We start from the raw sequence: 64,698 nt of genomic DNA, 5'->3' as shown, positions 1-64,698 counted from the left end.
ACAGATGCAACATGATACGCTGCTGAAGTGAAATGTCACAACACAATCTAAACTGCTCTGGAGACAAACAAACACCATCACCGACCGGTGTCCAATCATTGACATTACAAAACTAGACAATCATTGGTGTCAGGTGTGATATCCCTCTAAACAGCTGGTTAATGTTCCTATCTACCAGGCTGGTCTTCTTTCATCTGTATATGCTGGATGGAACTTGTGAATTTTGTATTGTCATTTGTAGTCTACTGTATTTAAACACGTACATGATACTGCAACAACGTTTCCCCAATGGGACAACAATGTCAGTCAAGTTAACCAGAACATTCCCTGTTCTTTCAGAACTAGCTCCATTCCTTCTCAGAGCGAGGCTAACAACAAGCAGCTGACCTGACCCACACAGTCTGAAAACAGTCCTGTTTTCACGTGAAACCTGCGTCAGGTAAAAGTACGAATGAACCCGTACAACCATAAACACGCCAAACCATAAATAAAAAAATAAAATAAAAATAATTATTCTGTTATTTTACCAGATATAATGCTGAAAGGGTTACCATTTAAGAGATCATGCCTCTTAACTAAGGACCAGATAATCAAAGAATGTCTTGAAATACTGCAAGCAAAACAGGAGACTACAGGGTGACAAACATGCAGTAAGACCCTGCTGATTATTCTGTGTGAGAGTTAAGAAGCTGAAGACCCTTCTGGACCCGAACTCTTTAAATCAGCCCCTAAGCAGTTCACTGGAGCTCAATATTAAACTGTAATGGTAAAGACAGGCAAGAGGGCTTTGCTGAAAATACAATCCCAATCTCTCAAAAGGAAGAGAGAAGAGAGTGCTGTGAATACAGGCCCCCCAGTACAACACTGGCCCCCCAGTACAACACAGGCCCCCCAGTACAACACTGGCCCCCCAGTACAACACTGGCCCCCCAGTACAACACAGGCCCCCCAGTACAACACTGGCCCCCCAGTACAACACAGGCCCCCCAGTACAACACTGGCCCCCCAGTACAACACTGGCCCCCCAGTACAACACTGGCCCACCCTCCTCCCTCTGAGGTGATTGGAGGAGACAGATGAACAGCAGACAAAGGGGAAGTGGGGTGAGGAGGACGACTCTTGTGGCAAAGAGCACACCTGTTATCTTCACAGCCCCTCTGAGGTGAGGTGAGGTAAGATAAGGTGTGAGAGAGAGGTAGCAACCTGACCAATATCCAACACATACATCATTTTTTTCTCAATACATTTTTTTACGGCCGAGAGAAGCGTATTTCAAACTGCATGACCAGAAACCAGCTTTATTACTCTGAATCGATGCCAACACACTGCTATGCAAAGCAGGTCTGTCATTGCTGGAGAATTGCCAGCTGCCACAACACGCTGTACCTCATCAGTATGTGCCAGACGAAATTCCATCGGATTCAGCCACCGCTTTCATCACAGTAAAAGGCTTCATACATGTTAGGCCTGACAAATGTTGTCGACTGAAAACTTCCAAACACTGTTATTACAGCTGATTTTCTCCTATGGAAAGTGTTCTTCAGATGGGTGGTTTGGGCTAGAAGGATGGGGAGGTGTGTGTGGCGCTCCCTCTCTCTCAGTCCTTCAGCCGTACACTACTTTATTACAGACAATTGTGTATCCCAATTGGCAACATAATACCTTAATAGTACACTACTTTTGACCAGGGCCTCTCAGGGGTAGTGCACAATGTAGGGAAAAGGGAGCCATTTGGGATGCAGATTGTGAGCTAAGTAGTAGAATAAACAGTATAGCGAATGTAAAAGGGCGAAGGGAGTCCAGTCTGTCTGGCCTCAACGCTGACTGAGGTTGTTACACTGATTGAAATGCAACATTAAAAACACCACAGCCTTTTAGCTGATTGGTACTTGACAGTAGGAGTTTATGGGCATTTAGAGAGATAGGGTTGGCTTGGCACACGTTGGAAAACCAAAGAACACTAACAAATGCAAATGTTAGTTGAAAGGGGTACATTTCATCTTGAGGTCCTGACTCAATATCAAACTACTTCTCTATGATGCTCTAAACAGTGCAGAGGTGTGAATTGAGACAGTACCTGTAAGTGCTAGCATGGCAATCTGTGGCCTTTTGTACCAAAATCCCCTCTGCTCAGTATTCACCCCATGTAGCTGGGGCCAGAACTGCACTGCCTTGTTCATTTAGCAAATTAGCATTTCAATCAACCTTGATTCCAACTGATCGGGAGTCATTTTTTTACAATTTATTCTGTGAAGCGGCATGAACAGAATTTCTTAATCCAACTTTTCACGTCGGGGGTTTGTGAATAGATCTTGTCTGAAAGGCGGCCATTGGTGGCTTGCCATAAACACTTCGACATGTTGCTGAGACATGGTTATGCAGTAACCCTTGGGACAGCCAACTGCAGAGTGACAATGAGCCTCATGGAGCACCGTGCATTCACACAATGTGACAGGCCAGAGTCTGGCAGCAGACTGTGTGTTCTATAAGGATATGAGACTAATGCAGAAAGAGGTGGCACGTCTCCCACATGAGAATGAATGATTACTTCAAGATGATTCATACCAAGTTACTTCAGCTCGAATCCAATTTCCGTTTATTGATCTCTCGAGGCAGGTACTGTTTCCTCTACTGTTCCTCGATGTACCGCGAGGTCGGTGTGAGACCTGTTCCTCTGGGCCCTGGTCAAAAGTAATGCTCTATATAGGGAACATGGTGATATTTGGGACGCACCCAAGGTGTTGATGGGCAGAGGAGACAGGAAGGGTTGTGGAGAGGTCTCCAGGCCTGCAGAGATTATTCAGTACAGCAGGTAGGTAGCTTCAATAAGACTAGACTGGAGCCATATATAGTAGAAGAATAGCATTGAACAGGACTACAAAGGGCTGTAAATAGAGTTGCCAGTCAGCAGGGGGGCACAGCTTCACACAGAGCTGATGCACACTACATTAATACACAGGTTCAGTCCCAAATGGCACCCTATTCCATATATAGTGTACTACTTTTGAACTGTGACCTATGGGCCCTGGTCAAAAGTAGTGCACTAAATAGGGAATATGGTGGGATTCAGGGCACAGTATCTGAGTCAATGCACAGATATGACTAGAGCTAGCACTAGGCTGATCGTGCTCTACAGAATAGAAGACCACAACCATGGTGACAGAATCAGACATTCAGTTACTGGGTACAAAGGGTTCTGGACTTCAACAACACACACCACAGACTACATCACAGTGGCTTCAGAGGACAATAGCTGATTTCCCTTTGGCAAAGCAAACCGTGAGGGAGAAAGATAGACAGCGTTGTTAGGAGCTAAACAAATAAAGCCAGCTGCATTATACCAGGCAGTGTTATCATATTTCAGCATTATAAAGGACCAAGGCAAGATGGGACTGCTAAGGAACGGTCTATTTTGTTGTTGTCATTTAGCAGATGCTCTTATCCAGAGTGACTTACAGGAGTAATTAGGGTTAAGTGCCTTGCTCAAGGGCACCGACAGATTTTTCACCTAGTTGGCTAGGGGATTCGAACCAGCAACCTTTCGGTTACCTCCCTATACATTCTGACATCTCTTGACTCTGGCATAGTACTAAACACTTCCTAATAACCATCTTTAAGGGCCGCCCACACCTAGGACGATGACTATAACAAAAACTATCAAGATACAAATCTAAAATTATCATTCTCGTTAATGTCCTAGGTGTGGACGGCCCTTAACACTGCAGTGAATATCAAGCCCACTTTATTTACAGTGCGAGTTCAATTTCAGTTCATCCCCATGAAAAGAATAGCCCCTCTCCCACTTCCCATACCTACAGTAGATACATGCCCCCGTTCATTGTCACTCGTGTTGTGAAATACCAACCATATGGGGTTTTGCGGCACGATTTCAGAGGCACAATTCAGATATCGTCAGCACACTAGTGTTATGGATCTGTGACACCCTCCTACTATTCTGGCTGTTACACCAATGACACAGTAAGAGTGGTTAACAAGACCACACAGTCTGCAGTAGAGTTGGGCTGCATACACTCCCATTATGTCTCATCTTAAGAAGTCATCTCCACCTGCGTCCTTGATCGTCAGCAGGCTAAACAGACATTTCACTTGACCTCTGCAGTAGCGCTGTGCCAGCCCAGCTTCTGTTGTCCAGACAGAGGTACTTCCTACTCCACCATACATCACAACTCCCCTTCCTCTCTCCTCTGTGTCAACCTTTATTTGAGATAAATCACCAGGACAGACAGAGCAAACCGAGTGACTGACTGACCGTCCTCTCCTCTCCCAGACATCCTCTATGCATCCCCCAGACAGGTCATTAGTATTTCATCCTGGGTTGTGAATTACAGGACAAACCTCTGTCAGAGTTGTCACTGGATGTTCTGTTTCTGTCCACACACACAGGTTTCCGTTAGCAGGTAATAGCCGGCTTTCAGGATACATTTTTTTTTTTGAAAAGCCAATAAATAAAATTGGAAAGGCCAATTTTACATTTTTCAGCCAAATGTTCTGGTCTGTTGCAGAAGAGTCATTGCTTTTTAACATTTTTTTTCTATTGTCCCAAAACTGTCCCAGGGTCTGTTTGGGCTATTTTGTTTCTCGACAAGCTGACCAATAGAATAGGTCAATTCTTTTTACTATGGGGGATAGTAGATTGACATAGGTGGCGAGCCCATAATGCTAGGGGAAGCTAAGCTTTCCCTAAGTAAATTGAAATAAATTGCCAAAATGATATCGCCTAATTAGCCTACAATACAGAAATAAAATCATTCAAAATAGGCAACTAAATCATGATTTAGCCACAGAGGACCATTAGCTTCCCTAGTCTTGTTGTTTTAAATCTCATTGACTACAAGTCGGAAGGAAAGGCAGCTCGCGCAATTTAGGCTGTGCACGTTGTAAATATCAAATAGATGATTGTTGAGTTGCGACTGTCAACGAAAAGTAGAAGACCAGCAAGCCGTATCGCAATAATTATAAATTAAATTGTGGGGAAACATAGTTTGGAAAGCAAATGGCTATTGCTGTAAAGAGAAGACAATGAAAATAATCAAATCTGTCTTTTAGTTGAGCGAACAACAGTAGGCCTATAGTCTATCTTATTGGCACCAGTATATCCCTGGTGAGTGTGCACTGCGCATATTCACCCTATCAGTGCTACTTTAAAGTTAGTTATTGGACAACAGTTTCCAGCTCCAGTTTAGATGGATGTCATATTCTATTTGTCTCCCCTGATAGTAGGACTATTTTATGGACGTCATTTTAATTGATTGTGTATCAGTGTTGGCTGAGTTTGTCTGATTAAAAAAGTTTTTGCTTCGGTCTCCAGCAGACCGCACACACTCAATTCTTCATTGCTGCGACTTGCTTGCTCGTTGAGATTTCTGATCACATTCGGCTGCGTTTCATTTTATTTTATATGTCAGTTTGATCGCGGGGGAGGATCTAGTAATGTCTGCAGTTTTCGGTTTGGCTATTTGTTTCAAGTGTATTAGTCTATAAATAAATCTCTTTGCCAAAATTCGTCATCTCTCCCATGTCTTATTCGACTAGTAGTTGTTCTGAAATGTTTATTGCTTGACTACATTTTACTCCCTTGTCTGTAATATAACACACACATTAATTATTAATTTTGGTTGCATATGGCGTGCGTTTGTTCTATAGAAAGTATTTGACTGTTGTAAGCCACAGAAAGTATTTGACTATAGCCACAAAATTAAGGAAATTAGAAATGGTGGGGGATTTCGGCCAGAAAATAAACTTGAAACAAATAGCCAAACCGAAAACTGCAGATATTACTAGTGCCCACCCCCCGGATCAAACCGACATAAAAAATAAAATGAAACGCAGCCTCACTGATCAGAAATCTCAACTAGCAAGCAAGTCGCAGCAATGAAGAATCGAGTGTGTGCGCGTTCAAGTGAAGGGGGTGTGTTCTGGCAGGGGGGGGGGATTTTCGGCACAAAACCTGGCCTTTGATAGACGTACGCGGGCACGGGACCTCCTATGTCTGCACGCGCTTGCTCGTTCACAAATCTGTTTAACGTGTGTTATAGTAAAGCACACAGGCAGCTCCTGAGTTTCAAGTTTGGGGAAGTTTACAATCTATCCTACCATTTCTAAAACCTGCGTGACAGTTATGATTATTTTTATATGCACATTTTCATGGAACAGTTTCATTTCAATAATACAATTGTAATTTCTCAAAATCATTGTCACATGGTTAATCATAGAAATCTGAAGTAAAATGCTAAATATGTAAAAAGGCGAGAGTGCCAGCCTCCGCCACATGGACACACTGTGATCCATTGGTGGCTAAAGAAGAGCGCATTGAACTCAGAGATAGGCCTACTGCTGCATTGGCCTATAGGCTATATCTGCCGTCATCAACTAAGTACATTACATAGGCCTAAAGCTGACAAATAAAAACAGTAGAAAATATCCTGATGAAAATGTTGGTTCTTTCAATCACATTAATCTCTACTCCGCCTGTCTGCCTCCCTTTCTGTCTGTCTTGATTTAGGATATTGCTAGTGAAGTGCAACATTGTATCAGATCATCAACTGGGTCTGGCTAAAAGCTGTTGATAGGGAACTTGCAACACTGTATCAACTAGCCTATTCCAGCCCCTTGAAGTTTCTGTGCCGGTGAACTCCGGACAGGCAGCTGTGTTTTTAATGACGTTTCCACTAGCTATATGGGATCATCAGATCATGATATTTCGCTTTTTCACACCAACGCTTGGTGATTATCGAGGCCGGGAGTGTTGGAAAGATTTTTCAAATTCTGAGGAACTCTCTTTCACAATGGATGTTAAAAAACAAAACAGACTTCGTTGACAATGTGAGGCGAAGAAAACATGACTGAGGAGCTCAGCTTATTATTTAAGAACTTGAAACTATATACTAGTGATTTTGCTGTTGGTCAGTCGTCGTTGGCTGAGAAAAAGTTAAATGTGGACAGTTATTCTAACGTATTCAAAGTGCGCGGTAAGGACGCACGTCATTGCATCCTCCACCTGCATGTTCTGTTAAAATGAATTACCATCATCTAAAATGTGATTTCTGTCATTCTGAGCACCGTGGGCAGACACTCTAATCATATTGGACCAGTACATTTCTCAAATGTCTGTTACTTAAATGAAAATGCTATAGGTCAAATGTCTGCCACCACATTTTCATAATGGAAACCCTGACACACACACAGAGAGAGCTTAGGTAACATTTTCTAAAAATGTGTCACTGTTTGATAGCGAGAAATACATTTACATATTTAAATCAAAACAGCAAAGTAAAAGCCACACTAGATGCAGTGTTCAGGGATTATGTTGGTAAACAGCACACATCCCAAATGTCACCCTATTCCCTACATAGTGCACTACTTTTTGACCAGAGCACTATGGGCCCTTGCCAAACCTAGTGCACTAGCTATATAGGGATTAGATTGGTTGGTACAGGGAATGCCAACTGGCAGTGCCCAGGGTCTGGGGCATGGAAAACCTGCTGCTGGATTATAATCTGATTATCTGAAAAACACCTTCAAATGGGATTGGCTCTCTGACTTCCTGCCTTTTTAACCCTCATGGAAAAGTGACAACAAAGACTACTGATGTGTTTTACTAGCACAAATAGTATAGGCTTTATCTGGGAATAGGATGGAAGGTCAAATATAAATATTTCCTCCTGATTTCTCCTTGTTCCGTGGAATGTTTATTCCATCTAATTTTAAAAAGTATAGTCAGTCAGCTTTGGTCCACGGATAATGCATGAAAGGGTAAGTTAACATGAACTATAACTCTATTACATAATCTGTGCAAATGTACAAACACATTCAACTTGACAATGACAACAGCATTTTAGTGTGTGCAAACTTGGTGTAATAATAATAATAATAATAATAATCTTTGCATGTCGGCTAATCATTACATCTAGGAATGTTCCATCAATCCAATGTCTAGTGACCGCTTAGACTGGGATCAGTGCATCAGAGAGGCAGAGGTTGGAGAGAATGCCTGGCCTGGATGCCCTGACTGCCAAGGCATCATCAAGTGTTTCAATTACTCCTGCTCCTTAGCCTTCTCTTCTCTCTCCCCTCCTTCCGACCGTCTGTGTCCATGGGTCGGCTACCCTGTTGCCTGGTTACTGCTCTGTGAAGTATGCCATGCTGTACAGTAATTACCCAGGTATCACCTGCTCAACAATGAGCCCAGTCCCAGCCAATCACAGACAGGACAGAGGAACAGCTAGCCAGGAGAGCGAGAGAGACAGAGCCGAAGGGCCCTCGTAACATTTTGCATTGACTAGACGGAGTCCATGGCCTTTAAAACACAAACTTATGCAAGATAGGCTAACTTCCATACATGTGATCTATCAATGCGCCATTATATGGTGGTGAAGAAATCAAATTCCACAAGGTACATTTTTTTCATTTGATGCTACAGATGTTTTTTTTTTAAATTGGGGGGGGGGGCGGCAGTATTTTTCCCTCTCTCCTCCTATATGATCCAGTGGTCTGGTCCCACAACATAAGTCACTGCACTATAGTACTGTCTGCACCTCAAAGGTGAAATGAGGTATTGTACAGCAGCAACACATCACTGTGTCGTAGAGCTGGATTGACTCAGAAAGACCTGTTCTCTGTATCTTAGAGCTGGACTGACATCCCTGACAGAAGGCACTAGAGGCCCTAATAGCCATATCCTGCTCTGCTTCCTGTAACTGGCTTGGTTATTAGGGCAGCATTCTAAATGGTACCCTATTTCCCTATAGTGCACTACATTTTACCATGGCCCATAGGGGAGTATATGGAATAGGGTGCCATTTGGGATGCAGGCTATATGTGCGCAACATTGACTGCCTCTGTAGCACTACTCATAGAATAGAATCTAGATATTCATAGAATCTAGATATTCATAGAATAGAATCTAGATATTTATAGCCTCTGCCACAGTGTATCATGTGGATCAGTGATTCATGAATATTTCTCAAATAATTTCTGGCAGATATTTTGCGGTGATTATGTATTGACAACGTTCAATGAATACATAAACAAACAATGCATCCAGAAAAGGATCAGTGTGTGTGTACCCTGTCCCTGCATGCTGAATAGCAGGGCTGGTTCTGCTGCTCCAGTCTGTAATGGACTAAATCATCTGGCAGGGAGACGCCAACCCACAGATCTACAGGAAATGTGCTGCTTGGCAGCAGTGTGAAACGTGCCTGGATGTACAATAAGCTAGTGAGGTAGGTTCATCTCTCTCAGCTACTACCCTCATTTCTCCTTCTCTCGCAACCTTGTGCTCTCTCCTATTTCTCTCGTTTTCTTTATCCCTCCCTCACGATCCCTCTCTCTTTTTCTTGCGCAGACAACCAAACAGTAATCCAGTGTGATAACCCCCGTGCTGTAGATTTGTGTGACATTACATGTTCTACAGAGTGAGGTGGATTGCAGAGACAGAGCAAGAGAGAAAGAAAATAAGCCCCGATCCACCCTGCTCTCTGCAGCAGCTCACCTCCGTGCCAACTTCAGCCTGAGACACTGAGGTTAGAGGTCACGGCATTATATTACCACACAGCATCAAGGCCTGAGCAGCCGAGCACAGAGCCCAGGCACAGAGTATACATGCCACACACGCTCTTCATTCTAACAGGGTGGTCAGGGCAACTCCCTGGGCGCTGGAGACATACAGTATGTGTAGCAGCAAGTGTGTTGTATTTACTGCTGCCATGATTATTTACTGTATTTACTGATGTCCATGATTCTGTCTGTATTGCTGCTGGTCTGTATTAGCTGGTGCAAAGACAGGAAATCAATAAATGTAGACAAATGCAAAAACTATTTTCAACCAAACATGCATCCATGACCTCGTTTCAAATCCATAAAAATACAATGTTGTTTAGCATATAGATAAAACACACTAGAATGGCCTCGAAGGACTACTAAAATAAGTGTATTCTGTTCTAATGAACTACCTCTCCTCTGCTTCTGCTCTTTTTTGTCTTAGTTATTTTAAGCATTTTCTCTCGAGGGCTGGAGGTGCATGCAGAGGATGTTGCACAACGAGCTCCCCCAATTGTGATCCTAACAAACGTGGACTGACTGGAGTTATTCTGGGTCTGAAAGCTCTAACAGTGCATCTTCCACACATATCTCCCCCACTAACACAGGTCCTATCTATTGGCCTACCCTCTGTACTCTTACCTGCTTACAGCTGCACTCAAAGACACAGTGGAGGAGACGAGACAAGACCTACAGTACAGCCAGGACATAAACACCCTGTCATCATCATCTTTACACACGCTACCAAAGCAGCAAGGATGGAGCTCTCATTCTATGACTCTCTGGCACCATCTGCTGGCCAGCCTGCTTCAACTCTATTCTGCTGGCCAGCCTGCTTCAACTCTATTTAGGCACAAGAAGCACCAAAATAGACACAATCTTGGAAATAAGAAGTTTAATTTGATTTTAAAATTAGTAGGAAATGATTGCATACATGTCTAGTCAGATTGTGTGTGAAGAGTGAGAGGTGTGAAAATGGTACAGTACCTCGAAGCCCACCACCCACATTATGAGCTGTGTCTCTGACTCCGGGAAATAGGACTTGACTTGGGGGGACATGCCAATCAAGGCACAGTTGGTCACCACGGCGATCACACTCATGGCCTCAAAGGCAAGCTGGAAGAAAAGAAAACACAGGAACTTTCCCCCTCTGACTGGTCTCCCTTTCCTTCCTATCCACCACAGTTCAAAACAATCACAGTTAGACATGAACCTTTTTATCCTTGAAAACGTTATCTCCTTTAATTATCAAATAAAGTCCATCAAACCAACCAACCACACTAAATGTACTATAGAGAACTAAACAGAGTAGAAAGAGCTATTAAGTCAGTCTTACCTGCCACACCCCTATATTGGCTGCAGGCTCAGAGAAGGGTCTTTTGAACACCTTACACATCTTGAAGGCATCCGAGTAGACCTCTGTGACGTTGTTGAGCACCACCAGCACCGCGGCCAGAGGGTAGACACAGGAGAACAGACTGACATAGCCAAACAGCAGGAACAGCTCCAGGTAGTCATCAAATGTTCCCTTAATAGAACACAACAGAGTTTATACAGATTCATGAGGTTAGACTAGAGCATTACAATACCCACTTCAGCCACTGGACTCTTCATCTATGTCTTTGTCTAAACACTGCAGGAACATTTCACTTGATGGGGGTATTCTGTGTAAAAGGCAAGCATAACAGCAAAACCAATCAAGACAGTGGTTAAGAGCGTTGGGCCAGAAACCGAAAGGTTGCTGGTTCGAATCCCCAATCCGACTAGGCAAAAAATCTGTTGATGTACCCTTGAGCAAGGAATGAACCCTAATTGCTCCTGTAAGTCGCTCTGGATGAGAGCGTCTGCTAAATGACTCAAATGTATTGTAAAGATAGTGCAACGCACATGAAGGTATCATTCACATTCATCACAACCTTCCTAGTTACACATTCATTCCCCCATAACTTGAGTCCTGCAACTCACCAGGTAGGTGCTCATGTCTGCCTCCAGCTTGACCTGCTCAGAGAGGGGCAGCTCCTTGTCTTCCATGGTTTTTATCATCCTCTTATGGGCCTTCTTGTTCCTCCTCCTCTGGAGCCAGTAGGGCAGGAAGGCCTCCATGATCTGGTTCAGGATCTGAGACGTTATCAGCAGCGTGGCCAGACTCTGAAAGGAAATAAAAGAGGATATTGATAGTAGATAGTAGTAGCAGCAGTAGTATGAGTAGTAGCAGTAGTAACAGTAGTAGTAGCAGTAGAATCAGTAGTAGTAGTATGAGTAGTAGCAGTAGTATGAGTAGTAGCAGTAGTATGAGTAGTAGCAGCAATAGTAGCAGTAGTATGAGTAGCAGCAGTAGTAGCAGTAGTATGAGTAGCAGCAGTAGTATGAGTAGCAGCAGTAGTAACAGTAGTAGTAACAGTAGTATGAGTAGTAGTAGTATCTGTAGTAGCAGCAGCACTAGTAGCAGCAGCAGCAGTATTAGTAGCAGCAGCAGTACGAATAGTAGCAGTAGCAGGATAAGTAGTAGCAGCAGCAGTAGTAGCAGCAGGATAAGTAGTAGCAGCAGCAGTAGTAGCATTAGTACCAATAACAGTAGCAGAGTAAGTAGTAGCAGCACCAATAGCAGTAGTTGCAGTAGCAGCAACAGCAGAAATAGTAGTCTCTCTCTCTCCCCCTCTCTCTAGGACCATGCCTCATGACTACCTGGCATGATGACTCCTTGCTGTCCCCAGTCCACTTGGCCGTGCTGCTGCTCGTGCTGCTATGGAACCCTGACCTGTTCACCGGACGTGCTACCTGTCCCAGACCTGCTGTTTTCTACTCTCTAGAGACAGCAGGAGCAGTAGAGATACTCTGAGGGACCGGCTATGAAAAGCCAACTGACATTTACTCCTGAGGTGCTGACCTGTTGCACCCTCGAAAACCACTGTGATTATTATTAGTTGACCCTGCTGGTAATTTATGAACATTTGAACATCTTGGCCATGTTCTGTTATAATCTCCACCCGGCACAGCCAGAAGAGGACTGGCCACCCCTCACAGCCTAGATCCTCTCTAGGTTTCTTCCTAGGTTCTGGCCTTTCTAGAGAGTTTTTCTTAGCCACTGTGCTTCTACACCTGCATTGCTTGCTGTTTGGGGTTTTAGGCTGGGTTTCTGTACAGCACTTTATGACATCAGCTGATGTAAGAAGGGCTTTATAAATACATTTGATTGATTGATAGCAGAAGCAACAGAAGTAGCAGCAGCAACAGAAGTAGCAGTAGCAGCAACAGAAGTAGCAGCAGTAGTAGCTGCAGTAAACAACTCTGGTTGCATCCCAAATGGTACACTTTTCCATTTACAATGCACTACTTTACACCAGGGCTCGAGGGCTGTGGTCAAAAGTAGTGCACTATATAGGGAATAGAGTGCTATTTAGACAGAAAATGAAACACAATAACAGCATTGGGGATATTGCTAGTAGTGAGAGCCTTATATATCTATCGCTGTCTCTGTTGCTAGTGCCTCTAGCCGTCCATGTCTGGAATGATGGATCACTTGAATCGGAACATCTAAGGCCAAAGGCTAGTAGTGACCAATGATGTGTATAAACTCTGGATTGCTGATGCTATGTATTGGCCATTTGAGAGGCTTTGAAGCTACCGGTTGGCCATATTGGCTCTCCCCAGTGGGAGCAGTCCTCTATAGGAATGAATGGAATTCTACACTGTTGAAATTCAATAGCACAGAATTACATGTATTTAAGATGTTTTGTTGTTGTAGTAGTAGTGGAGAGAGTAACAATAGAAGGAAAAAATAAATAAATAAATATATATATATATATATACACACATTAAGATTTTTTTGTATATCTTTGTTTTGTTTTATGTTTTGCTAACATATAATATTAAATGATGCATTTGTGTCCGTAATAGAATATACATGTCAAAAACAAATGTAGACATTAACACATGCATTTCTATAGCTTCCAAAATCTTGTTTCCAATGAAGGAGGGTTACCAAGATGGCTGCGCGGTGGCTTCACCACAGCGCCCCCTGTTAGTCATCCAGGGTATATATACACATCATTGGTAGTGACCCACCTGTCTGAGAAGCACCATATCCTGCATCACAAAGGCAATGTAGAATAGGGAGGCAAAACAGTTGAAGAAGTTGAACTGGGGAGAGAAGATGACAAGTAAACTGTTAACAAAATGATTTTCAAAATCAATGGTAACTTGAAATGATCATGGAAACAAACCAATTTCATGTATGACTCACCACCAGTACTTTAAGGACCAGGTGATTTTGAAATGTTGACTCAAGCCTGTGGTTTTCTAAAGCAAAAATAACATTGACTTCATAAACAGTGTGTCTTCTATCAAGTCAACAACTCTCCCTACAGTCAGCAAAAGAACAAGAGGAACACAGGAAGCACCACTGTAGCATTAAGACAATGTATTTTTAGCCTCAATGATTTGTGTGTTCTGTTGTTTTCATTGTATGTATGATAAAATATGAGCTAAAATGCATTCATCCACCCACCCATCCAATCCCACTCACCCACCCACCCACCCACCCACCCACCCATCCACCCACCCACCCACCCACCCATCCATCCCACTCACCCCAGCCAGTGAGGAACTCTGCAGCATAGCGGTATATGAGGTTCATGATCTCTATGACCACAGCGTAGATAATACTGGGGATAAAAAGTAGCAGTCCTGTCCAGAAGGTCGGATCCTCATCATGGATCATCAAGGCCCAGCCCTCCATGTCAAAGTAGATCATCATGACGTACAGAGACAGGTAGAGGCACAGCAGCACAAAGGGAACAGACACCAGGTAGATCCTCAGCTGACGCTTGGCGTTTGAGTAGAGCGGCTCCGCCCGCCCCGTGACGGGGTTGACGCCCAAGACGCCGTGGAAGCCCGGCCTCGGCTCCTCGAAGGCTTTCTTCCTGCTCAGGGTGCCCCAGCCGTACGCCAGCGAAGCGCTGAGGCGCTTCCACAACTCCAGGATCACCGTGCACCACACCAGGTTGAAGCCGGCGAACACAGTGAACTTGTCGTAGTCCTCCCAGTCGAAGAGGTAGTATGGTATCCCTATGAGGGCCATGGGGATCAGGGCCAAGGTGAAATACTCCAGGAAACCAAAGTAGAGTGCCATACCCTCACCAAAGTAGTGCCTGATGTCATCTGGATGGACCATGGGGAATCATGGGGAGGATTTAGTCACAAACAAGCTATTAGAAGGTTCTTAGAATGTTCCATGTCTTGTACATGGCGATAGCCTAATCATTGTATATACTCCAGGGAATGTCATATTGAAAGAGATGGATAACACTAAGATAATACTGTGTAGCCTTAGGATTCAAAGGGCAAATGATCAAGCCATGGCAACTGTAACTTACCTAGAGGCTGGAAGGACAACTTGATCTTTTTGAACCAGGAAAAGGAAAGCCTTTTGAGTTCCTCCTTCTCATGCAGAGGGAAAACTTGGACAAGGATCCCCTTTGATTGCAGTCTGCGTACTGAGATTACATTAAAAACAGAAGTCAGTCCATTCACACCCCCCAGTCTCCTGACGCTATTTGTCATGTGATTCGAGCCATCTTTATTAGATAAACATAACGAAACTTGAACTAGTGGCCCATGCCAGTGTTTCCCCAACTCCAGTACCTCCAACAGAACATGTTGTTACAGCCTCAGACAAACTCACCTGATTCAACTCATTGCGGGTGATTAGTTTTAGAATATGAAGGCAATGATGATTAGTTGACAAGTTGAATCTGGTGTGTTTGTCTGGGACTACAATAACAAATGTATACTGTTGGGGGTACTGGAGAACCAGGGTTGGGAAAAGCTGGCCTATGCTCTCTTGGTGAGAGATAATTCCCTAGTTAAGTTGCTGAAGTGCTAAAAATGACTGAGAACATTGGCTACTTGAGAGCAATGAAAACAGTTGAGTTTGAACTGTTAACTTTCCTCATAATGAGAGAAAGCTTAGTTTTCTAAAACAATAACATACAGACAATGGTGGGGACCCACATATGTACTAGTATATTTGTATAAAAATAAAAAGCTTTAATTTCACGTCATTTCTTGACAAAATTATTTCCAAAACGTTGCATTATTTTTCTAAACAATTGGTTAAGCTGAATAGCAGTCTATCTGCTCAGCAAGAGCATTCACTCCTTATCTCGTATTTGAATAATCCACTAACATTTGCATATTTATTGTCCTTATTGCTGACTCTGACTCTGATGGGGAGACAATGTGAGGATTATGTATGTTATGTTTCAAATATGGAATTGTTCAACCTGGGTTCAAATGGGGAGACAATGTGAGGATTATGTATGTTATGTTTCAAATATGGAATTGGCTTCAGACCTGGGTTCAAATAGTATTGGTTTTCATGTGTGCTGAACTTGACTGAGCCATACAGAAGATCTATACACCTGACTGACATCAGCATGATGGAAAAGGAACAGGGATTTGTTGGGCCAGGTGGTGATTTAACACTTCTCAATGGTCCAGTATTTGTGATTGCAGGCAGCAGGCTCAGAGTATTTGAAAGAAAATGTATATTATTTGAACCCAGGTTTGATGACTGTGCACCCAGTGTTTCAGTGTGGCTGAGGTCATAGGGTCAGTGGTGTACTTACTGACTGACTTCCCTGGATACAGTTTCATCTTCGGATATCCAGGCACGTGGGCCTCATCCTTGGCCCTCAGGTTGTCCAGTTCATGTTTTATGATGTATTGACACTCAGCCATGCTCAGAAAACCATCCCCATCACCTGTAGTATAGAGACACAGACAATTAACACAGTTACAGTCACTTTACAATACAATAACGTGCCCTTACACTAGTGTAGTAATGATGTTTATTTAAAAACATGCTGTATTTACATATCAATCTAGTTATTGCATTGTATCGTAATTGTATAGTAATACAGTTGTAATAATATAATACAGAACATTTAAAATACTATTCATCATCTATAGTACATTCACAGTTTACTATGTATGCATCACTAATGGCACCCTATGCGATAAGGAATAGGGCGCCATTTGTGACGTACTGTACCCTAGATTACCTTGGAACTCTTTGAAGTTGTGCTTGTTGGCATACGTGAAGCCTCTCATGGATCCGTCGTTGAACTCCTTGAAGAGGCCCACATCCTCAGCTCCGTATAGGAGCCTTTGCCAGGAGGCCCCCACCACATACACATTGGGGTTGTCCTTCTCCGTGCCCTGGGCCCCTGGAGTCAGCTGCTCCACCAGCAGCTCAGCCCCTAACACAGCAGAGGAATCAGGATAGGTATGAAGGCATCAATAGACTAGGTGTTCATCCCAAATTACACCCTATTCCCTTTATAGTGCACTACTTTTGACCAGGGCTCAGGTCAAAAGTAGTGCACTATGTAGGGAATAGGGTGCCATTTTTGGGACGTACCCTAGGACAACCATGTTGTATCAACAGAGCCAGACTGACTGGTTAATAGATACATTAACTAAAAGGGACTTTCACACTATTGTACCGAACCGTGCTCTTTTCAGTGAGTATTTCACGATAAGTGATATAGTCAGCCTGCTTTGTTTTCACATAGCTTATCGGAGGTGGCATCAGGGCGCGTATTCATAAAGCATCTCACACTGGGAGTGCTGATCTAGGGTCAGTTTTGCTATTTAGATCATAATAATATTTTATAAACAGATCCTAGATCAGCACTCCTACTCTGAGACGCTTTGTGGAAACGGGCTCAGATATGTTATTGGATCAGTTTCACTCACTTTCAGAGAGCACGATAGAGTGAAAGCCAAAAGAGAGGAAGCAGAGGCAATTTGAAAAGCGATGGAGAGAAGAATGTTTCAACTGTTGGGAAGCTTCAAATCTCTGTTCCCAATATACAGTAGGTAAGGTAAGCTCAATGTACTGTACCTCCATCTTGCTGCTTGTCTCTGACCCTGTTTAGTAACCATGCGATGGCTTCCTCTTTGGTTTCCGAAACCAACTCGATGACCACCAGAGGTGCAAATGTTGAGCCATGACTGTCATACACTGACAAGCTTTTTTGCATCTTCCCCTCTCCCTGTGAAGCCTGGAGAGAGACAAGATAGGAAACAAATGAATTAAACATGACTGCCTACAAGGACCAAAATGACAAGGCCAGAATAGCATTCTTCAGTTTTGAACATCCAAGTATCGGTGCACAGTGACAATATGTTTTACATAGCCTAAATACATAAACAACATTGGCTATTTAAATCTATAAAATAAAATATCAGTTGTTGCACATACAAATGTTGCTCTAGGTAACCAAATTACTTATTGCTCCTCTTGCAAATGTGAGTTGCAGCACCTTCACCTGGCCTAAAACAATCTTATATTACCTAACAAGGTGTGGTATGTTCAGGGGTTCAGCCTTGAGACGTTTTACTAGTCTGAGTACCAGTCTCTTTAGCGAACATTCCACTCCTTGCCACTCCTTGTCATTGCCAAAAAAGCTGGCCTTTCAGCAATCTCAACGTTCAATAGAGAGAAATAGTAATGGCGTCTTTTTGTATGCACATAGTTCGCTGGACAAAGCTTATGGGAAAACGAATGAGGTTTTGTAGGATTTTTGGGCTAAAGAGACTGGTCTGATTCAGACGGGTTGGGTTAAATGCAGAAGACAAATTTCAGTTAACTGGATTCAGTTGCACAACTAACTAACTAGGTATCCTCCTTTACCTTTCCCAGGCTAGCTTTTTACAGTCTGAAGTCGTTAACTTCTGAAGTTGCCTTCATATTCTAAAACGCCTTCTCTTTAAGTCATTCTTATGGCTTGGGTTCAGCCCAACTGATTGATGTAATTCGACTGTTTACTTTAGACGTTGAATCACAACGGCTTAATAAACAGATTTCCCATGTATTAAAGAGGTTAAAATGTAATTTGCTCCTAAATCTGATTCTGAATATCAGCTCAAGCTGGCTAGTGACAGTGACAGCTGAGTGTTTTGGTGTGAGAGAGGGCGGGGCATGAACCGCACGTTCGTTGCAGTATCGTTGGGTGGCTATTATCACTGTTATAGGGTATACTCATCATTGCTTTACTCGGAAGAAATGTGTTGAGATTTGACGTAACATTGTCACGTACAACTGGGGAAACATGTGACGCAAATCGGAAAAGTAGATACCGGTAGGCCTTTTACATCAACAAATCTCTTTAAACAAGGCTACTCACCACGTGCTTCGTTCGCTGGCGCAATAAGGTCCACTTTTAAAGGTTGCCCGCGATGCCAAGTCGACAATAAATACCAATTTCGAATCTTCTATTGTCTTGAGAAATCAGAAGAGTTGCTTGACTTCTGCCTCTCCACGTCACTGGCACTGACAGGCAAGCGCCGCTGTAGACTTCAGCCCGCAGTTATCACACCCACCAACGTGCTTTGCTGTGTGTGTAGGCCGACATAGCATAGAGATAGTTAGAGGACGCAACATTGTATCTGTCCTATTATGGCGTCTGTGAGAGCATGGGCAGTGTAGTCACTTTTGTTCTTCTGCTACTTCTATGAGATAGTAAACGAACTGAAAGGGTGCATACTGCCACCTGGGGTGTGTTGTTTGAAAAGGTACAAAGCCAAGGTTGGTGATTGAATGCCACCTGCAGTTATGGAATGTTTGCTCACAAGTATAATTCATTGGCTGATCCCTCCTGATGATCTGGATGGAATTATGTGTTCATTCCTTAACCCATAAGAAGTCACAGCCCAATGAATACTTCAAAAATAGTGAAAGTCTTCAAATGCGCTGCCCATGCTTAGACCGGTTTTTGGGCACTAGAGTCCTGTATCTATCTCTATGGAACAGAGGCAAGTAAATCACGACAAGAACACTTTCAATGGGGCTTCCTCATTTGAATAGGATTCTAACACGTTTTTCGAGTAGGACAGGCATACGGCATATGTCTTTATTATGAAAAAAATACAGTAGTTATAATGTTTACAATATTATTTTAACCTTTATTTAACTAGGAATGTCAATAAAGAACAAACTCTTGTTTACAATGACGGCCTATCGGGGAACAGTGGGTAGAACGACAGATGTTTACCTAGTCCGCTCAGGGATTCAACCCAGCAACCTTTCGGTTACTGGTCCAACGCTCTAGTGGTTACCTGCCTTGTGGTTAGACTAAACCTCACCAGACAATCAGGTGAGGGTTATTACGATTATGGTCTTGCTCCCAGGATACAAGTATTGGTTCGTGTTAGTTTGGTTTGGCTAGTTTATTATTAATATTGAGGTTGTCATATAACACACAGAATTCATAGCATTGTCTCTGATAAGAGCCTATCGAATACGACTACCAATTTGTGTGTAAATAATTGCATTTGACCATACCAGAGTTCATTTGTGGCGTGTGTGTGTATCTTCCGCAATATCACGTCCCACAGCGTCAGTAAAAAAAGTCGCATTCTTCTTTACTGAAACCGTTTACTTCAAACGGAAAACGTTTTGCAACGAAAACGAGACTTTATTGGTCAAGTTTATCAAAACTTGGGAGTTTATGTAGGTAGGTCCCTCCCCGTCTCGTTCGCTCAGAGGAAGAGACGAAGTGAGAAGTTTTAATCGTCCCAAAATCTGGCCACGAAAATAAACCAACTAGGTAAATAATTTTTGTATGGAGGTCAATGAGTGTCGAATTTAGTAAACAAAAATGGTAATTTCTCATTTGCTACTTGACGCTTATTTTATTTAATAGGACGTTTCGTAAATCTTAGGTGTTATGTGTGTGTGTATTGTTATATAAATATTCATACACATAGCTCATATATTATACAGCGCTAAACTAATCTGCCTGACTCAAGCCATTTCACGTACCCCTGCTAAAACAGGAACCAGGTCACTCTTCCTGCAATAAAACTACCCCCCTCAGCTCTGTTGTTTCACGACCCCCTCTGCTCTCCTGTCTCACTGTCCCCTGACACACACATACCCAGCAATAAACTACCCCCCTCAGCTCCCCTTATCTCACGACTTCGGGACACACACGGACATTCCATCGCACGAACACACACACTCCACTCCCCTTTCTACTGGGCAGGAGCCAGGATGGGACGACTTCACGGGGCACCAATGAGGCTCCTGCACAGGCTCGGTCAGGACCCGCCTCCAACCTTCACCAACCAGTCAGAAGACAGAACTACAAGAATCAACCTACGTCATTCTATGTACAAAATCTGTTGCGCGCTCTGTTTAGAGATCCTTGTCAGCTGCCTCCTTCTGAGCCATATGACTAGGTCCGTGCACGCTTAATTAGAGGACAAGATATCTTTTACATAATAAACTGCCTTTTTGCTATACTTGATTCCACACTGTCCAGCGTCTTGATTTGGTCTCTCTCTCCGGTAGCTAATCATCAACAGTATCTATCTATCTATCTATCTATCTATCTATCTATCTATCTATCTATCTATCTATCTATCTATCTATCTATATATATATATATATATATATGTGTGTGTTGCTGTATGCCCTTCTTGGCTGGGGACAGAAGCTCTGACAAGCTCTGACAACAGGCACAACTAAGATATATATACACAAGTGGACGCTTGTGGCATTTCGGCAAAAACAGACTTTATATCTTAGTTGTGCCTGTTGTCAGAGCTTCTGTCCCCAGCCAAGGAGGGCATACAGCAACACCGAGATATTCTCTGCAGATTCTGTCAGACCTGGGCCCTGACAGTGAATCTCAGTAAGACATAAATAATGATCCTATAAAAGGTCCTGTTTCCAGGACCATGAATATAAATTCCATCCAGACGCCGTTGCCCTAGAGCGCACAAAACTATACCTACCACGGCCTAAATATCAGCACCAAAGGTAACTTCCGAAAAGCTATGAACGATCTGAGAGGCAAGGCAAGAAGGGTCTACTACGCCATCAAAAGGAACATACAATTTGACATTTAGGATCTGGCTAAAAAAAATACTTGAATCGGTTATAGAACCAATTGGCCTTTATGGTTGAGGTCTGGGGTGCGCTCACCAACCAATAATTCACAAAATGGGGAAAAAGAAATTGAGACTGCATGCAGAATTCTGAAAAAACATCCTCTGTGTACAACGTTAAACACCAAATACTGCATGCAGAGCAAAATTAGGATGATACCCGCTAATTATCAAAATCCAGAAAACAGACGTTAAATTCTACAACAACCTAAAAGGAATTGATTCCAAAACCACAATAAGACCTAACCAAATCATGAGAATACAAAAAGGTAATTTCTTGACAAATTTGGAAAGAATTAACTGAAAAATAGAGCAAACTAGAATGCTATTTGGCCCTAAACAGAGAGTACACAGTGGCAGAATACCTGGCTACCATGACTGACCCAAAATGAAGGAAAGCTTTGACTATGTGCAGACTCAGTGAGCATAGCCTTGCTATTGAGAAAGGCTGCTGTAGGCAGACCTGGCTCTGAAGAGAAGACAGGCTATGTACAGACTCAGTGAGCATAGCCTTGCTATTGAGAAAGGCTGCTGAAGGCAGACCTGGCTCTCAAGAGAAGATAGGCTATGTGCTCACTGCCCATTAAATGAGGTGGAAATTGAGCTGCACTTCCTAACCTCCTGCCAAATGTATGATAATGTTAGATAAACATATTTCCCTCAGATTACACAGACCCACAACGAATTTAAAAACAAATCCAATTTTGATATACTCCCATATCTATTAGGTGAAATACCACAGTGTACCATCACAGCAGCAAGATGTGACCTGTTGCCATAAGAAAAAGGCAAACAGTGAAGAACAAACACCATTGTAAATACAACCCATATTTATGTTTATTTATTTTCCCTTTTGTACATTAACTATTTGCAAATCATTAGAACATGGTATATAGCCATAATATGTTGTCAGTGTAATGTTTACTTTTAATTTCTGATTGTTTATTTAACTATTGTTTGTTATCTATTTCACTTGCTTTGGCAATGTAAACATATGTTTCCCATGCCAATAAAGCCATTTGAATTGAAATTGATAGAGGACTCATCATGGATATTATCCAATTTGTCATGAACATTGCCATTGAGGGCTTTCACCATTTATACGTTTTCAACTGGATGGGGATTCCTATGAGTTGGTAGCAATCAGTCAATGAAGAAAAAAATTGACTACTTTAAAATGGAGATAGCTTTAATGGGACTGCCCAAACTGTCACAGACGTTATAATGGCACAGATACAAAGATGAGTCCTCCATCTCTATGGACTGTTGTTCACACGTGTATCTGCCCTCTCATTGGCTAGAATGGGCTCCTGAGTGGCACAGCGGTCTAAGGCATTGCATCTCAGTGCTAGAGGCGTCACTACAGACCCTGGTTTGTTTCCAGGCTGTATCACAACCGGCCGCGATTGGGAGTCCCATAGGGCGGCACAGAATTGGCTCAGCATCGTCAGGCTGGGTTAGGGTTTGGCCGGGGAAGGCCGTCATTGTAAATAAGAATCTATTCTTAACTGACTTGCCTAGTTAAATAACGTTGTTTTTTTTTGGTCCCACCTGATCTCACCTCCTGCCTGCCTTCCATATTTGGGGACATGTGTTTTGATTGTTAAAGTATATTTGAGGACATGTGTTTTGATTGTTATCTTATCAATACAATAGACACTCTTTGGTTTGCTTTCGTTTAGATCCTTAAGTATGGTAAAGGGTTTCCATTGCAAAAGTTTTGCAACGGAAACCTCCTAATGAATACACGCCAGGTGATGTCATGTTTTGTGGATCATGTGATTTGGCTGTGTGAAGAATGGCTGACCAAGCGGTGACCACTGAGAGAGGGTGAGTGTGTTTTTTTATAAACAAACTTAGAACCGCTCTTTTAAATATAACAATATTGATAAAAGCGACCGACAAAAAGTTAATCATGATACAATTTGTTTCCCTCGTGTGTCTTGTTATTAGCTAGTCCTAGCATGTTGATTGTTCTTGTTTGTCGTCAAGCACCTATAGACTGAAGTTAATTTTCAGTTGACTTAACACACTCGTGGCATCAATGTTGCATGTTTATAGTTTATGCCGGGTTCGGGTGCTTGTCGGAGCTAGGAAACTCGGACATTTCGACTTGCTAATTAGTTGAACGCGGTAGGTGATTGACAACAAGTTAGAAAGTCGGACATGTCCGATGTTCCTAGTTCCGACTAGCACGTGAAAGTGGCATTGGTCCGCGTTAAAAAGTCATGAAACCGACGGAGCGGTTGAAAGCTTGAAATGAACAGCTGTGTTGGAATGCGAACAATATGGGTGTCAGTTCTGACTGTATGGTGCGGGAGGATGACGGGAATGTTCGGTAGTTGAAAAACATAGGAAGAAGAGAGATCATGATACAGAAAGCAGTGAAGCGTCTAGTGAAGAAAGCATGAAGAGGGCCAAGGTATGAAGTAAGAGTAGTGATGTGTTGGGAGTGGAAAGCGGTGATAGTGTTTGATTAGACCACGGCGCCTCACTTACACCCTATCTGACTAACTCATGCCGTAGAGAACGAGGTAGGTGAAGTGAAATTAGCTCGATTCATTGGAAATAGTAGAATGTTAATATAGTGTGGTAGCCAGGCTCAGCAAGAGACTATTCTGAAAATGGAAAAGCTTAACGTTAATGGGAAGAAGATTAATAGCCATGTCCCTGGTTCTTATGCTAGATTGAGGGAAGTCATCACTGTGTCCCAATATCTATGTCCATAGATGATGTTAAAGGAAATGTGACGGGAGGCAGAGTAATTGAGGCCAAAACGTTGATTGGTAGGAAAGAGGGTCAAACAAGTGAAAGCTTATCAGTAGTGGTGAGGTTTGATCAAGTCTTGCTGAGAAAAGTACAGATCCGATTCCTTCGTTTCAATGTTAGAGAATTTGTCCCATATGCACTGCAATGTTTTAAAAGCCAAATAATGTAGCGGCTCAGTGTAAAGGAAAGAAAAGATGTGAGGAGGGACACGTGGTTACGCTGAATGTGGTAGCAATGTGAAGGTTAAGTGCTGTAATTGTGGGGGAGAACACTGTAGCATTTGGTGGATGCCAAGTACAGAGAGGCTCGGAGATATAGGATCAGTCGTGATGTATCGTATGCAGAGAGAGGCTCGGAGATATAGGATCAGTCGTGATGTATCGTATGCAGAGAGAGGCTCGGAGATATAGGATCAGTCGTGATGTATCGTATGCAGAGAGAGGCTTGGAGATATAGGATCAGTCGTGACGTATCGTATGCAGAGAGAGGCTCGGAGATATAGGATCAGTCGTGATGTATCGTATGCAGAGAGAGGCTCGGAGATATAGGAACAGTCGTGATGTATCGTATGCAGAAGCCGTGAAACTGATTGGTAGAACTACAGAGCGGACTGATGGAGCTCACATGGATGTACTTGAGGTAAGTGGACCTACTGTCGTGGCTAGTGCTTCTGATGGTTCGGAGGCCTGTAAAGAAATCTTGTGCTCATTCGTGCCTGGTGTCAAAGGACACTTTGATAATGAATAAAGTTGACCTCATAGCTTTTATTGGTAAGGTTATTAATGCGACTCGGGTTGTGAAAAGCAGAAGGTTATTGTGGAGACGGCAAAAGAGATATTGGGGGTAACCGATGTTACTGTTGAAATGGTTGTTGACATGTTGAACAATCCCAAGGCTGGAGTGTTTCAGCATGATACAGATACATTCTAATGGTGTTAGTGAGGGTTTTGGGGGGCAGAGTGGAGGGTGTCTTTGACAGTGTCATATCTCAAGATGTTTTAGGTGTTGTTTACATGTACATAGACTACTTATAGGCCCTTTTAAATGTCCGTGTTTCTATTTTCTGATCTTAATTTAGGACAATTCCACGGTGATGGAATTATCCTGAGAAATTCTATGGTCATGGAATTATGCCGACTCAGAATTTTCACTTTAAAATGTATACCAAACAAAAAAACATTGATTTCAAAGTTTAACAAACCATATAACTCTATGCAAAAGGACTTAACCATTTCCACATAAAATATACAGTAAGAACTGTGCAGATACAAAGTTTGGTAACAGAATATCAGAATAATCGCTCTCGTTGGCTGCACTCGCTTCATACTCGTCGCCAAACCCACTGGCTCCATGTCATCTACAAGACCCTGCTAGGTAAAGTCCCCCTTATCTCAGCTCGCTGGTCACCATAGAATCACCCACCTGTAGCACTCGCTCCAGCAGGTATATCTCTCTGGTCACCCCCAAAACCAATTCTTCCTTTGGCCGCCTCTCCTTCTAGTTCTCTGCTGCCAATGACTGGAACGAACTACAAAAATCTCTGAAACTGGATACACTTATCTCCCTCACTAGCTTTAAGCACCAGCTGTTAGAGCAGCTCACAGATTACTGCACCTGTACATAGCCCACCTATAATTTAGCCCATAATTTAACTACCTCTTTCCCTACTGAATTTATTTTATTTATTTATTTTACTCCTTTGCACCCCATTATTTTTATTTCTTCTTTGCACATTCTTCCACTGCAAATCTCCCATTCCAGTGTTTTACTTGCTATATTGTATTTAATTTGCCACCATGGCCTTTTTTTGCCTTTACCTCCCTTATCTCACCTCATTTGCTCACATCGTATATAGACTTGTTTATACTGTATTATTGACTGTATGTTTGTCTTACTCCATGTGTAACTCTGTGTCGTTGTATGTGTCGAACTGCTTTGCTTTATCTTGGCCAGGTCGCAATTGTAAATGCGAACTTGTTCTCAACTAGCCTACCTGGTTAAATAAAGGTGTTCTCAACTAGCCTACCTGGTTAAATAAAGGTGTTCTCAACTAGCCTACCTGGTTAAATAAAGGTGTTCTCAACTAGCCTACCTGGTTAAATAAAGGTGTTCTCAACTAGCCTACCTGGTTAAATAAAGGTGTTCTCAACTAGCCTACCTGGTTAAATAAAGGTGTTCTCAACTAGCCTACCTGGTTAAATAAAGGTGTTCTCAACTAGCCTACCTGGTTAAATAAAGGTGTTCTCAACTAGCCTACCTGGTTAAATAAAGGTGTTCTCAACTAGCCTACCTGGTTAAATAAAGGTGTTCTCAACTAGCCTACCTGGTTAAATAAAGGTGTTCTCAACTAGCCTACCTGGTTAAATAAAGGTGTTCTCAACTAGCCTACCTGGTTAAATAAAGGTGTTCTCAACTAGCCTACCTGGTTAAATAAAGGTGAAAAAAAAAAATAATAATTAAAAAATAAAACCCAGGGAGATTTTACCGTAATTCTGTTACCAAATTTAGCATCTGCACAGTTTTTCCAGTAAATTGTTCAAAGTAGTCATTGTGCATAGAGTTGGTTTGTTAAACTTCTAAATCAATATTTTTTTGATTGGCATACAGCGTAATTCAGCTACCATGGAAATGCCATATTGACAATGCCTAAAGTGAAATGTTTTAGGAAGGCTTGAAAGCTTTGTTCAAGTGTGTTTGTAAGCTTATAGGCCAGTACACTACAACCTTCTCCACTACTGCAACCCAATTTCAAGAACCAATTATCCAATACCTTATCTGTTTTTTAATTTAGGATGTAACTAAGTCCAATGCAGCGAATCCCAACACTAACTGCATTTCCCTATTCAATTAACACAAGCACATGTGATTAATAAGGCTATTACATGTCGTTCCTGGCATATAACATCCCTTTTTCCACTCTGTTTTTTAGTTTGTTTTTTGGCTGCAGACTGGCTCAGCGACTACTGATGTTTCTTGGTATTCATAGTCTTTTCTACAATTTGTTGAGTGTCCTGGTCAGAACGTTGAGGTAACCTACCTACCGGTGTGATTGTCAGACTAACTCCACCTCCCCGGCTGCACCCCACTCATATGCTGCTAGTGCTGCTCCACCTCCCTGCTGCACCCCACTCATATGCTGCTAGTGCTGCTCCACCTCCCTGCTGCATGCAGTGCTTGAGGCAGGAAGTAACATCCCTGGCAGTTCAATCAGTCAACAAACCCTGCATGTCATTTTATTTTCACCTATCCCCGAAGCATGTTTACAAGTTGTTGTTTTTTTTACATTTAATGTCTCGTCTCCTTTTTGCTGTGAAATATTACAACCGTCAGCAACATGACTCCCAATGTAATCCCAGACCGTATAGGCTATAGCCTAGGCTGGTTGATGAGTTGTGTCTGTGTCTATGCAGGTCCTGGACTTCCACGGCATGGATCACCAGCTGGCTGCCCTCCTGGTGCCCCACCTCCCAGAACCAGCTCAAGACTGCAGAGGAGAAGATGCTGCAATGTAAGGAATTCCTCTTTCCTTTACCATCAAACTGTATTTCCAGCCATGGCCAATTGTGGATTATTATGTGTGGATCCGTCTCATCCCCAGGCATCACAGGCAAGGTGTCCCAGCAGTATGTCCCAATCTCGGATGGTAACATGCTGTGGACCCTCACATTGAATGGAAACATGAAGAACCAGACTCCCCTGGTGCTGCTGCATGGCTTCGGTGGAGGGGTGGGCCTGTGGGCCCTCAACCTAGACGCCCTGGCCCAACAGGTTAGTCTCTGAAGCACAGGCTTCTATTGTAGCGTTGGAAAGCCTGAGGAAGTTCTCCTCAGAGAGATAATGTAAAGGGGTGTAGTACGACAGAGTCTAGATAGAAACTAGTGCACATTGCCATATATCAAACCACTGCAGTATTTTGCATGGCGGCGGCTCTGAACAGGTTGTTATAATCCTATTTCTTTAGTTTATGCAAGGATGAATAAGGTACGTAACTAACGGTGCATAGGCTACTACAAGGTAGGAAAAGGGACACGAAAAACAAGGAAATGCCTCTTCGCAGGGGAAACTTCATTTCTACTTACAGCCAATCACATACTGAATTTCTCCAGACTTCCAAAAGAGATTTGGAGGATGGTCACAGGAAACTACCAATAGGTCAACTGGTCAACCACACCTGCTATAAATAACTAGCTCTAATTGTTGTCTGACTGCTATATATTTTGTGTATGCTTTCTTTTTAACACTGACTTCTATTTTTAGTAAGTTTTATCATGTTGTGTAGTGCCTTTATAAATAAAATGACTTTTCATTATTATTAATGTTAATAATAGAGGCCCGTCTATGCCTTTGACCTGCTGGGCTTCGGCCAGAGCAGCAGGCCCTACTTCAGCTCCGACGCCAAGGAGGCTGAGGCCCAGTTTGTGGACTCCATCGAGCAGTGGAGGGCTAAAGTCAACCTGGAAGCCATGGTCATGCTGGGACATAACTTTGGAGGTTATTTGGCAGCTGCTTATTCGCTCAAGTATCCCACCAGGTAAGTATCACCTGACACCACCCAACACTTTCCCCAGTTCAGAACCATAGACAGGTTTCAACATGAATGGTTGTTTTATTCCTTAGTATTTAGCCACCTCCTTGGTTAAAGATAGAATACTACATGTATTTAGCCAGTCCTTGGTTCACCCTCCTATGCTTGACTAATACTGTACACCCCAGACCTCACGGGATGTTGGTATGCAGGTGCTAACCTCTGATAACAACATGAATGTCCTTAAAAAGTGTCCCCTCTGTGCTGTATCTCAACGGAATCATCTTCTCTCACTGTGTTGCTAAGATTTCAGCAGGAACCTAACTCATTATAAATGTCTCCAAAACCTCATCACACTCAGATCAGAGCAGCTTAAAGCAGCCAGCCAGCCACATCCTGTCCTTCTAGTATTAAAGCAGCCAGCCACATCATGTCCTCCTAGTATTAAAGCAGCCAGCCACATCCTGTCCTTCTAGTATTAAAGCAGCCAGCCACATCATGTCCTCCTAGTATTAAAGCAGCCAGCCAGCCACATCCTGTCCTTCTAGTATTCAAGCAGCCAGCCACATCATGTCCTCCTAGTATTAAAGCAGCCAGCCACATCATGTCCTCCTAGTATTAAAGCAGCCAGCCAGCCACATCATGTCCTCCTAGTATTAAAGCAGCCAGCCAGCCACATCCTGTCCTTCTAGTATTCAAGCAGCCAGCCAGCCACATCCTGTCCTTCTAATATTCAAGCAGCCAGGCAGCCACATCCTGTCTTTCTAGTATTCAAGCAGCCAGCCACATCCTGTCCTTCTAGTATTCAAGCAGCCAGCCAGCCACATCCTGTCCTTCTAGTATTAAAGCAGCCAGCCACATCCTGTCCTTCTGGTATTCAAGCAGCCAGCCAGCCACATCCTGTCCCTCTAGTATTCAAGCAGCCAGCCAGCCACATCCTGTCCTTCTAGTATTCAAGCAGCCAGCCAGCCACATCCTGTCCTTCTAGTATTCAAGCAGCCAGCCAGCCACATCCTGTCCTTCTAGTATTCAAGCAGCCAGCCAGCCACATCCTGTCCTTCCAGTATTAAAGCAGCCAGCCACATCCTGTCCTTCTAGTATTAAAGCAGCCAGCCACATCCTGTCCTTCTAGTATTAAAGCAGCCAGCCAGCCACATCCTGTTCTTCTAGTATTAAAGCAGCCAGCCAGCCACATCCTGTCCTTCTAGTATTCAAGCAGCCAGCCAGCCACATCCTGTCCTTCTAGTATTCAAGCAGCCAGCCAGCCACATCCTGTCCTTCTAGTATTCAGGCAGCCACATCCTGTCCTTCTAGTATTCAAGCAGCCAGCCAGCCAGCCACATCCTGTCCTTCTAGTATTAAAGCAGCCAGCCAGCCAGCCACATCCTGTCCTTCTAGTATTAAAGCAGCCAGCCAGCCAGCCACATCCTGTCCTTCTCTAGTATTCAAGCAGCCAGCCACATCCTGACCTTCTAGTATTAAAGCAGTCAGCCAGAAACATTCTGATTATCCTAATTGGCTCTGAATTAAGGACAAAATGTCCATCTGACTGGGGCACTTTGGCAATGTTTAGACAGGCAGCCCAATTCTGTTATTTTCCTCCACTAATTGGTCTTTTGACCACTGATCTTTTCACATCAGATTTTTTCAGAGCAGATCTGATTGGTCAAAAGACCAATTAGGGAAAAAATATCAGAATTGGTCTGCCTGTCTAAATGGCGCCTTTATTTCCCCTGTTCAGTTCACCGATGGACAGATCACTTAATAAACTCTGCCCTAGTGGTTCAGATTATTTCCTTTCCAGATCTTTCAATACGAACTCAACTTATTTTGTTCACCACCATAGAGGCGTTTCAATTATTTCAGATTGGTGTTGATGGTGTATGGTATTTCCTCTTCACTGTCCTGTAGGGTGCAACACATGGGGCTGGTTGAGCCGTGGGGCTGACCTTTCCTCTTCACTGTCCTGTAGGGTGCAACACATGGGGCTGGTTGAGCCGTGGGGCTGACCTTTCCTCTTCACTGTCCTGTAGGGTGCAACACATGGGGCTGGTTGAGCCGTGGGGCTGACCTTTCCTCTTCACTGTCCTGTAGGGTGCAACACATGGTGCTGGTTGAGCCGTGGGGCTGACCTTTCCTCTTCACTGTCCTGTAGGGTAAAGCACATGGTGCTGGTTGAGCCGTGGGGCTGACCTTTCCTCTTCACTGTCCTGTAGGGTGCAACACATGGTGCTGGTTGAGCCGTGGGGCTGACCTTTCCTCTTCACTGTCCTGTAGGGTGCAACACATGGTGCTGGTTGAGCCGTGGGGCTGACCTTTCCTCTTCACTGTCCTGTAGGGTGCAACACATGGTGCTGGTTGAGCCGTGGGGCTGACCTTTCCTCTTCACTGTCCTGTAGGGTGCTGGGGCTGGTGAGCCGTGGGGCTGACCTTTCCTCTTCACTGTCCTGTCTGGTTGAGCCGTGGGGCTGACCTGTCACTGTCCTGTAGGGTGCAACACATGGTGCTGGTTGAGCCGTGGGGCTGACCTTTCCTCTTCACTGTCCTGTAGGGTGCAACACATGGGGCTGGTTGAGCCGTGGGGCTGACCTTTCCTCTTCACTGTCCTGTAGGGTGCAACACATGGTGCTGGTTGAGCTGTGGGGCTGACCTTTCCTCTTCACTGTCCTGTAGGGTAAAGCACATGGTGCTGGTTGAGCTGTGGGGCTGACCTTTCCTCTTCACTGTCCTGTAGGGTGCAACACATGGGGCTGGTTGAGCACCTTTCCTCTTCACTGTCCTATAGGGTGCTGGTTGAGCCGTGGGGCTGACCTTTCCTCTTCACTGTCCTGTAGGGTGCAACGCATGGGGCTGGTTGAGCCGTGGGGCTGACCTTTCCTCTTCACTGTCCTATAGGGTGCTGGTTGAGCCGTGGGGCTGACCTTTCCTCTTCACTGTCCTGTAGGGTGCAACACATGGGGCTGGTTGAGCCGTGGGGCTGACCTTTCCTCTTCACTGTCCTGTAGGGTGCAACTCATGGGGCTGGTTGAGCCGTGGGGCTGACCTTTCCTCTTCACTGTCCTGTAGGGTGCTGGTTGAGCTGTGGGGCTGACCTTTCCTCTTCACTGTCCTGTAGGGTAAAGCACATGGTGCTGGTTGAGCCGTGGGGCTTACCTGAGCGTCCAGACACAGAAGACCAGGACAGGCCCATCCCCGTGTGGATCAAAGCCCTGGGAGCCATGTTGAGCCCTTTCAACCCCCTGGCAGGGCTACGTCTGGTGGGGCCACTGGGTAAGACTGGCAGCCTGTCTGACGAGATGGATGACGGACATGAAATTTACAGTAAATTTCTATTTCAATTACATACCTGTCTGACTGGATCACTGCATTGTTTATGGGATGGAGTTTTACCAGCATTCAAACCCCCTCCTTTGTTCTTCAAGGTCCCACACTTGTTTCAACTCTAAGACCAGACTTCAAGAAGAAATACTTGTCCATGTTCAACGACGACACGGTCACAGAGTATATCTATCACCTGAACGTCCAGACTCCCAGGTTAGTCCCTCTCTCCCTCTCTCTCTATTTAGTTCCTGTTTGAGTTCACTGGCTTTTTATCTCCACTTACTCTGGGCCTGTATTTACAGTCTCTGTCTGAGTGAGTTTCAATACAGTTCAATTCCAATGTTTTCCTCTTAGACCATAATGAAGATGATGCTATGATTCAATTTTGAAATGCTTTTGTAATATAGGCTGTGATTTTCATTTCTCACACCCTTATTTCAGTGATAATGTTAGTTTTACTCTTGTTGTAGTGGTGAGTTCAAAGTAGCTGCTTATTAAGGATTATTCTGAGAAGATCAGATTATCGTAAACCTTACTGCTGTACTTCTCCCTGTTTAGTAATAATCATGTTTGTTTACTCTGTTGCAGTGGTGAGACAGCCTTCAAGAACATGACCATCCCATACGGGTGGGCCAAGAGGCCTATGCTGCAGAGGATTGGCCTGCTCCATGCTGACATCCCTATTACTGTGATATATGGGTCACGCTCCAGCATCGACGGTAACTCGGGCAACGCTATCAAAGGAATGAGGCCAAACTCTCATGTGGAGATCATAGTACGTTTCAATTCCTTTAAGCTGAACACTTAAGATGCTGTCTGTGTGTGGTTGTCTAGTAATGCGTGAGACAGCTGGCTCAGCTTTTATATTCCGATTTATTCAGCAGGTGGCAGGAAAAAAAGTGAATTGAAGTGTTAAATCCTAGATGAATATGATTTTCCAGAATGTGTATCTGATCTCATATTTCTATTCCTCCTCTCTCCCAGGCTATCAGAGGGGCGGGCCACTACGTATATGCTGACCAGCCAGAGGACTTCAACCACAGAGTGCTTCAGGTGTGTGACGCGCTGGGCTGAGGGGGGGGGGCACTAGTTAACCTGCGGAGAGTGACGTGTTATACCTGTCATGCCCAGAGCTTGTCCTCTCAGTGAGCATGTGATCTGTGAGGATCAGAGAGGACTGGGCATACAGCTCAATAGGGCTTTATTTTACCTCGATCATCCTCACTTTAGGTCCTCAGTAGTAGACCCACCAGCACAGCAGACCTGCTAACTAGGGAAGGACCCCGTGTTGAAAAGATGATTCTCCTGGATTGTTTGGTTTGACACTTTTGTATTCATTCTACTGACTAAAGAGAATGGCTCATAGTTGTTACTGCTTGTCGGATTTTGGTCATTTTGTGATGAGTGTGTCAGCTTTTAATCTGCTGTTTTAAGAAATGTGATTCTCAGAACGATACAGACTACAATTTGACCACTTATTCTCATTCTGTCAAAGATCCTTTGTGAGATTATTTAGAAATGTTTCATTTGCGTCATAACAGCTCATGTAGATATGACCACGGACCATAGAGTTCTGATTTAAATACACATGATTGTGGAACTTTTAGACCTCTGGTTTTGCTGATGGGCTCCTGAGTGGCACAGCGGTCTAAGGCACTTAATCTCAGTGCTTCATCTCAGTTCCAGGCTGTATCACAACCGGCCGTGATTGGCAGTCCCATAGGGCGGCGCACAATTGGCCCAGCGTCGTTAGGGTTTGGCCGGGGTAGGCCGTCATTGCAAATAAGAATTTCTTCTTAACTGACTTGCGTAGTTAAATCAAGGTTAAATAAATACCAAATATAAAAAGATTTCCCCATGTCAACCGAAGTGCCTTTTTAATGACCTAGTATGTGACCAGGGACTGCAGTCATTGCTGCTGCTTTTTGGTCTTGTCTTTTTATGGGTCCTTTTGCAAGTGGTCGTTTTCACTTCAAGATGTTCTAATTATGTTCTCATTCATAGTGTTTTGGCTCTTGTTGTGGTCTCGTGTTAAAACAATCCACTTATTAATAGCTAGCGTGTGCAGGTGAAGGAAAACGAAGCATCAGAATCTAGTAATTGAAGATAACTACTCCATTCTTCTCAGCTGCCATTGTGGGGAAAGAATGTTCGGCCTCAAACCCCATTCATTCATTGCAACAGTATTTGATAGTATTATTAGGCACCTGTCCAGGGTGCATCTCGGTCTAAGATCAGTTAGCATAGATATAGCAGCCTGTCCTCTTATTTCATGGAGGTGACAGCTAATATCTGTGTGTGAAGTTGCAGACTGGGTGGGTTACTTCGACTTTTACAGCCACTTTACCCAGTGCAACCTTTAAAAACATCTAAAGCACCGTTTACTAGATGTGCTGAGCCCAAGGATACGGTTTGATTAACTCCTGAACATGTGGATGCCTTTGTATTGTTGTCTTGTACATCATTGTAAGTCTCCAATCACAAGTCAATTACCGTGGGGAAGAAAAAATGGTGCTTCTCCATTCATGTATTGTAAAATACCTGTAAATAATAAAGATTATATTATGATTTCGGTGGCCTTGGTTGTGACACGTATATTTAGACTTGTGTTGTGAAGATCAACAATATTTCAGTCTTAAACACTACAACTCTCATAGGCATTCTGTCTGAACACCACCTTTATAAAAAAAGATTGCAGTAAAAGTGGAGTAACTGCAGTAATTGCGGAATAGCTGAAGTGTACTGCAGTCAAAGTGCAGTATAACTGCAGTTACACTTCAAAATTACTGCAGTAAAATAAATTGTTGTCACAGTGACTTTATCAAGCATTTTTTTTTTTTATCCACACTGATTTCTGCTCAAAGAGGAGAGCTAATCTCAAAGCTTTTTAGTACCCATAAAAGTACAAAACTGCAACATGGACATCAGTATGACGTTCAGGGGTAGACTTTACACCAGTCTGGGTTATTTGTTATTGTGCTCTAAAATGGAGCAAAGCAAAGGTGAACATTTATCAATATTTCCCCCAAAAGCCCGTTGACATGTCAGAGCTGCCAACTGTCGGTTAGTAAGAGTAATGGTTCGTATCTGTGATGAGGGCAGGCCTTGTATTTCAGTACGTGACCACTAGAGGGAAACCTCCCTCAGATCAGGAAGGGATGGAGGGAGCCTGCCTTGCTGAAGTGCAGTTAGCGAATCATCAAGGTCAATGTTACATCATTCAGTTCTGCTTCTCATCCTATGACCACTTAAAATATCAATAGTCTGTGTAAAAGGAAGAATGGTATTTTTCTGCATTAGGGTCTATATATGGCTGCCATATATAGGACTGCAGCGTTGCATTTTAACTTGCTCCATTACAGTGAGCAGGTTGACGTTTATTGGGACGAGTCTTGTCCTGGAGGCCCAACTGAAAGATTTCCTCGATGAGCCAGCTGCAAAGTCAAAATTGGAAATATTGTTAAAATGTATGAAAACAAAAATTAGCTATCTGGGCTACATTTCAGGTTAGTAGTATGCTTAACGTTAGGCTTAAAATCAGATTTTATGAATGGCTGTGCCAGCTAGTGACCACTCACAGCAGAGCTGCCTCCAGAAGAAGATTCATGACGACAATGCTAACCTGCTTACAGCGAGGGTGAATTAGGACAAGGGAGAGGCAGAAGCTCTAAGGGAGGGTGGAATGTGGTGCTGAAAATGTGTCCGGACAAAGACGTTTACAATGTTAACAGTGATATCTATATCAACGACATCCTATCCTTATTGGTTCAGCCCCGGATCAATTGTCCATGAATGCTGTATGAAAATGTGCAAACTCGTATGGAAATAGTACAGACTTCTAAGGAAAGAGCCGATGGTATAGGATACTGTACTTCCTTAGGTGAAAGCTAAGATTCAGAGTGGTGCAGTGTGCACTTACAGTAATGTATACAGGGTGGGTGTAGGGCGGCACGCCTAGCGGTTAGAGCGTTGGGTCAGTACCCGAAAGGTGGCTGGTTCGAATGACCGCGCTGAGCAACGCACTTAACCCTAATTTGCTCCAGGGGCAGTTCTACTACTATGGCTGATCCTGTAAATCAACACATTTCACTGCACCTCTGTGACAATACAGTCATTCTCTTTGCTTGTTTGAGCTGTTCTTGCCATAATATGGACCTGGTCTTTTACCGAATAGGGCTATCTTCTGTATACCACCCCTACCTTGTCACAGCACAACTGATTGGCTAAAACGCATTAAGAAGGAAAGAAATTCCACAAAGTAACTTTTAACAGGTAACTACCTCATGAAGCTGGTTGAGAGAATGCCAAGTATGCAAAGCTGTCATCAAGGTAAAGGTTCGCTATTAGAAGAATTTAAAATATAAAACACATTTTGATTTAACACTTTTTTTGGTTACTACCTGATTCCATATGTGTTATTTCATAGTTTTGATGTCTTCACTATTATTCTACAATGTAGACAATAGTAAAAATAAAGAAAAAAACATTGAATGAGTAGATTGTAGGTTTGTCCAAACTTTTGACTGGTACTGTATGGAAATAAGGTATTTGTTGAAATGTTGTTTTTTTTAACCTGTTTTCGCATTGTCATTATGGGATATTGTGTGTAGATTGATGGACATTTAAAAATATATATTTTAGAATCAGGCTGTAAAGTAACAACATTTTGAAAAGTCAGTCTGAATACTTTCCTGAATGCAATATATGAACCTGGTTTACAGTAAAGGGTCTAGAACTGCAGGACTATGTAGTGTAGCTACAGTGCAGTATGTATGAACCTGACATGGGGCTAGAGGAGGCCGCTTCCAGAGCAAACATGCCAGACGGGGTGCGGGCGCGGTTGCTAGGAAACCAGCGTGGCGCCTATATTAGATCGAATTTATTATATTCTGCCAGTCGTCATCCCCCCCCCCCCCCCCCCCTCTCTCTCCCCTCCTTCCTCTCGGTCTACATTGACAGACAGAGAGTGTACACTCAGGCTCTGCAGCAGCTAGCGTTTCCACTGCCACCCCCATATCTCTCACACACGGTACCATTAGTCCCACCCTTAGGCAAGACCTTCTCTGACTTCCAGGGCTTAAATCTGCGCTCTGTCTAGACACCAGGTTGCATCACAGACTACCCAATCTGCACCACTCGTCTTATCGCCTGCATCTCTTAGTGCCTAATACTTTCTCTAAATGTCAAGATCTGTTTAGTCTCTAAACGAAGATGATCCATGAAGCAGTATCCATTCATTCACCAGAAGGAAGTGATAGTTGTTAAATAAAAATGCTACTGAGATATAGCTCTGTTTGCAGAAGGACATTCTACATCAATATGTTAAGTACTGTACGAGGTGTACGGAACCTTCAATTCACTGCATACAAGCACGATATGTTTTGACAGGTGATATCACAGGATTGGTACAATATTCACCCTTATGTCATGTCATGTCATCTCACATTTATAAAAATGCTTTTAATGTATGATTTTAATTAGCTATCTTTTTTCATTTATCCTTCCAGTCTGTTTCATTATTTTATGTCCAGCACTTAGTTAAAAACAAAGTGTTATACAAATCGTTATGACTTTATGTAATTGTTGAGCCAGTACAAACACCAAAAGGAAGACGTAACGTCAGATGAATATCTAAATTGAAACATTCTCCCCCTCTGCTCTCCTCGTTCAGAATGGAGATGTCGCTGTACTCTTCATAGTTCCGGACAGGTCACATTCAATGAAAGCCATGGTGATAACAGTTTGAGCATGACACATCCATTTGACGCAGAGGCTTTGAAAGCTCCCTCCTATAGGGATGTTATCTGGCAGTGTACAACTACAAGGCTGCTAAGGAAGCACTGCAATCCACTGCTGAGAAGACTCGTGGACTCCTGGGAAATGCACTTGATTGTGTCATCGAGGGAGTAGCCGCGTCATCGAGGGAGTAGCCGCGTCATCGAATGATCGAGCCGCGTCATCGAGGGAGTAGCCGCGTCATCGAGGGAGTAGCCGCGTCATCGAGGGAGTAGCCGCGTCATCGAGGGAGTAGCCGCGTCATCGAGGGAGTAGCCGCGTCATCGAGGGAGTAGCCGCGTCATCGAGGGAGAAGCCGCGTCATCGAGGGAGAAACCATGACCTCAACACAATAAGCTCAGTGTCACTGTCCTATATCTGTAAGATGACCTGATTTCAACACTGACTTCAAGAGAAGTGATGTACTGTAGGTAAAAAGCATTTGAGGGCAATGCAGGGTTGCCTCTCTGTTTGTCTGTCAGGAGGTTATAGAAGCCCTCTTTCAGAGTAAGTCCTCTACTATTTGACCATACATTTACATTTACATTTAAGTCATTTAGCAGACGCTCTTATCTGCTCTTATCCATGTAAAAAGATGTGACTAACCATGACTTGGCAGACGTGTGTTTCAGAGAGAGAAGTCTAGAGATCGGGGGAGAGAATAAAGCTAAATGGGCGTCGACAGTAGAGGAGGAAGAGCAACCACCTCTGTCCTATCGCTCTTCTCTTCTCTCATTGTCATTCCCCTACTACTGTTAGACCTGCTGATTTTCCAGAAACCTGACATCCTGATTAATGGATTGGTTCACCTGCCACACAAACTGCTTTCCAGAACTTATTTGTTTTTTCATTCAAGGATGAATGTGTGAAAAGCCCTGCAGATGCTGCCTCAGCCGCAACATGCCTGTCTTGTCTTCCACACTGGGAGACTCCATGTCTCCCCTCTCTTTACCTGTCTTGTCTTCCACACTGGGAGACTCCATGTCTCCCCTCATTTACCTGTCTTGTCTTCCACACTGGGAGAATCCATGTCTCCCCTCTCTTTACCTGTCTTGTCTTCCACACTGGGAGACTCCATGTCTCCCCTCTCTTTACCTGTCTTGTCTTCCACACTGGGAGACTCCATGCCTTGTCTTCCACACTGGGAGACTCCATGCCTCCCCTCTCTTTACCTGTCTTGTCTTCCACACTGGGAGACTCCATGCCTTGTCTTCCACACTGGGAGACTCCATGTCTTCCCTCTCTTTACCTGTCTTGTCTTCCACACTGGGAGACTCCATGCCTTGTCTTCCACACTGGGAGACTCCATGCCTTGTCTTCCACACTGGGAGACTCCATGCCTTGTCTTCCACACTGGGAGACTCCATGCCTTGTCTTCCACACTGGGAGACTCCATGCCTTGTCTTCCACACAGATCACGACTCACAGCACAGCTCTGCTTCTGTTACAGGACACATGGAGAGATGGAGGGAGACAGACAGAAATATTGAGAGATTGAGAAAGAGGCAAAAATATACTGTGTATAGAGGAAAGAATGGAGGGAAGACGAGAGAGAGAGCGCAAGAGAAGGATGGATAAAGAAAGAGATGTAGAAATAGAGAGAGCGCAAGAGGAGGAGGAATACAGAGAAAGAGATGTAGAAATAGAGAGAGAGATAGCAAGAAGAGAAAGACAGATGGAGGGAGAGAGTGAGTGAAATCAATCCTCTGTGCAGGGCTGGTTGTGTCAGATTCTTTCGAAGCACACGACTAAAAATACAAGCGACTGGAGACTGTGTGGGGGAGCGTAAAACAGAAAACAGGCCCGTGAAAAATCCATAGAACATGATGGTACAATAGATTTGTGTGTGTGTGTGTGTGTGTGTGTGTGTGTGTGTGTGTGTGTGTGCGCGCACACGCTTCACAGTGTGTGTCACGCGCGGGGCATTAAGTTGACATTTTATAACACTTAAAACACACTTAGGTATCCGTGGCGACAGAGCTGGGAGTTGTGTGTCGCTGTGTCTCAGAACACCTGCTGGCGGTGTGGAAGTGTTCAGGTGAGGTGACCGTGCGCTAACGTCGTCATTATTGACAATGAAAACCCTAGACGTGAGCTGAAGTAGACAGCTTGACAGCCTGGCTGTGAAACATTATATATATAAAAGTATGTGGACACCCCTTCAAATTAGTGGATTCGGCAATTTTGTTGCTGACATGTGTATAAATTGAGTACACAGCCATGCAATCTCCATAGACAAACATTGGCAGTAGAATGGCCTTGCTGAAGAGCACAGTGACTTTCATTGTGGCACTGTCACAGGATTCCACCTTTGGGGGCGGCAGGTAGCCTAGTGGTTAGAGCGTTGGACTAGTAACCAAAAGGTTGCAAGATCAAATCCCCGAGCTGACAAGGTAAAACAAATCTGTTGTTCTGCCCCTGGACAGGCAGTTAACCCACTGTTCTTAGGCCATCATTGAAAAGAAGAATTTGTTCTTAACTGATTTGCCTAGTTAAATAAATGTAAAATATATATTTTTAAATTCCAACAAGTCAGTCAGTTCGTCAAATCTCTGCCCTGCTAAAGCTGCGTTGGTCAACTGTAACTGTTATTGTGAAGTGTAAATGTCTAGGAGCAACAACGGCTCAGCCGCGAAGTGGTAGGCCACACAAGCTCACAGAACGGGATCGCCGAATGCTGAAACACGTCGTGTGTAAAAATTGTCTGTCCTCGGTTGCAGCACTTACTATCGAGTTCCAATCTGCCTCTGGAAACAATGTCAGCACAAGAACTGTTTGTCGGGAGCTTTAATGATATGGGTTTCCATGGCCGAGCAGCCGCACACAAGCCTAAGATCACCATGCGCAATGCCAAGCGTCAGCTGGAGTGGTGTAAAGCTCGCCACTTTGGAGTCTGGAGCAGTGGAAATGCGTTTTCTGGAGTAATGAATCCAGTGGTGGGCCGTCAGGACCAGCAAGGCCTTCTCTGCTGGCCTAAACATCATCAGAATATATATATTTTTTAAATATATTTTCCCACAAATATGTATTAAATTATTCCCCAGAGTAAGAGTTATGCTCTTCATTTCATAGCGTTCCTCTTGGTTGCACTGCTTCCAGCCCCAGGTTGAGATTTGGAGGGCTGGTCTTTATGTTAGATATTTTATCCAATCATATTCAGCCATCATGTGTTGCCAGGGGTCTAAAATCTGCCCTCAGGCCTTCAGAATCAACAGTGCGGGCGCTTGTAGCTTAAAGTGAATGGAAATTAAAATTTAGTGTCAACCAATCAACTTTAGAGTTGGCTATTGTACGCCTGCTGGCTGGCTCCAGTGTTACACAGGAGCCCGCTAGCAGGAGTAGTGCCTGCACGTCTTTTGATTGGATTACCAATATTGAGAGGCAGGTCCTATATGGGCAGGTCTCAGAACTAGGAAACTGAAATTGATAAACAAATTAATTTGCGTACTACTAAGCTGTTTTTTTCAACCCACAATGGCGGAAGGAGAAGATATCAATTTAGTCGAGGATATAAATATAACGCCATTCTCAAGACAAACTTTTCAAGAAAAGTTAGACATTGTCAGGAGAGGTAGACGCCGACGCTACAAAGCCGACGCTACAAAGCCGACGCTACAAAGACCGGCTCCGAGAAGCACTGCAAACCTTACTACTGGGAATGCCTATTATTTGCAAGTGATCGATTTGGTGTTTGGAGCCACACTGGCTTTGCAAACCTGAGTTGTCTAACCAAGGCAGCAACGAGACACCAAAGTACGGCTGGGCACTTACAAACAATGGTGCTTTTGAAAACTTTTGGGGACACCCGAGTGGATCTACAGCTCAACGAACAAGCGCGCAGGGCAACGAAGCTGCACAATGAAAAGGTATTGTACTATTCCCCTGCAATTCTATGAATAAAAATGTAAATTTCAAGGTGACGCAACGCCTGGTTATACTGCGTTTCTGTCTAAATGTATAGTGTCTAGAGCCATGGCATCCTAATGATGGTAATAAGAGGTGGATTAATTCGGGTGGGACTGTGTAGGACTTCACTGAAGGCCCAGGCCCCAGAACCACGGCACGCTACTGAATGAATCACGCTTCACCATCTGGCAGTCCGACGGACAAATCTGGGTTTGGCGGATGCCAGGAGAATGCTATCTGCCCCAATACATAGTGCCAAATCTAAAGTTTGGTGGAGAAGAAATAATGGTCTGGGGCTGTTTTTCATGGTTCAGGAAATCTTAAGGCTACATTATAAAATGACATTTTAGACAATTCTGTGCTTCAAACTTTGTGGCAACAGTTTGGGGAAGGCCCTTTCCTGTTTCAATATGAATAATGCCCCCATGCACATAGCAAGGTCTATTCTGAAATGGTTTGTGGAGATCAACCTCATCAAACACCTTTGGGATGAATTGGAATGCCAACTACGAGCCAGGCCTAATCATCCAACATCAGTGCCCCACAAGCTCTTGTGGCTGAATGGAAGCAAGTTCCTGCAGCAATGTTTCAACTTCTTTTGGGAAGCCTTCCCAGAAGAGGGGAGGCTGTTTCAGTAGCAACGGCGGGACCATCTACATATTAATGCCCATGATTTTGGAATTAGTTGTTTGACAGGCTGTGTCCACATACTTTTGGCCATGTAGTGTATCTGTATAGGGAAAGAGCTAGAGAAAGGAGCTCAGGTAAAAGTGGTCTTTATTGACTTGAAAAACTCTATTCAACACTTCATATTGCTACTTTCTCCTCTCTTCTATAGTCTGCCATAACCCCCAGCTACCAAACGCTGACTCGGCTGCTGCAGAGGAATCAGCCATTAGACTGGAGGGACACAGCCATAATAATACGTGAATCTCAAGTCTACATGAAGAAGTTGAACTGATGCATCTAAACAGCTTGACCCTGTGGTTGACTCATCACACAGTCAGGCAGTTAGTCAGTCAGCCAGTCAGTCAGTCAAACACACAAACACTCAATTCCCACAACCTGTCAGGCGTGAGTTAATTGCCAGAGGCTGGCCCATACGTTGTGTGGACGGGGGGCTGCAGTCGGCTGTTTTTCCAGCGTCGTAGCTCCCGTTAGCCCACCCTGCTCTATGTATCACCCCTGCTTGGAGTGCTGACCCCACAGCATGAGGAGGCCTTGGCCCCCACTTCCTCTCTCTGGACTAGCAGACATGCTGCACACCACCACCACCCTGCTGTATGTATCACCCCTGCTTGGAGTGCTGACCCCACAGCATGAGGAGGCCTTGGCCCCCACTTCCTCTCACTGGGCTAGCAGACATGCTGCACACCACCCTGCTGTATGTATCACCCCTGCTTGGAGTGCTGACCCCACAGCATGAGGAGGCCTTGGCCCCCACTTCCTCTCACTGGGCTAGCAGACATGCTGCACACCACCACCACCACCCTGCTGTATGTATCACCCCTGCTTGGAGTGCTGACCCCACAGCATGAGGAGGCCTTGGCCCCCACTTCCTCTCACTGGGCTAGCAGACATGCTGCACACCACCACCACCACCCTGCTGTATGTATCACCCCTGCTTGGAGTGCTGACCCCACAGCATGAGGAGGCCTTGGCCCCCACTTCCTCTCACTGGGCTAGCAGACATGCTGCACACCACCACCACCACCCTGCTGTATGTATCACCCCTGCTTGGAGTGCTGACCCCACAGCATGAGGAGGCCTTGGCCCCCACTTCCTCTCTCTGGACTAGCAGACATGCTGCACACCACCACCACCCTGCTGTATGTATCACCCCTGCTTGGAGTGCTGACCCCACAGCATGAGGAGGCCTTGGCCCCCACTTCCTCTCACTGGACTAGCAGACATGCTGCACACCACCACCACCCTGCTGTATGTATCACCCCTGCTTGGAGTGCTGACCCCACAGCATGAGGAGGCCTTGGCCCCCACTTCCTCTCTCTGGACTAGCAGACATGCTGCACACCACCACCACCCTGCTGTATGTATCACCCCTGCTTGGAGTGCTGACCCCACAGCATGAGGAGGCCTTGGCCCCCACTTCCTCTCACTGGACTAGCAGACATGCTGCACACCACCACCACCCTGCAGCCGTTGCAGCCGTGGCCCATAAATATCCTGCCAGCTCTGCACTAATAGTCCTAATGGTTCCTGAGGAGCTGCCCGGAGCTGCATTAGGCCTGGATGGTCCATTGATTTAAAGCAAAGAGGCCGGCCTGCCCTGCCGCCCGCTGCTCTATATGGGCCGGCTTCCAGTCACTGACCCACAGGGTTATCTCCCAAATGCAATTAAGACGCTTAAAAGTGCTTTTTCAGGAAGACACTGGGTAATGAGAGGAGTAATGGGGAGAGGCAGGCTGGACCGGGCCGATCCTATGCTGAGTGGGTGGGTGTAGGGCCCCAGCCCTCCCCAGCCGCGCACTAGCCGGGAGGGAACGGCTCAAGTGAGGAAATGAAAGGATCCCTGGCTATGATATGTAATGTCACCAGGAGGTGCAGCTCTGAATGGATGTCTCAGGGAGAGGAACAGAGCAATGTTTTGTAGCCCCAGTGACCAACATAGTGTCTGTGTCCCAAATGGCACCTTTTTCCCTTTATAGTGCACTATAAACACAGGGCTCTGGTCAATAGTAGTGCACTATAAACACAGGGCTCTGGTCAATAGTAGTGCACTATAAACACAGGGCTCTGGTCAATAGTAGTGCACTATAAACACAGGGCTCTGGTCAATAGTAGTGCACTATAAACACAGGGCTCTGGTCAATAGTAGTGCACTATAAACACAGGGCTCTGGTCAATAGTAGTGCACTATAAACACAGGGCTCTGGTCAATAGTAGTGCACTATAAACACAGGGCTCTGGTCAATAGTAGTGCACTATAAACACAGGGCTCTGGTCAATAGTAGTGCACTATAAACACAGGGCTCTGGTCAATAGTAGTGCACTATAAACACAGGGCTCTGGTCAATAGTAGTGCACTATAAACACAGGGCTCTGGTCAATTGTAGTGCACTATAAACACAGGGCTCTGGTCAATTGTAGTGCACTGTACAGGAAATAGGGTGCCATTTGGGACACCCCCGGGGAAAGTCATACTCAGAGGATGTGGGAACATTAGTGCTTAATGGGGTAATTATGTCAGCTGTTCTTTGTCTCGCTGTGTATGCTGGGCCTTATGCAATTCTGACTGGATGCAGACAATTGAGTTTCATCATTGGACACTCAGGGAAAATGGGTGATGGTCCCGACCTCGCTGCCCTAAGTACCTCCACAGCACATAATAACATACTGGCATTTGTCTGTAATGCAAAGTTTTATCATGGATACTTGTAATTCCATGTTTTATTTACCCAGGAATGTGAACCATATAGATTGTGTTTTGATGTTGTTGCATTAGCTATAGTACATTACTTGGATTTTAAAGCAAGCTGTCCTACATTCTGTGGATGTCTGCACTAAATGTAGAGTATTATTATTGTGCATATGCGAGAGAGGGGAGAGAGAAAGAGAGTGTGTATGTGAGAGCTAAGGAGGAGAGGAAGAAAGGAGAGCGAGAGAATGGGGGAGAGAGAGTGTGTGTGTGTGTCTGTATGTACGTGAGAGCTAAAGAGCGAGAGGAAGAAAGGAGAGAGAGAATGGGGGAGAGAGTGTGTGTGTGTGTATGTACGTGAGAGCTAAAGAGCGAGAGGAAGAAAGGAGAGAGAGAATGGGGGAGAGAGTGTGTGTGTGTGTATGTACATGAGAGCTAAAGAGCGAGAGGAAGAAAGGAGAGAGAGAATGGGGGAGAGAGAGTGTGTGTGTGTGTGTGTGTATGTACGTGAGAGCTAAAGAGCGAGAGGAAGAAAGGAGAGAGAGAGAATGGGGGAGAGCGAGAGAGAGAGCGGTCTGATGCCCTAAGGCCCAAATTAATCATAATGGCTTTTTCATATAAAGAGACAAGAAAAAGGGAGATTTGTATAAGAGTGGTTGGGAATAAAATAGAGAGGAGAGGAGGATGGGAGGAGATGGAAGCTAACACACTAAAATAATGAAGAGAGAGAGGGAGATGGGGAGAGAGAGGGGGATGGGGTGAGGGATGGGAAGAGAATGGGGGTATGGGGAGAGAGAGAGAGGGATGGGGAAAGAGGGGATGGGGGAGAGAGTGATGGTGAGAGAGGGGATGGGGAGATAGAGGGTGGATGGGGAGGGATAGAGAGAGAGAGAGAGAGAGATGGGGGATAGAGATGGGGGAAGGAGACAGAGGGGATGGGGAAGGAGAGAGAGAGAGGGGATGGGGAAGGAGAGAGAGGGGCATCACGAGGGCTGCAGACTGCTGCTGTTGTGCTCAGCTGCATCCAGTACAACTCCACCGTTTCTTCATCAACAGCCTCATAACTTCACCCAAATCACTGGGCTTTCCGTTGTCGTGAAATGGCAACAAATCACTGGCACCGCAGCCGACATAAAACTTGGTCTGCTAAGCTTGACGACGAGACAAATATTCAATTTATCTTTATCAAGATCAGTAATTATGAAGTGTCAATGGGATTCTGAGGGAATTAAGCTAAGAGTGCAGGAATCTGACTGAGTACACAGGAGTGCAGGAATCTGACTGAGTACACAGGAGTGCAGGAATCTGACTGAGTACACCAGAGTGCAGGAATCTGACTGAGTACACCAGAGTGCAGGAATCTGACTGAGTACACCGGAGTGCAGGAATCTGACTGAGTACACAGGAGTGCAGGAATCTGACTGAGTACACCAGAGTGCAGGAATCTGACTGAGTACACCAGAGTGCAGGAATCTGACTGAGTACACCAGAGTGCAGGAATCTGACTGAGTACACCAGAGTGCAGGAATCTGACTGAGTACACCAGAGTGCAGGAATCTGACTGAGTACACCGGAGTGCAGGAATCTGACTGAGTACACCGGAGTGCAGGAATCTGACTGAGTACACAGGAGTGCAGGAATCTGGCTGAGTACACAGGAGTGCAGGAATCTGGCTGAGTACATCTGTTCATCTCCAATACCCTGGTATGTTCAGAATAAAAAGCCTTATGCAGGAGCTGAAATAAAACCCCACTGTGTCATGAGCTAACATGACAAGCCTGGAAGAATAATCCCATCAACCCAGTCTGTGAGAGAGTGGATCCATATGTATGCAGGAAAAGATTGTGTCCCAAATGACACCCTATTCCCTAGATAGTGCACTACTGGGTATGCATCAGGTGGAAATCACAACTATGAATGCCACAGTGGAGTGTGTGTGTGTGTGTGTATTGGGCCTTTAATGGCTCTATATGGAAGAGTGCTAGAGCAGAGGAGAAGTTTTTCAGTGTCATTACTCTCTGTAGTGGTACAGTTCATATCTAAAGAGAGGAGGAGTTTTTCAGAGTGTCATTACTCTCTGTAGTGGTACGGTTCATATCTAAAGAGAGCTCTTCATGTTCACTTTCATGTTCACTGTCCTTACTTTGTCTCAGTCCTGATGTGTAAACATAGACACACACACACACACACACACACACACACACGATAAAAAGATGGAACATACTGTATATAAATGAAAAACATACAGATGTAGCCTACTCTGTGATACAAAGTGATGTTACATACTGTCTGACAAGCTTGTGGGACTCTGTCACAGACTGTTCTTTTCTGAGCTGTTTGGCTTTTTCTCTGAGGAAAACCTGCAATTTGCAGACAGCCAGCCTACGCACTGCACAGCCAGCCTCAATACATTGTCCCCAGACACCACAGTGATGGTGATTATAATCTTTAATACCATCGCATTGCAGTTGACCATTATTGCGTTCTTTCAGGGGGGCAAATGAATATTTGCATTACCAAAGATGTCAGTTGGATTTTTTCTCTCTAATTCAACCAATCTTCCCCATGACAGAGCAGGGGTCCATTTTGATCGTTTCCAAACAACTCTGTGGAGATATTGAGAATGTAAGAGCCGCCTCCCATCTCATGACTTTTTGCATTCCAAAGTAATGTACACTGGGTTAAATTACCTATTGAAATATTCATGTATTCAGCCAAGCTCTATGTGAGCGTTTACACCTACACAGAGCTGGTGACAGACAGACAGTTTGTTTTACAATGAGCTCTCTCCTCAGGAGAGACGTGCTAAAGGCAGGAATTGAAATCTGAAAAAGCAACATTAAGAAGGGCTTTTTCCCCTCACGATGAGTGTGTGATTGAAGGCTGGAAGGCTGAGGCTGGGCTGTTAAGGATGGAGCCAGGGGATAATGAATACAATACAGGTGCTGGTGTTTAGCTCAGGTTGTGATGAGGTGTCTAAAAAGCACATTACAATGGCAGGGGGTTTTCTCCCCTTCCTTCTCTCTGGAACACACAGGCACACACAGATACACACAGATACACACAGATACACACAGGCACAGGCACACAGGCACACACAGATACACACAGGCACACACAATCACACACAGATACACACACAGATACACACACACACACACACACAGCTAAGCATGTTGTCTTTCACACACACTCTCTCTCTTCTCACTCTCTGCTGGGTCAGCAAAGTAATGTTGAAGTGATACAGAGCAGTGCATTGCGGAGGTGCATGATTTGTAATAAATTAATTAATCAATTCTGTGAAATATCACAGTATGTCATTTGGCCGTCGTGTACAATTAAGAATTTTCTCTTTAAAATGAGGGCTATAATATCTTAATATGTCCCATCTACTTGCATTTCTGACAATCACTGTAGCAAAAGTAGCTCATCCATCACTACGTTTCAGATGATACAGGACAGCTATGGTGTGGTGCAAGTTCTGATGTCTGCATCACTAGCCAGCATCCTCTTAGCTTGTCTTTGTTGTGTTGTGTTGAGGATGGGGTTGTTTCACATGCTGTTTCTGTCTTTGTTGTGTTGAGGATGGAGGTTGTTTCTGTCTTTGTTGTGTTGAAGATGGGGTTGTTTAACATGCTGTTTCTGTCTTTGTTGTGATGAGGATGTTTAACATGATGTTTATGTCTTTGTTGTGTTGAAGATGGAGGTTGTTTAACATGATGTTTCTGTCTTTGTTGTGTTGAAGATGGAGGTTGTTTAACATGATGTTTCTGTCTTTGTTGTGTTGAAGATGGAGGTTGTTTAACATGATGTTTCTGTCTTTGTTGTGTTGAAGATGGGGTTGTTTAACATGCTGTTTCTGTCTTTGTTTTGATGAGGATGTTTAACATGCTGTTTCTGTCTTTGATGTGTTGAGGATGGAGGTTGTTTAACATGATGTTTCTGTCTTTGTTGTGTTGAGGATGGAGGTTGTTTCTGTCTTTGTTGTGTTGAAGATGGGGTTGTTTAACATGCTGTTTCTGTCTTTGTTGTGTTGAAGATGGAAGCTGTTTAACATGCTGTTTCTGTCTTTGTTGTGTTGAAGATGGAGGTTGTTTAACATGCTGTTTCTGTCTTTGATGTGTTGAGGATGGAGGTTGTTTAACATGATGTTTCTGTCTTTGTTGTGTTGAGGATGGAGGTTGTTTCTGTCTTTGTTGTGTTGAAGATGGGGTTGTTTAACATGCTGTTTCTGTCTTTGTTGTGATGAGGATGTTTAACATGCTGTTTCTGTCTTTGTTGTGATGAGGATGTTTAACATGATGTTTCTGTCTTTGTTGTGTTGAAGATGGAGGTTGTTTAACATGCTGTTTCTGTCTTTGTTGTGTTGAGGATGGAGGTTGTTTCTGTCTTTGTTGTGTTGAAGATGGGGTTGTTTAACATGCTGTTTCTGTCTTTGTTGTGTTGAAGATGGTTGTTTAACATGCTGTTTCTGTCTTTGATGTGTTGAGGATGGAGGTTGTTTAACATGATGTTTCTGTCTTTGTTTTGTTGAGGACGGAGGTTGTTTCTGTCTTTGTTGTGTTGAAGATGGGGTTGTTTAACATGCTGTTTCTGTCTTTGTTGTGATGAGGATGTTTAACATGATGTTTCTGTCTTTGTTGTGTTGAGGATGGAGGTTGTTTCTGTCTTTGTTGTGTTGAAGATGGGGTTGTTTAACATGCTGTTTCTGTCTTTGTTGTGTTGAGGATGGAGGTTGTTTAACATGCTGTTTCTGTCTTTGATATGTTGAGGATGGAGGTTGTTTAACATGATGGTTCTGTCTTTGTTGTGTTGAGGATGGAGGTTGTTTCTGTCTTTGTTGTGTTGAAGATGGGGTTGTTTAACATGCTGTTTCTGTCTTTGTTGTGATGAGGATGTTTAACATGATGTTTCTGTCTTTGTTGTGTTGAAGATGGGGTTGTTTAACATGATGTTTCTGTCTTTGTTGTGTTGAGGATGGAGGTTGTTTCTGTCTTTGTTGTGTTGAAGATGGGGTTGTTTAACATGCTGTTTCTGTCTTTGTTGTGTTGAGGATGGAGGTTGTTTAACATGCTGTTTCTGTCTTTGTTGTGATGAGGATGTTTAACATGATGTTTCTGTCTTTGTTGTGTTGAAGATGGAGGTTGTTTAACATGATGTTTCTGTCTTTGTTGTGTTGAAGATGGGGTTGTTTAACATGCTGTTTCTGTCTTTGTTGTGATGAGGATGTTTAACCTGATGTTTCTGTCTTTGTTGTGTTGAAGATGGAGGTTGTTTAACATGATGTTTCTGTCTTTGTTGTGTTGAGGATGGGGTTGTTTAACAAGTTGTTTCTGTCTTTGTTGTGATGAGGATGTTTAACCTGATGTTTCTGTCTTTGTTGTGTTGAAGATGGAGGTTGTTTAACATGATGTTTCTGTCTTTGTTGTGTTGAGGATGGGGTTGTTTAACAAGCTGTTTCTGTCTTTGTTGTGTTGAGCATGGAGCTTGCTTCTGTCTTTGTTGTGCTGAGGGTGGAGGTTGTTTTTCTGTTGTGTTGAGGGTGGAGGTTGTTTAACATGATGTTTCTGTCTTTGTTGTGTTGAGGGTGGAGGTTGTTTCTGTCTTTGTTGTGTTGAGGATGGGGTTGTTTAACATGATGTTTCTGTCTTTGTTGTGTTGAGGATGGGGTTGTTTAACATGCTGGGTGGTGAGGAGGGAACCTGAGGAGAGAGAGAGGCTCTATCTCAATTGCTTAAAATCCTCTCTCTTTTCTTCTGGTCAGTTCTTTCAGAACCGAACAGAGATGGCATGCTGTGGTAAGGTGTGTGGTACTGTGTGTGGTATAGTGTGTGCAGTACAGATGGTGCAGTACTGGGTGTGGTATAGTGTGTGGTGTGGGTGGTGGATGCTTTGTTCTGTAACAGCAGCGGCCCTCTTGCTAAGGACACTGGTAGTGTCAGAGGCAGTTCCAAGCTGTCAGGCTATTAATCCCATCTACAGGGGCCAGGGAGGAGAAGACTAACAACATGTTGACGACCCTAACAGAAGAGACTAACAGCATGTTAACGACCCTAACAGAAGAGACTAACAGCATGTTGACTACCCTAACAGAAGAGACTAACAGCATGTTAACGACCCTAACAGAAGAGACTAACAGCATGTTGACGACCCTAACAGAAGAGACTAACAGCATGTTGACGACCCTAACAGAAGAGACTAACAGAAGAGACTAACAGCATGTTAACGACCCTAACAGAAGAGACTAACAGCATGTTGACTACCCTAACAGAAGAGACTAACAGCATGTTAACGACCCTAACAGAAGAGACTAACAGCATGTTGACGACCCTAACAGAAGAGACTAACAGCATGTTGACGACCCTAACAGAAGAGACTAACAGCATGTTAACGACCCTAACAGAAGAGACTAACAGCATGTTGACGACCCTAACAGAAGAGACTAACAGCATGTTGACGACCCTAACAGAAGAGACTAACAGCATGTTGACGACCCTAACAGAAGAGACTAACAGCATGTTGACTACCCTAACAGAAGAGACTAACAGCATGTTAACGACCCTAACAGAAGAGACTACCAGCATGTTAACGACCTTAACATAAGAGACTAACAACATGTTGACGACCCTAACAGAAGAGACTAACAGAAGAGACTAACAGCATGTTGACTCCCCTAACAGAAGAGACTAACAGCATGTTGACGACCCTAACAGAAGAGACTAACAGAAGAGACTAACAGCATGTTAACGACCCTAACAGAAGAGACTAACAGCATGTTGACTCCCCTAACAGAAGAGACTAACAGAAGAGACTAACAGCATGTTAACGACCCTAACAGAAGAGACTAAAAGCATGTTGACAACCCTAACAGAAGAGACTAACAGCATGTTAACGACCCTAACAGAAGAGACTAACAACATGTTGACGACCCTAACAGAAGAGACTAACAGAAGAGACTAACAGCATGTTGACTCCCCTAACAGAAGAGACTAACAGAAGAGACTAACAGCATGTTAACGACCCTAACAGAAGAGACTAGCAGCATGTTAACAACCCTAACAGAAGAGACTAACAGCATGTTGACTACCCTAACAGAAGAGACTAACAGCATGTTGACTCCCCTAACAGAAGAGACTAACAGAAGAGACTAACAGCATGTTGACTCCCCTAACAGAAGAGACTAACAGCATGTTGACTCCCCTAACAGAAGAGACTAACAGCATGTTGACTACCCTAACAGAAGAGACTAACAGCATGTTGACTACCCTAACAGAAGAGACTAACAGCATGTTGACTACCCTAACAGAAGAGACTAACAGAAGAGACTAACAGCATGTTGACTCCCCTAACATAAGAGACTAACAGAAGAGACTAACAGCATGTTAACTACCCTAACAGAAGAGACTAACAGCATGTTGACTACCCTAACAGAAGAGACTAACAGCATGTTGACGACCCTAACAGAAGAGACTAACAGAAGAGACTAACAGCATGTTAACGACCCTAACAGAAGAGACTAGCAGCATGTTAACAACCCTAACAGAAGAGACTAACAGCATGTTAACGACCCTAACAGAAGAGACAAACAGCATGTTAACGACCCTAACAGAAGAGACTAACAGAAGAGACTAACAGCATGTTGACTCCCCTAACAGAAGAGACTAACAGAAGAGACTAACAGCATGTAAACTACCCTAACAGAAGAGACTAACAGCATGTTGACTACCCTAACAGAAGAGGCTAACAGCATGTTGACTACCCTAACAGAAGAGACTAACAGAAGAGACTAACAGCATGTTGACTCCCCTAACAGAAGAGACTAACAGAAGAGACTAACAGCATGTTAACGACCCTAACAGAAGAGACTAGCAGCATGTTAACAACCCTAACAGAAGAGACTAACAGCATGTTGACTACCCTAACAGAAGAGACTAACAGCATGTTGACTCCCCTAACAGAAGAGACTAACAGAAGAGACTAACAGCATGTTGACGACCCTAACAGAAGAGACTAACAGAAGAGACTAACAGCATGTTAACGACCCTAACAGAAGAGACTAACAGCATGTTGACTACCCTAACAGAAGAGACTAACAGCATGTTAACGACCCTAACAGAAGAGACTAACAGCATGTTGACGACCCTAACAGAAGAGACTAACAGCATGTTGACGACCCTAACAGAAGAGACTAACAGCATGTTGACTACCCTAACAGAAGAGACTAACAGCATGTTAACGACCCTAACAGAAGAGACTACCAGCATGTTAACGACCTTAACATAAGAGACTAACAACATGTTGACGACCCTAACAGAAGAGACTAACAGAAGAGACTAACAGCATGTTGACTCCCCTAACAGAAGAGACTAACAGCATGTTGACGACCCTAACAGAAGAGACTAACAGAAGAGACTAACAGCATGTTAACGACCCTAACAGAAGAGACTAACAGCATGTTGACTCCCCTAACAGAAGAGACTAACAGAAGAGACTAACAGCATGTTTACGACCCTAACAGAAGAGACTAACAGCATGTTGACAACCCTAACAGAAGAGACTAACAGCATGTTAACGACCCTAACAGAAGAGACTAACAACATGTTGACGACCCTAACAGAAGAGACTAACAGAAGAGACTAACAGCATGTTGACTCCCCTAACAGAAGAGACTAACAGAAGAGACTAACAGCATGTTAACGACCCTAACAGAAGAGACTAGCAGCATGTTAACAACCCTAACAGAAGAGACTAACAGCATGTTGACTACCCTAACAGAAGAGACTAACAGCATGTTGACTCCCCTAACAGAAGAGACTAACAGAAGAGACTAACAGCATGTTGACTCCCCTAACAGAAGAGACTAACAGCATGTTGACTACCCTAACAGAAGAGACTAACAGCATGTTGACTACCCTAACAGAAGAGACTAACAGCATGTTGACTACCCTAACAGAAGAGACTAACAGAAGAGACTAACAGCATGTTGACTCCCCTAACATAAGAGACTAACAGAAGAGACTAACAGCATGTTAACTACCCTAACAGAAGAGACTAACAGCATGTTGACTACCCTAACAGAAGAGACTAACAGCATGTTGACGACCCTAACAGAAGAGACTAACAGAAGAGACTAACAGCATGTTAACGACCCTAACAGAAGAGACTAGCAGCATGTTAACAACCCTAACAGAAGAGACTAACAGCATGTTGACGACCCTAACAGAAGAGACAAACAGCATGTTAACGACCCTAACAGAAGAGACTAACAGAAGAGACTAACAGCATGTTGACTCCCCTAACAGAAGAGACTAACAGAAGAGACTAACAGCATGTAAACTACCCTAACAGAAGAGACTAACAGCATGTTGACTACCCTAACAGAAGAGACTAACAGCATGTTGACTATCCTAACAGAAGACTAACAGCATGTTGACTACCCTAACAGAAGAGCCTAACAGCATGTTGACTACCCTAACAGAAGAGACTAACAGCATGTTGACTACCCTAACAGAAGAGACTAACAGCATGTTTACTCCCCTAACAGAAGAGACTTACAGAAGAGACTAACAGCATGTTGACTCCCCTAACAGAAGAGACTAACAGAAGAGACTAACAGCATGTTAACTACCCTAACAGAAGAGACTAACAGAAGAGACTAACAGCATGTTGACCACCCTAACAGAAGAGACTAACAGCATGTTGACGACCCTAACAGAAGAGACTAACAGCATGTTGACTACCCTAACAGAAGAGACTAACAGCATGTTGACTACCCTAACAGAAGAGACTAACAGCATGTTGACTACCCTAACAGAAGAGACTAACAGCATGTTGACTCCCCTAACAGAAGAGACTAACAGAAGAGACTAACAGCATGTTGACTCCCCTAACAGAAGAGACTAACAGAAGAGACTAACAGCATGTTAACTACCCTAACAGAAGAGACTAACAGAAGAGACTAACAGCATGTTGACGACCCTAACAGAAGAGACTAACAGCATGTTGACGACCCTAACAGAAGAGACTAACAGCATGTTAACTCCCCTAACAGAAGAGACTAACAGAAGAGACTAACAGCATGTTAACGACCCTAACAGAAGAGATTAACAGCATGTTGACGACCCTAACAGAAGAGACTAACAGAAGAGACTAACAGCATGTAAACTACCCTAACAGAAGAGACTAACAGCATGTTGACGACCCTAACAGAAGAGACTAACAGCATGTTAACGACCCTAACAGAAGAGACTAACAGAAGAGACTAACAGCATGTTGACTCCCCTAACAGAAGAGACTAACAGAAGAGACTAACAGCATGTAAACTACCCTAACAGAAGAGACTAACAGCATGTTGACTACCCTAACAGAAGAGACTAACAGCATGTTGACTACCCTAACAGAAGAGACTAACAGCATGTTGACTACCCTAACAGAAGAGACTAACGGCATGTTGACTACCCTGACAGAAGAGACTAACGGCATGTTGACTACCCTGACAAAGAGACTAACAGCATGTTGACTACCCTAACAGAAGAGACTAACAGCATGTTAACGACCCTAACAGAAGAGACTAACAGAAGAGACTAACAGCATGTTGACTCCCCTAACAGAAGAGACTAACAGAAGAGACTAACAGCATGTAAACTACCCTAACAGAAGAGACTAACAGCATGTTGACTACCCTAACAGAAGAGACTAACAGCATGTTGACTACCCTAACAGAAGAGACTAACAGCATGTTGACTACCCTAACAGAAGAGACTAATGGCATGTTGACTACCCTGACAGAAGAGACTAACAGAAAAGACTAATAAAACTATAACAGACTACAAAGGGAAGCACAGCCGTGAGCTGCCCAGTGACACAAGCCTACCAGACGAGCTAAATTCATTCTATGCTCGCTTCGAGGCAAGCAACACTGAAACATGCATGAGAGCATTAGCTGTTCCGGACAACTGTGTAATCACGCTCTCCGTAGCAGGGCCAGACGGATTACCAGGACGTGCACTCCGATCAAGCGTTGGCTAACTGGCATGTGTCTGCACTGACATTTTCAACCTGTCCCTGACTGAATCTGTAATACCTGTTTCAAGAAGACATGTTTCAAGCAGACACCATAGTCCCTGTCCCCGAGAACACGAAGGTAACCCCCTAAATGTCTACCGACCCGTAGCACTCACGTCTGTAGCCATGAAGTATTTTACATTTACATTACATTTAAGTCATTTAGCAGACGCTCTTATCCAGAGCGACTTACAAATTGGTGAATTCACCTTCTGACATCCAGTGGAACAGCCACTTTACAATAGTGCATCTAAATCATTTAAGGGAGGGGGGGTGAGAAGGATTACTTTATCCTATCCTAGGTATTCCTTGAAGAGGTGGGGTTTCAGGTGTCACTACAGCACTCCAAATGCGCTGTTTACTTGGAGCTGGTGTACTTGGTCACGGCCTTGGTGCCCTCGGACACTGCGTGCTTGGCCAGCTCCCCGGGGAGCAGCAGCCGCACTGCGGTCTGGATCTCCCTGGAGGTGATGGTGGAACGCTTGTTGTAGTGGGCCAGGCGAGACGACTCTCCGGCTCTCCGGCGATTTTGTAAGGCTGGTCATGGCTCACATGAACACCATTATCCCAGAAACCCGAGACTCACCCCAATTTGCATACAGATCCACAGATGACGCAATCTTTATTGCACTCCACACTGCCCTGTCCCACCTGGACAAAAGGAGCACCTATGTGAGAATGCTGTTCATTGACTATAGCTCAGCGGTCAACATCATAGTGCCCTCAAAGCTCATCACTAAGCTAAGGACCCTGAGACTAAACATCTCCAACTACAACTCGATCCTGGACTTTCTGACGGGCCGCCCCCAGGTGGTAAGGGTAGGTAACAACACATCCGCCACACAGATCCTCAACACGGGGGCCCCTCATTGGTGCGTGCTCAGTCCACTCCTGTACTCCCTGTTCACTCATGACTGTATGGCCAGGCATGACCCTAATACCATCATTAAGTTTGCCGATGACACAACAGTGGTAGGCCTGATCACCGACAACGATGTGACAGCCTATAGGGAGGAGGTCAGAGACCCGGCCGTGTGGTGCCAGGACAACAACTTCTCCCTCAACATGATCAAGACAAAGGAGATGATTGTGGACAACAGGAAAAGGAGGACCGAGCACGCTCCCATTCCCATTGACGGGGCTGCGGTGGAGCAGGTTGAGAGATTCAAGTTCTTTGGTGTCATGTTAACCAAATTAGTATTGTTTTGTTTTCCATAAATTATACAGATCTGTATTAATTCCATTGTTAACTTGCTTTTTACATGAATCACAATTAATTATCCAATTTGATTCATCTAAAATTGGGGGAAAGGGCAACATTTTGTTGGTCTCTTGTGTCAGCTTGAACATAGCTGATTTGGGGCGCGCTCAGCACGACACATTGATTTAGAGCGTTCAGTTAGAAATAGGTAGAACAAACATGACTCTCTGACATGTAGAATAAGGAATCATATCAACTCTATTCATGGCATTTCTATCTGCATTGTTCAATAACGTTTGGCAACTGAACATGGCCTTGGTTCTGGGTGCTGAGATTAGACATATGGCATAAACAATAAGTATTTGTATAATTTCATAAGTGTAAATATACATGAATATAAAAAATATATATTGCGCTTGATATTCTAAAATCATCACAGTATTGCTGTTAATTTTGCTTTTCTTATTAACTTTAATTTCATTCTAACTACTAAATCTAAACTATGAATTGTGTTTTGTTGTTGTTTCTGTCAGACATTAAAGGGCCTAAATAGTATTGATAAATTCTGTATTTTTGTGACAGTGATGAGATTCATGCTTAAAATAGCTTGTCCCCTCCTGGATAAATATTACAGGAAATTAAATCTCCTGATATTGAAAACTGAAGAACAGTGTATTGAAATAAATTCTAAAAACTAAACTAAAAAATATTTTTTGGGGGGAGGATACTCAGATTCCATTTCCATCATTGTAGCACTGTGCCCATTTAAACACACATTTGATTATCATACTCAATGTTATTTTAAAACACTTATTTTGAAATTAACATTTGGAATAATGAAACACTACTTAAATGCAAATTCTGAGCAATTGAAAACATTAACGAATTAGAGGAAATCCACTCAGTTGTGTGTGTGTGTGTGTGTGTGTGTGTGAAAGCGTACGTACATGAATCCTCATGCATGTGTGCCTGTGTGTACATACGTGTGTGTGTGTGTGCATGCATCCTCGTGCATGCGTGTCTGCGTGTGTGGTTTTTGGAATTTCTTAGCTCACTAAATCCTATATTAAATCAGATAGCTGGGTCCACTCTCTCCTCTGTTGTGTTTCCTATCTGTGTTCTAGTAAAGCTGAGTGTTCTGGTCTCTGTGTTTTAGTAAAGCGGAGTGTTCTGGTCTCTGTGTTCTAGTAAAGCTGAGTGTTCTGGTCTCTGTGTTCTAGTGAAGCTGAGTGTTCTGGTCTCTGTGTTCTAGTGAAGCTGAGTGTTCTGGTATCTGTGTTCTAGTGAAGCTGAGTGTTCTGGTATCTGTGTTCTAGTGAAGCTGAGTGTTCTGGTCTCTGTGTTCTAGTAAAGCTAAGTGTTCTGGTCTCTGTGTTCTAGTGAAGCTGAGTGTTCTGGTCTCTGTGTTCTAGTAAAGCTGAATGTTCTGGTCTCTGTGTTCTAGTAAAGCTGAGTGTTCTGGTCTCTGTGTTCTAGTGAAGCTGAGTGTTCTGGTCTCTGTGTTCTAGTAAAGCTAAGTGTTCTGGTCTCTGTGTTCTAGTGAAGCTGAGTGTTCTGGTCTCTGTGTTCTAGTAAAGCTAAGTGTTCTGGTCTCTGTGTTCTAGTGAAGCTGAGTGTTCTGGTCTCTGTGTTCTAGTAAAGCTGAGTGTTCTGGTCTCTGTGTTCTAGTAAAGCTGAGTGTTCTGGTCTCTGTGTTCTATTAAAGCTGAGTGTTCTGGTCTCTGTGTTCTAGTAAAGCTGAGTGTTCTGGTCTCTGTGTTCTAGTAAAGCTGAGTGTTCTGGTCTCTGTGTTCTAGTAAAGCTGAGTGTTCTGTTCTCTGTGTTCTAGTAAAGCTGAGTGTTCTGTTCTCTGTGTTCTAGTAAAGCTAAGTGTTCTGTTCTCTGTGTTCTAGTAAAGCTAAGTGTTCTGTTCTCTGTGTTCTAGTAAAGCTAAGTGTTCTGTTCTCTGTGTTCTAGTAAAGCTAAGTGTTCTGTTCACTGTGTTCTAGTAAAGCTGAGTGTTCTGGTCTCTGTGTTCTAGTAAAGCTGAGTGTTCTGGTCTCTGTGTTCTAGTAAAGCTGAGTGTTCTGGTCTCTGTGTTCTAGTAAAGATGAATGTTCTGGTCTCTGTGTTCTAGTAAAGCTGAGTGTTCTGGTCTCTGTGTTCTAGTGAAGCTGAGTGTTCTGGTCTCTGTGTTCTAGTGAAGCTGAGTATTCTGGTCTCTGTGTTCTAGTGAAGCTGAGTGTTCTGGTCTCTGTGTTCTCGTGAAGCTGAGTGTTCTGGTCTCTGTGTTCTCGTGAAGCTGAGTGTTCTGGTCTCTGTGTTCTCGTGAAGCTGAGTGTTCTGGTCTCTGTGTTCTCGTGAAGCTGAGTGTTCTGGTCTCTGTGTTCTAGTGAAGCTGAGTGTTCTGGTCTCTGTGTTCTAGTGAAGCTGAGTGTTCTGGTCTCTGTGTTCTCGTGAAGCTGAGTGTTCTGGTCTCTGTGTTCTAGTGAAGCTGAGTATTCTGGTCTCTGTGTTCTAGTGAAGCTGAGTGTTCTGGTCTCTGTGTTCTCGTGAAGCTGAGTGTTCTGGTCTCTGTGTTCTCGTGAAGCTGAGTGTTCTGGTCTCTGTGTTCTCGTGAAGCTGAGTGTTCTGGTCTCTGTGTTCTAGTGAAGCTGCGTGTTCTGGTCTCTGTGTTCTAGTGAAGCTGAGTGTTCTGGTCTCTGCCAGTCAGCCACGTGCTTCCTAGGCACCGCGACAGGCTCGGGTGATTGTCTTTTCTCAGTGCCATCCCCACAGTGCAGCAATGTGCTCGGCTGCCCGGCTCGTTCCACACAACACAAAGACACTGGAGGCTCACAGACGTTCTGCCTTTCAGATGAAAGACAATTAGACAACACCTCCTTCTGGTTACATCACCACAGCATTTTCCTGTTGTACGGTTTTCCAATATTTCAACCACATTGTTGCAACCACATTTTGGGAATTTGTTTGTAATTCACACATTTAAGTGTGTGTGTGTGTGTGTTTAGTGCATGGCTTCATAGACTGATTATTCAGACAATCAGTTAAGGCATTTAATAGTACTTGCCACTGGGTAAAGCCACAATGAGTGAATGATTTGCTTGTCCAGCTTAAATATTTGCTCAACCATTACAGTAGTGTTCATGTCAGTCTGGAGTGAAACAGCTGTTTGACAATTTGCCATAATCCTGGTACCTCTCTTTCTCATAGCAGACATATAATGAAAGTTCATTTTGTGGTTTTCTAATTCACATTATACATATCAGTTCCAGTGTGTTTAATTCAAGACTTGATTTACATTGTTAAGACACATAACAGTTGTCACTGGGTAAAGCCACATTGAAGTTGCTTGTCAAGCTCAAATATTAGCTAAGCCTTTATAAATTATACAATAGTGCATTAGTCTGTGTTAACGTTTGGATTGAAACAGTCATGTGCCATTTAATTGACCCTAAACCTAGAACCTGGCTTTCTCATAGCAGACACAGATTGAAATGGAAACAGGGCAGCAGAGATGTAGCAGTCGTGACACAGTGGCTCTTAGTCATTGATGATGCATGATATTGACTCGTGTTGCCAGTAGAGGTGAGGTGACTACTGTATAATGGTGACTAGTGTATAATGACAGGCAGCTATGTGTCAGGCTGCTGTTGCCTCATTGCACCTCTAAGGACCTGGTTTGATCTGTCCGGGAACGGGTGAGCGTGTCTGGAGAGGGAAGGATGGAGGGAGGAGAGTCGGAGGGATGGATAGAAGGAACAGATGAGTGTGTCTGGAGAGGGAAGGATGGAGGGAGGAGAGTCGGAGGGATGGATAGAAGGAACAGATGAGCGTGTCTGGAGAGGGAAGGATGGAGGGAGGAGAGTCGGAGGGATGGATAGAAGGAACAGATGAGCGTGTCTGGAGAGGGAAGGATGGAGGGTGGAGAGTCGGAGGGATGGATAGAAGGAACAGAGGGAAGGATGGAGGGAGGAGAGTCGGAGGGATGAATAGAAGGAACAGAGGGAAGGATGGAGGGAGGAGAGTTGGAGGGATGAATAGAAGGAATAGATGAGCGTGTCTGGAGAGGGAAGGATGGAGGGAGGAGAGTCGGAGGGATGGATAGAAGGAACAGATGAGCGTGTCTGGAGAGGGAAGGATGGAGGGAGGAGAGTCGGAGGGATGGATAGAAGGAACAGAGGGAAGGATGGAGGGAGGAGAGTCGGAGGGATGAATAGAAGGAATAGATGAGCGTGTCTGGAGAGGGAAGGATGGAGGGAGGAGAGTCGGAGGGATGAATAGAAGGAACAGATGAGCGTGTCTGGAGAGGGAAGGATGGAGGGAGGAGAGTCGGAGGGATGGATAGAAGGAACAGATGAGCGTGTCTGGAGAGGGAAGGATGGAGGGTGGAGAGTCGGAGGGATGGATGGATAGAAGGAACAGATGAGCGTGTCTGGAGAGGGAAGGATGGAGGGAGGAGAGTCGGAGGGATGGATAGAAGGAACAGATGAGCGTGTCTGGAGAGGGAAGGATGGAGGGAGGAGAGTCGGAGGGATGGATAGAAGGAACGGATGGATTGATGGAGGGGGGCGGACAGAGACGGGGATGTATAAGAGGGAGGGATGTAGATAAGGAGGGATTGAGGAGGGGAGAGGGAGGGATTGAGGAAGGGAGAGGGAGGGATTGAGGAAGGGAGAGGGAGGGATTGAGGTAGGGAGAGGTAGGGAAGGTTTGAGGGAGGGAGCAGAACTAGGGTCAGTGGAGGTGCTGGCGCATGGGGATTTGAGATGACAAGTGGACTGGCAACAGGAAGAGGACAAGGCTACAGGAAGTGGACTGGTTATATTATATTGGCTGGGGTTGTGTGGTAGCCTACAGGAAGTGGACTGGTTATATTATATTGGCTGGGGTGGTGTGGTAGCCTACAGGAAGTGGACTGGTTATATTGTATTGGCTGGGGTGGTGTGGTAGCCTACAGGAAGTGGACTGGTTATATTATATTGGCTGGGGTGGTGTGGTAGCCTACAGGAAGTGGACTGGTTATATTATATTGGCTGGGGTGGTGTGGTAGCCTACTTGAATGAGATTCTACTATATCCTTTGCCGTTGTTGAGTGCAAGGCCCTCAACAACATGTTGATGAAGGTCAATAGAATGGCTATAGCTAGCATAGGACATATATAGCCATCCAAACCTTTATGTACTGTAACTACCTCCTCTTACCGTACTCCTCATGTAACCCTCTCATCACAAGACTCAGATTGACCAGCATGGGGATAATGGTGAAAGGACAGTAAATGACCTGACAATGACTCACTAGGAGAAAACCAAGAGGCTAGGGATATTACTAAGAGATTTATGAAGGCTTAGATTACTGTTTACAGAATGTTCTCCCATCATGCAACAAGAATAAATGCAGTATGACTCATTGAAAATACAACCGCACAGGGAAAGCAATTTGTCTTGAATATATTAGCTAAACAAAAATGATCAGCTGCACTATAATCAATTACAGTGCGGAGAAGTCAAAATATAATCCTGGGTATTACAGTGTAGAGAAGTCAAAATATAATCCTGGGTATTACAGTGTAGAGAAGTCAAAATATAATCCTGGGTATTACAGTGTAGAGAAGTAAAAATATAATCCTGGGTGTTACAGTGTAGAGAAGTAAATATATAATCCTGGGTATTACAGTGTAGAGAAGTAAAAATATAATCCTGGGTATTACAGTGTAGAGAAGTAAAAATATAATCCTGGGTATTACAGTGTACTCATAAAACTCACTGACACTGTTAAACTAACAAGCTTGTAAACTAAAGTTGGCAGTCATTGGAGCTCATTGAAGGTATGACGAATGATACGGCAAAATGTATTGAACCCCAATGTTGCTCATGGTACTGGACCAAACTCCCTGAAACAATCATTCCAAGACCGATGCCTATTTTTTCATCCTTGGCAGAAAATGCCCTGCTTGAAGTCCACAGCTCACTAGGAACAGCCGTCCTCCCCAGCTCAAGATCCAACGACGCCAGGCTAAAGCTTGTTGAATCGATGATGGCTAATCCTTCACACAGCAGGCAAATTCAGGTAAATTCAATAGATGTTTATTTAAAAAATGTATATACTTTTCTCCCCAATTTCGTGGTATCCAATTGGTAGTTGCAGTCTTGTCTCATCGCTGCAACTCCCGTACGGACTCTGGAGACTCGAAGGTAGAGAGCCGTGTGTCCTCCGAAACACAACCCAACCAAGCAGCACTGCTTCTTGACACAATGCCCACTAAACCAATGTGTTGGAGGAAACACCGTACACCTGGCGACTGTGTCAGTGTGCACTGCACCCGGCCCGCCACAGGAGTCGCTAGTGCACGATGGGACAAGGACATCCCTGCCGGCCAAACCCTCCCCTAACCCAGACAACGCTGGGCCAATTGTGCTCCGCCCCATGGGTCAAACCCAGAATCTCTAGTGGCACAGCTAGCACTGCGATGCAGTGCCTTAGACCACTGCGCCACTCAGTAGGCAGTTCAGTAGGTGTTGAACTAGACTTTCTCTGGACAGGTAACAGGTAAGGAAGAATAGGCAACAGGGTATTTGATAAATACAATTCATAATCTCTTCACAGATGTAAAAGCCCAACAACAGATAGTGTCTCTTTTCAACCCCATGACTCTTGAACAGTGTCCTCAAAGTGTCCCTAAAAGTTCTGTGTAACAGCTAAAACAGAGTTCACGCATTTGGCCCGCACTTAACAAGATTTCTCATTCGCTAAACCAAATCAGGTTACTGAGTCCATATCCATTTAAAATATCTGACTAATTAAGTAGACTTCCAATAATTCAAACCAACTGTGCATCTTTGATTGACAGGTTGTTTATTTTGAAGTTTAAACTTGAAAGCAACATAATTGTTTGATGCTTTGCAACACAACATAGTAAAACGTAGTGTATCTAATACATTGTCTCGTCTGATGTGTCTGATGTGTCAGGGCTTGCAAACCATTACAGACTACAAAGGGAAGCACAGCCGAGAGCGGCCCAGTGACACAAGCCTACCAGACGAGTTAAACTACTTCTATGCTCACTTCGAGGCAAATAACACTAAAACATGCACGAGAGCATCTACTAATCCTGAAGACTGTGTGATCACTCTCTCTGCAGCCGATGTGAGCAAGACCTTTAAACAGGTCAACATTCACAAGGCCGCAGGGCCAGACGGAGTACCAGGATGTGTACTGTGAGCATTCGCTGACCAACTGGCAAGTGTCTTCACTGACATTTTC

The 64,698-nt window shown here is 44.1% G+C and overlaps 2 protein-coding genes across 4 annotated transcripts; one reads left to right on the top strand and one right to left on the bottom strand.

The window, feature by feature from the left end:
• Positions 1-4,029: 4,029 nt before the first annotated feature.
• On the bottom strand, positions 4,030-20,068 carry LOC135533078 (anoctamin-10-like). Its single transcript, XM_064960475.1, has 13 exons — positions 19,910-20,068; positions 18,753-18,960; positions 17,468-17,627; positions 16,623-16,820; positions 16,188-16,322; positions 14,934-15,053; positions 14,149-14,718; positions 13,802-13,857; positions 13,624-13,698; positions 11,524-11,706; positions 10,895-11,086; positions 10,546-10,674; positions 4,030-4,215 (listed from the first exon to the last, which is right to left on the bottom strand). Exons 3-13 carry the CDS (start codon positions 17,604-17,606, stop codon positions 4,045-4,047), a joined length of 1,968 nt encoding a protein of 655 aa, XP_064816547.1. The 5' UTR covers positions 17,607-17,627; positions 18,753-18,960; positions 19,910-20,068; the 3' UTR covers positions 4,030-4,044.
• Positions 20,069-23,271: 3,203 nt separating this feature from the next.
• LOC135533077 (1-acylglycerol-3-phosphate O-acyltransferase ABHD5-like) lies at positions 23,272-34,702 on the top strand. Of its 3 annotated transcripts, none has more exons than XM_064960473.1 (10): positions 23,273-23,349; positions 27,218-27,316; positions 27,699-27,796; positions 27,887-28,056; positions 28,656-28,819; positions 31,929-32,083; positions 32,236-32,347; positions 32,723-32,909; positions 33,119-33,187; positions 33,365-34,702. In XM_064960473.1, the coding sequence occupies exons 1-10, from the start codon at positions 23,318-23,320 to the stop codon at positions 33,455-33,457; spliced, it is 1,179 nt and encodes a 392-aa protein (XP_064816545.1). In that variant the 5' UTR covers positions 23,273-23,317; the 3' UTR covers positions 33,458-34,702. The 3 variants fall into 3 exon arrangements, with proteins under 3 accessions (XP_064816546.1, XP_064816545.1, XP_064816544.1); XM_064960472.1 differs by having other exon boundaries at positions 28,617-28,819; XM_064960474.1 differs by lacking the exon at positions 27,218-27,316 and having other exon boundaries at positions 23,272-23,349; positions 28,617-28,819.
• The last annotated feature ends 29,996 nt before the right edge of the window (positions 34,703-64,698 follow it).

Source organism: Oncorhynchus masou, unplaced genomic scaffold, assembly GCF_036934945.1.
Source record: "Oncorhynchus masou masou isolate Uvic2021 unplaced genomic scaffold, UVic_Omas_1.1 unplaced_scaffold_2199, whole genome shotgun sequence".
Classification (NCBI taxonomy): Eukaryota; Metazoa; Chordata; class Actinopteri; order Salmoniformes; family Salmonidae; genus Oncorhynchus; species Oncorhynchus masou.
This window is presented reverse-complemented; position numbering and strand designations above follow the sequence as displayed.

Coding starts and splice junctions, on each gene's coding strand:
- LOC135533078 (XM_064960475.1), bottom strand. CDS start 17,606: ATGCAAAAAAGCTTGTCAGTGTATGACAGTCATGGCTCAACATTTGCA. Junction 13,699..13,801: donor TGGTCCTTAAAGTACTGGTG/GTGAGTCATACA, acceptor TTCTCTCCCCAG/TTCAACTTCTTCAACTGTTT. Junction 10,675..10,894: donor CCAATATAGGGGTGTGGCAG/GTAAGACTGACT, acceptor CTTTTCTTCCAG/CTTGCCTTTGAGGCCATGAG.
- LOC135533077 (XM_064960472.1), top strand. CDS start 23,318: ATGGCTGACCAAGCGGTGACCACTGAGAGAGG. Junction 28,057..28,616: donor TAGACGCCCTGGCCCAACAG/GTTAGTCTCTGA, acceptor TGTTAATAATAG/AGGCCCGTCTATGCCTTTGA. Junction 32,910..33,118: donor ACTCTCATGTGGAGATCATA/GTACGTTTCAAT, acceptor CCTCTCTCCCAG/GCTATCAGAGGGGCGGGCCA.